The following is a 71,378-nucleotide window of genomic DNA, read 5'->3' as shown; positions in this document are numbered from 1 at the left end:
TACACAGTTTTGGGTTACACCCATCCAGGGATGAATTGGTCCCAGCCGTTCTAACCAGGACAGTTAACTTCACCTGCTGCCTCAAAATTCCAGACTGCCACTCCCTGGCTATTAGTGGTGTCTGTCAAATAGAAATCAAGGGTATCATGGAATGCTTTGGTTGGAAGAGACCTCAAAGATCATCCAGCTCTAAACTCCCCTGTTGTGGGCAGGGACACCTTCCACTAGACCAGGTTGCTCAGAGCCCCATCCAGCCTGACCTTGAACTTCCAGGGATGGGATATTCACAGATTCTCTGGGCAACCTGTGCCAGGGCCTCCCCACGTTCAGGGTGAAGAATTTCTTTCAAATATGTAATCTAAACCTGTCAGCTTGAAGCCATTCCCCCTCATCCTATCACTCCATGCCCTTGTAAAAAGTCCCTCTCCAGCTCTCTCGTAGCATCTCTCCAGTAGTTGCTGGAAGGGGCTCTAAGGTCTCCCTGGATCCTTCTCTTATCCGGGCTGAATGACTCTAGCTCTCTCAGCCTGTCTCCATAAGAGAGGCACTCCAGCCTTTGGAGCATCTCTGTGGCCTCCTCTGGACTTGTTCCAGCTGGTCCATGTCCTTCTTATGTTGGGGGCCCCAGAGCTGGAGGCAGCACTGCAGGTGGGGTCTCATGAGAGCAGAGTAGAGGGAAGGATCCCCTCCCTCACCTGCTGCCCACAGTGCTTTGGATGCAGCCCAGGACATGGTTGGTTTCTGGGCTTCCAGGGAATGTTTCTGGGTAATATTGGGCTTCTCATCACTCCCAAGTCCTCCTCCTCGAGGCTGCTCTCAATCCATTCTCTGAGAAGCCTGTATTTGTGCCTGGAACAAAGACAGCAGACCCAAATCAGTTGTCAGGATTCTGGTCTCTCATTTTTATGGTGAGGTGCTTTGGGGTTTAGTTGTGCAGTGTGAAGTTATAGCACTAATGAAGTGGTCAGCAGTCCCCATGCAGGGGGAGCAGCACTCAGTGCTACCTCAGGGAGAGCATCAGCAATGTCACCTCTTGAAAACTGCTTTTTTCTTTCATCTTCCTTAAAGCCCACCTATATCAGCTCTGCTTACATGCAGCACAGCTGATAGAGCCAACCATGGGAATGCAGCAAACGGGAAAATGCAGCTCAAAGTGGAGTATTCTCCTCTTGTAGCCCCATCTTGGTTTGTGCTCTGTTATGGCCTGGTCTAGCACATCTTGAATAGCAGGAGGTTTTACTCAAGCCTTTATTGACTGGACCATAAATCCTCCCCAACTGCTGCAGATATTTTTTGAGATAAACAAAATGGAAGTGGGTTTTGTTTAAATTAATTCTCCCAAGTGACTTAGGCTTTAATTTATTTTTTTAAAATAATCATTACAGCTTTTGAGGAATGAGAGTTTAAGAAATGAAGAGCAATTTATCTTGAATACTTAGAAATCACTTTCTTCCAGTTCTTGATAAGTAGGTGATCAGTGCAGTAAAACCACTGGGAGCCTGGACTTCATGGACTTGGTTGCTATTTTCTAGTCCTCCTCAGCTTCTCTTTGCTTTGTGCCACTCTAGATAAGAACCCCAAGAGTTGTGGTTGTCCCAAGTGCATTCTGGGTGCTGTCAGTATTCGAAATTTTCATTTCATACATTTTTAAAAATCTAAATTTAGATTTCAAATTCTAAATCGTTGTCTCTTGACCATGTTTTTTCTCAAGTCCTGATTCATAAGCTGTATAAGAAATCATATATGTATAGATGTCCTTTCTGTGCAGGTTCTGGCTGGCTGCTTTCCTCCAGTGGAGTCCACATGTTTTGTAGCAGCAGCTACAGCTTGTTGGATGATGGCTGCTTTTGATTACTGCTGGAGAACAGCAGGAACATGAGCAAACAGCAATGTTTTGGCAGCAAGAGCCTTTCAGGCCAAGCTTCTTGTCCAGCTCCTGAGGGTGAGTTGTATTGGGAGCAAAGGTTTAGCTGAGCCTGGTGGCTTGGCACTTGGGAGACCTGTTGCCCACTCCTAGAGAAGTATCTTCTTGTAATTAATTATAATTACGGGGGAACACACACTGTTGTCTGCTTTTTAAACCAGCAGGAGCTTCCAGGAGTTGTTTTGTGTACATGTACCTCCTCCTAGCTAGGAATAAACCACATGGCATTGAAACCTCAGTTCTGAACCCTCCTGGACTTGAAGAAGAGTTTTGATTTGTCTTAGTTGAAGTTACAGGAGTGGGAGGCTTTCCCTGACTTCAGGACCTCCCTTTCTCCTGCTACAGGAATATGCCCTTAGGCAAGACACCTTAGAGAGGGTGAGATGGGCTGAAGGACAGCAAACTGAAAAGATGAGTTTGAGTCAGGGGCAGCAGGACCAAGCCCATTTTGCTGTTAATGCTTTCCTATTTGGGAGTTTAATGATGAAAGAAATTAAATATTCAGGAAAACTAGGATGAACTGGTGAAACACTGAAGCGAGTTATTGCTTGTGCTGTCCCAAAATGTCAGGGTTATGGAAACTGAGTCACTTCTGGGCTCCTGAGCAAGGCTTTTCCATCCAGCTGACCACTGCAGCACCTTCCTGCAACAAGCATCTGCCTCCCTGATGCCCATCATCCCACTTTTCCTGGCCACACCACAGTGTGAATTGGGAGCTCGCTCTGTGAGACATCATGTGTCTGCTCATGAGCTACTTTAGTAACGGTATTTTTATTTTCAGATAATATGTCCTAAATATTCAGTACACACATTCCTGTCATGAAAGACAACAACAACAAAAAAAATCTCAACAGCTGTTCCTTTGTTGTTCAACCAACAAAAAAAAAAAAAAAGAAAACCCTACTACAAAGCAGCACTCCAAGGTCATGTTATTCCTTTACGAGGGGGAAATGAAGAGGCTTGAAAAGTTTTAGCGAGCTTGAGAATTTGCTGTTGTGCATTTTGAGATGTGAGCTTTCCTGCCTTGAGATGAGAGTCTGCTGAAGGTCACGTAGCTGCAACTATTGCTGTTTGAACTTCTCCACAGGAGTCCAACCCAAACTACAGAGTGCCCTACAGTTACAGAGGATCCACAGGAGACCCTAGGAAAGGAGGGAATGCACTCTGACCCCTCTCTGGATACAGCAGTAAGGCTTGGGTTAATATTACTTCTCTAAAAAATCATTCACAGACTGTCTTTCCAATTGTGCCTCTTTACCTGATCTGTGCCAAGAAGGAAATTCAGCCTCTGGGTTATGGGAGCAGTGGTATGTGCACATTGAGATATGCTGTTCCTCAGGCAGATGAGGGGTCCAGAAATGCTTCCCAGGTGTTTTAAAAACCCATCAGCCTTCCAGTGCCAATTCTGAGAGATACTGAAGGGAGAAACTGCTTCCAAGCAGTAGATTACCAAGGTGACATGTGCAGCTGTGGACTGAGTCAGCTCATCAGAAGATGTTTCCTTGCAGCAAAGTGGGGAAAATGAAATCTGCTGTTTAACAGGTGACATACAACCCTTTGATGTCAGTTTGCCTTCTGCCCAGCAGGGAGATGCCCAGGAGATGCACTGCCCTTGCACATCTGTTCGCTTGACCTGCACCTGCTTCCAGGAGGGAAGGATCCAAGTCGTCTGCTGCTTCTGGAGCAAACAAATGGTGCTCTCCCCAGCTGATAATTTCCCTGCCACAGCTGTTTATGTGTCCTGTTGCTTTGGTTTTTCATAAAATTAGGGTATCAGGCTGCTTCTGGATAATTTTTATGCTGTGTGTTTGCTGCCAACACTTCTGGCTCATCAGGAGGGATAAAGCCTCTCTGCCACTGCAGTCTTCTGTAGCCACCACAGTTGGACAAAAACGCTACTAATTTGGTTTGGAGTAATCAGGAATTCCCTTTGGGTAGCTTGATTCCTATTTCACAGAATATTCTGAGTTAGAAAGGACCCACCAGGATCATCAAGTCCACCTCTTAAGTGAACGGCCCATACAGGGATAGAACCCACAACTGACAAGTTCAGTTGTTTTATTGAGGTCAGAGGTTGCTTTTAGGGTATAGGCAGCTTTGAAGTTGCAACAAGCTGTATCTGTGAACCTCAGTGTGTAAAAGGGACATCCTGTCATGTCCTTTAGTCCTCTTGGGTTTTGGGTGCTGGCCATCCAAGAAGCACTGAGGGCAAGTGATGAGTTGTGGTTCAGTGCAGGAGAACTGTGAGACACTGGCTCTCACCTATGTGTTACTTGGATAATTTGTCTTATTTAGGGCTTCTGGGCAGAAAAAGAGGGGTCAGCCTGTTTTCTGGGTGCAGGTATTGCAGGAACAGACCACATGCAGTAAGTGGAACATGCCTGAGACTCAAGCTGTGCACAGACCAACTGTGAAATTCCTGTGCAGCGACTTTGACAGTTCTCAGAAGCAAAACAGCATTTCTTGGGGGCAATGGGTCAATCTTCACACAGATTTCTGTCAATAATGGTTTTCTTGCACATAATGTCCAGGTCCTCAGACTGGTAGATATGGATTTATAAGAATTTCTGGGTAAAGATTATCCTTATGTGAACCTGTGAGGTCGTTGTGTTTGAGCATCATTCCTTCTGTTGCCCGATTGATGATAGCTTGCATTGTGGAGATGTGGTTTGTGCAGAGTAGGGGTCTCATTTCTGAGTCCACTTGGGCAGAGAGGCTCTTGCTGGCCAAGGCCTAATTGCTAAAATGATCCCCGGGGTTTACATTTGGAGCAGTGCCTTGGGAACTGATGGGGATCGGCAGAGCTTTACAGGAAAATCTGCCCAGCGCCTGTTTGCATTTGTCTGCCTTTAGCAAAAGCTATCAAGTTAATGCTAATTTAAATTCTCACTTAGGCATCTGTAGGTATAATTGCATAAAGCACTGTGCATTAAATTACATCCACACATGGATTTGAAATCAGAGCCTTCAGAAAGACTACATATGTTAGCCTATTTCCAAAATACACTGGCCACTGAAGATCAAAAGCTATTATGCACCTTCTTTTTGCTTGGAAACATAATGATCTAAACTTACCCTGGATTACTTGTACCCTGCTACCAGTTCAATTCCCACAGCTCTCCCATCAATGTCATTGGGAAACATGGCCCTTAATATTTTATGAACCATTTTACTGATGTCTCCCAAGTCCATGGATTGCACAAGTTGGTTATGGTGGGTAAATAAAACCCACAAATCCAAGAGAAGCTTAAATCTCAGCTGTAACATGCTGCAATTAATCACTACAGCTATGTAATGCCTGGAACTAGGCAAGATTCTGAAGGCAAAGTCAGCCTGAAACCTGCATGGAAAGCAGAGCTAGAGGGAAAGTCTCACCTGCATATTCCTTGTTTTTAGGATTCCAGAGTTGGAGTCTGGGGTTTTTTTTCATTATTTTATTATGCAAAGTGCAATCTTTAAGGTTTTCCTTTAAGGAGAAATTATTCCTGTCACTTCAAGCTCCCAGAGATGACCCGGTGTGAGTGTGTTCCCTGATGGCACAGGAGGACGTGTGTCTGCTGGGCCAATTTGCAAGGGGGAAAACTGTTGTTGTCATTGGAAACTTCACAACTTTGTCCTTGAAAAATTGCTAATACCTAGTTTTTGGTCTCACATAACTTTCTGCTCAGCCTGTGCGTGCTGCTCTCAGTGCTGAGCTGTCTTAACACTGTATTAATTTCTTCTCCTCTGTGTGCATGGGTAGAATTGAAATCTCTCTTGGGGAGGAAGCTTGTTCCAAATAAGTTCCTAAACAATCAACTGAAGGAAACCCTGAAATGGTCTTCCACTTGATTTAATAATCCCTACCAAGTACATATGGATGCCAGGTTTTCAGCCTGGTATTGGAGCTGAGCCTTGAAGAAGGAACTGTCTATACAAGGTTTCTCCTTCAGTTTTGGGATCCAGTGGTGATTTCAACCAAGTCTAAAGAGCAGCAATCATATACACACCATGTCTGTGTGGCTCATAAAAGATGAGGTTTGTCCTAAGGCAGGTGCTGTGGTACCAGTCAGATCCTGCCTGCAGGGCATGGGCTTTTGGGTTCTCTGGGAATCCCCTCACCTGGGGCAGATCATATCACCAGCATCTCCTGCTGGGCTTCACTCCCAAATCCTCCATTAATGGATTTTGAGGGTTTTCTGGCTTCACTGGCCAAAGATCCTCTGCTGAGATACCTGCTCCTTCAGCTTCTTCCAGGTCCTATCAGGTTTCACAGCCTTATATAATTTTTAAATCCTCTAACACTTGAAACTCTGTTCCCCTGCAAGGCCTTCTCCTAAATCCCAGCTCTTCAGAAGGCCCCAAGGGGACAGTGTTTGCCAAGGGTGAAGCTGTTCTGGTTTTGTGGGTGATGCCTTTTAGCAAGCAGCATGTTCAGAGACATGCTCTGCTGGTTCTGCCTATTGCTTTTGCAGAGAGGAGCAAATTGGGATATGATAAATCACTGAATCTTCGCTTCCAACTGGTGCCTGGGATGTAAACATTGTGCATAAACCCTCCTAAATGGTTTTAGATTTGTCCCTTAATATTTCTTCCCACCCACCCCATCACTGTTGCTCTAGAGTATGGTGTCTCTTAGTAACTCAGTCTTGTTTTATTTGGCTATTTATGCTCACATTCCATATCTTTGGGGGTTCTTTTTAAAATTTTTATATTGAATTTTTTTCTTGGATTTCAGGAAAACAAACAAAAACAACAAAAAAAAAACCCACACACAAACAGAATAAGAAGGCAGGTGGCCACACCTGGCTCAGGCCTGAGTGGTACAGGAAGAGCGTTGGCTGGTGTGTGGTACAGGAGAAGAACCTCTGCAAGGCTGAAAGGAGCATCCCATCTCCACAGATGGGTTTTTAAATGGATTCTGGTGCCGGAAAAATCTGGAAAGAGTGCAAGTCCCTCATGCCAGGTTGGATGTCTTGCTCTTAAAAATGTGCTCTTTGAACTGTTCAAGAGCACAGTTTTAGATTCATCCTGGCATTCTCCATTCTTGGTGGTTCTGCTGGTTTTTTTTTATTAACTCCCCTTTCTCCTCCCTTTTCCCTGATCTCATTCCCTCACTGGATGAGGACTGACAGCTGCAGGGGATGTGAATCAGGTGCAACTCTGACATTACAGCTTTAAAACTGGCCCGTCTTTTCCCTTTCTCTGATAACAATGATGCAGAGCAAACACACAGGAGAGACATGTGGCAGGAAGAGGATTTTATCTGCTCACCCAGTTTGATGTTTAATACATGAGGCAGAACCCCAAGCACTTGATCAGGATATCAGGGTAAGCTGCAACAGAGCATGTTGACAGCAGCACAGTGGCTACATGACAACCAGGATCAATCTGATCTATGGAAGGGTTTAATACCTCTGGCAGTGACACTGCGACTGAGCTGAGCCCCAGCCTGGGCCTAACTTAATCCCTGAGCTGTGTAAAACCTTTCCCTGTGTGTTCCAGAGGCTGGGACAGTCAGAGAGGTTGCTCTCCATGAGCACAGGATGGCAGCTCTGTGCTAAAACTTGCTGCCTCGCAGTAAGTGATGGGGTGAGGAGGGATTTAAAAGAAAAAAACATTACAATGTCTTTGTTAGTCTTCCTGAAGTTAATCAGAAGAGGCTTGCCTAAGCTGGCTGTTGGTGATTTGTGGCTTTTTTTAAAAATGCTTTTACTTTATGAATAAATATGCTACGAAGAGGGCTTCAAAGGAAAGATGACTAGTTAATATTTGACTTTCTGTGGCTAAATTCACCAATGAAAGGTCTATATGCTGCCTTGTTTATTGTCAGTCATACTTAATACAGGCCATTACCAAGCTGTTTGGTAATAGTTTATCAGCCATCAGCACTAGGAGTGGATTTGATCAATGACACCCCCAGAAGCAGGAAGGAGAGAAAGGGGTTAAGCTGTAGGCAGGAAAGGGAAGGCAGAAATCAAGCAGCAAACAATTGGCACCTGGGCTCCATTGAAGACTAAAAGTGGAAAAAATGGCTTAATTGAAAAATCTGCCTATTGTGTGTGCCTGCAGCCTCCAAGGGAAACAAACAAACCCATTCAAAGGAAGGAAAAAAAAAAGACAAATAATTAAAAAATCCTGTGCTGTGGTGCAGACTTGGGGTGTTTAACTCTTCCCTGCCCAGGGGTAGAAATATTGTTTGTAACCAAACAATCTCCCTTGTTAAAATATTTAGTTGGATTGAGTAATTATTAATTTCTTAGCTTCTCCTCGTGGCATCTTCCATCAGCAGCTGGAGCTGCTGGGGGATCCCAGGGCAGCGTTGGATGTGCTGGAAACCCTGATCATGATGGGACGAGTGGAGAGAAGATTCCTGATTTCTTTTCCGTTTCACAGGTATCATAAAAATACAGAACTGTTTTCCCACTCACTTCAGTGTTGTTTGGGAGGTCTCCATAAGTTTCCTAGAAGTGTTTTCAATACTTTTCTACTTTAACTGTAGTAATAACTCTCTCCGGAGTTCACAGGCTGCAATAGGTTTCTACTGCACAGGTCAGTGAAGGCCTTTTTTTGCTTTTCCAGCCCAGCCTTCCTCAGCAGTGAGTTGCTGAGAACTCCTGAAAACAGCTTGGGAACCCTCATATATTACTCCTGGACCTGATCCACAGTGAGGACAGTGCTCAGCAACAAGCCTGGTGCTCTCTGGTGTGTGGCACACATCACTTTATTGGATTATCAGCTTGGAATGATGCCTTATTTACATGGGGCTCGCCAGAATTGCTGCTTGGACAAATATTGGATAAGCTGTCCCAGGCCCAGCTTCCCTGGACAAGCAGCTTTTGAGCAAAAGCTCCTAATAATGCTGGGTGGATGCAAGGTGTAATTTCACTGATTTATCATATCCAGATATTGTATTTTGCAGAGCACAGAGATGCTTCAACCCAGTTGTTTGCCATGTGAAATTCCACAGCCCTGATGGCATCAGCAAGTGTTACCTTGACCACTAAAGGCTCTGGGCTTCAGCAGGCAAAATACCATTTGCAATGGAATATGAGCCCCAAGTTCTCCAAGAGGTCAGTTCTTCCCATAACACTAAAGATGTCCCTCGTGCTGTTTATTCTGCCCCTTAAATTTTCATTTACCTGATTGCTGAATTGCTACTTGTGCATTTTTATGAAGTTATGTTTGAGTATGAGTGATTTGCAGGCTTTTTAAATCATAGAATCATAGAATGGTTTGGTTTGGAAGGGACCTTAAAGATCATACAGTTCTATCCCCTCTGCCATGGGAAGGGACACCTTCCAGGTGACCAGGTTGCTCAAAGCCCCATCCAGCCTGGCCTTCAGCACTTCCAGGGGTGTCTCTCCATGTTCAACCTTGCTGTTGAAAAGTCTCATGTGGGCCATGTCAAAGGCTCAGGATGGAGCTAATTTTAGACTCTTCATACTTGAAACCAGAAGACTTTCCCTTCCATATTTGGGCAAATGAACATAAGGATTAGGTTTGTGTGCTGTAAGATATCTCCAGCAATGACTTCATTAGGCAGTGAATTCCATTGTCCTTTATTTTCTCTAAATCTTTTGAGGGTATATTATTTCATAAAATACTTTAATATGAATTTTGGTGTCATGACTGTTTCAGAGATTTTTTTTGTTATTATTATTATTATACAAACTAGAAGAGATTCTTTTTATTTTGTCTTTTCCTCTTTAATTTGTCCTTGGCACTGCTAAAGCAGTTGCACTAGTTCTGAGGTTTTAGTGCATTAACAGCAGTGGTGGAGGGCTGCTGTTATAACAAATTTCTCTAGCAGTGTTTGAAGCTGCTGCAGCATCTTTGTGGCATTCAGGTATTTGTCTTGTGGTGTAATTTCAGAGGATCAGGAAATTTCTGTGCATACGCTGCTCAGGCTGCTGACTTTGAGGTACTAAAAAAAAAGAGTCCATCCCATGCCTGAGCCCCAAAAACATCTTCACAGTTCTGTCCAGTGTTGGTGCCAAAGCTGCTAGATCCCTTTTTTAACATGAACCCTCTGTTGGTTTGAGCACTCCACAGAAACTCAGAAGCTCTGTGTCCCAGCTTTCTTAATGAAAACACCTTCATTTTACAGAGTACTTAGAGCTATTTCTAGTGCCCCAAAGCTGAAGTATCTTGTGCATATTTTCCTTCTCTTTCTAGTCTAACAAATGCTCAATTATGCTGTGAAGAGTGGCAAAGCTCTAAGAGGAGAGTCTGCTGCTACTCCAAATGGTTTTCAGCTTGGGGTGGTGGATGGGAGTTCCTGTCAGGTTTCTGCTGGAGTCTCTCCTGCTCTGGTTGATGCCCTGATGGCTGGGCTGGGTTACTGAAGTTTTCTGTCACCTAAACAAGCTTCTAAAGGTGTCCTGCTTGTTTACCTGGAGATGTTTATACTGTTGAGATGTAGCTGTGGGAGCAGGGAATGAGCACAGAGGAGATCTGTAGGGAGAAAAAATTCTTTTCCAGGGAGAGGAGCTTGGCTAAACTAGATGACTGCCCTCTCAGAGAGCTGGTTGCTGGCAGTCCTACTCCAAGGGGACTTTTTCTCATCTGGCTTTAACAGAAAGCACATACACCAGAAGTCTGACTTACAGTACTACAGAAATAAGTCACCTGCCAGTGATTGTAGTGCCCTTTGCAGACCAGCCCCAGGCCCTGCTCTAACATTATCCCTTCCACATTGTTAACAAAAATAATAGTGCCAGCATGTCAGGAGTTCAACTGCCTGGCTAAAAGCAGAGCCGTGGTGTTTGCCTGCCTTTTTGCTTTTTGATTTTTAGCAGTGTTGAATTATGAAAGCAGAGCAAGGCTGTCATGGAGCTGGAAGCCCTGCTCATGCTTCCAGGATCATGGATTTAATGCCTTTTCATGTCACACACAGGGGGTTCAAAATCAGGTCCACTACTACATATCCTCAACACAGAGTTGATCCGTGCATGGGGAAAGCATGGAAGAAGCCCAGGCATGGGAATGTGGGAGTGGTGGGGGCAGCAGTGCCTGGGCACAGCTGGGAAGGGGAGAGGGATTTAGTTGTTGGCTGTAGCATCCACCCACCCTATGCTTCACTCTGCCTTGCACCATCAGTCCCTTATCAGCCAAGGTTTTACCTTGAACTTCCAGGAAGGCACCCTGTCGGGAGCATGATGGTATTAGAAAGGCTTTTAACTAATTATATCTGACCTTTAAGATTCCACAAGAAAAAAACTTGATAAATTCACATCTGCTTCGACAAAGCTCACCCCTGGTGTCACTTTCTGGAACAGCTCCGTTGCTGCTTGCAGGGCAGTGCCACCTCCTCGAGGAGGGGAACGGGGCAGAAATGAGCTCGGTGTGGAGGCACCAATGGCGCTGCCAGCCCAGCAGCTGATGAATATTTCAGAGGACTCAAGGGAGCAGTGACTTTGTGGCAGATTATACCAGCAGTGTCCCCTGTGCTCCTGTAAATGCTCCTCCATCTGCTTCCTTTGCTAATCCACTGTTCCTCTCAAAACCAAAATAGATGGGGAAAACATATCAATTTGCTACTGTGCTTATTTGCATTAAAAGTAAGGGATTCTGTTAGGATGTGACAGTAGTGCACAGCATGCAGCCTGAACGTGGATTATTAACACCATGTATTTGGCTACAGCACTAGAAAACAACATGAGAGAGTTAGGGTTGAGCCTATGGGTAAAGCACACCACAGGGATGCTCCAGCCCCAAGAAAACACACACTCAGGAATTTGAATTCAAACCTAACTTTAATTTACATTTTAGAGAGAAGCCTAAGGGTTTTAAGACATAGAAATACAAAAATAAGCATCCAAATCACCTTAATTCTGTCCTGAAGTAAGTTTACAAGTGGAAACGTAAATTCAGGATTATTCTTTCCCTTACTTGGTCTCCAGCTAAATTGACTTAGTCATGCTTACTTGTCTTGTGATGAAGGAAGAATTAAGGCTGTTGGCTTTAATCATAAAATTAAAACAAAAGTTGTTTCCACCCTCAAATCTCTGAAAATAAGCTCACTTTCCAGATTGTGGGGCTTGGTATCTTTTAGTCATTCCTCTCCCCAGCATTATATTACTCCTGATGCTCTCTTTCTCTTTTGCAGTACTTTCTGGCATGCTAGTATTTATTAAAGAAAAAAATGAAACATTTGTACACAGAGGATTCTGAGACATAAAATTCTTATGGATAACAGTGCACTAGTTGTATCTATTTTTTCCTGCTTTTGGCATTTTTATGGCACGTAAGGATTCAGGGAGCTGTTTTGTCTTTAGCATGTACAGTTGGTGGCCAGGAGACTTGTGTTGCTTTGCAGAGCCTTTCAATCTGCTCTGCTGTCCTCTCAGTGTGAATTGAAGTCTGTTTGCTCTGCAAGGCCACTGTCTGAAGTGTGTCACAGCAAGGTGACCAGACAGAACCCTCCCCAGGCACTCTGCCAGGTGGCCTCTGCCTCGCTCTCTGCAGCGGAATCGGAGCTGAGGGCAAAAGATATTCATTTGCTGGGGCTTAGGAAGCAGATAAGAGTCTGCTGTTGCTCGTCTCCTGCTGGTGTGAGGAGCTGGAGTGAGACAATCAAGCTTCAAAAGCCTTTTGCTTCCCATATTCATATGTATAATTCAAGCTGTTGTGTAAGTGGTAAAGCCCCTTGGTAGGCAGGAAGCAGATGTGACTGATTTTTGGACCTGTCAGTGTCAGTAACACAAGGTGAGTAGGCAAAATTTGCTTGGCACAAGAAAGCAGGAGTCTCCTCCCAACTTGCAGTTCATCCCTATCCCTGGAAGTGTTCAAGGCCAGGCTGGATGGATCTTTGAGCAACCTGGTCTAGTGGAAGGGGAGTTGGAGTTAGATGATCTTTAAGTTCCCTTCCAGCTCAAACCATTCTGTGCTTCCTGCACTGAAGCCTGTGGGCAGGAACAGAGCTCTCTTCCCTCAACCCAACCCCTAAGAGGTTCAAAACCTAAGATGTTTTGCCTGTCTATTAACCTTCATGGGATTTCCAAGCACTTGCCCAGTCCAAGTGCTGCTCCTGAATCTTAGTGAGCACCTGTATCTTGGCATCCTTGGGCAGGGAGTCTGTGGTTCTCCCCCCTGTCACGTGAAGAACCATCTCTTCTTCCTTCATTTTGAACATGCCTCTTACTAATGCCAGTCAAAGGCACCTCTTTCTTGTGCTGGAAGAGAGAGTGAGCAACTGGTGTCTTCACCTGCTCTGTGCCACTCAGAGCTGTGCTCTGTGTTGTAGTTGATGAGGGTTGGGGAAAGACTTAGACCTCAGTGCAGGAAAAGAGTCTGCCACTGCCTCTGACCTTCCATTGTTCTCCTCGAGGAGCTACAGCTGTGGAAATGAAGAACAAGTAGGGCTATAGCCTTTCAACAGCTGCTGTTGACAGGGCTAATAAATGGGATTTTTAACTGCTTCCTGGGAAAAGTCAAAATGTGTTTCATACAGGACGTGATGCACAAAGCGTGGTTTCCCTGAAAAACCCGTGACCCTAATATGGAAGTTAAACTTAGCCATGCAGTTGTGAGGTAGAAGAGTTTTACTCCTGGTTTAAGTGCAAAACTTCAATACAGAATTAAGCAAGGCACTATAATCTCCCTGCAACCAGTTACTAAGATAAAAATATCCAAGACTAAATGCTGAAATATATATATATTTTTTAAGGTATTTAATAAGTTCTGAGCAAGAGTATAGCATTTTATTCTGAAATAAGGAGTCTAATATCAGTTCATCCTCCTTAAGGTACAAGCTGCTGGAACTGTAGGTTTCATGAGATTCTCAGCTTTCCTTTTTCTTTTCTTTTTCCTTTTTTTCTTTTTCTGGTTTCTTTCTTTAAGGAATGCAAGCTTCAGGACTTGTGGGGAAAAAAAGCTGAAAATGCAACCCAAATGTATGCCTGGAACGCTGAAGCATATCAGAACAAATAAAAGGCAACTCAATTGGTTATTTCCATTTAAGTCCCAGCACTTTCAGAGGCTTGTTTTGGCACGATCAATTAGCTCCTCTGTGCTTTTTCACCTTCCACTGAAGCAGTGGGAGCTTTACAAGTGCTGTTTTATAATCCTCAAACAACCTACTAATGCTTTCGTTTCCCATCAATTTGTTGCCAGGCACAAAGGGGTTTAATAACAAAATGATTGATGACTCTATTTAAACAGAACATTAGCCTAATGACGTATGAAAGTGTAGCAGAGTTGTTAGCTCATGTACAAATGTGTTCCTTAAAAAGAGACTGAGGTTGCCTGGTCTGGTGTCCGAGTTGGTTCACTACTCTTTCTGCAGATTTCTTCTTCCTATCCATCTTCTCTCCGAAGTTTTCCTGAACATTACCATTATCTGAATTGTATTGTGATTTTTTTCTTTTTCCTCCCAGAACAAGTGAATCTTTAAACTACCTTATCCATCAGTTTTCTTCAAAACACCAGTAATTAAGAGCCAAAAGCACAGTGGAAACATTTAAGAATCTGGCCAGCAGCTCGTGCTCCTGTGGATGCCACACGTGCTGTGTGTTTCCAGATAAGTCCAGCTCCTGAGGACTGGGCTAAACTGGCTTGCTGCAGCTGGGCTCTGCTTAAGCCCTGCAGAGCATCCACTTTACACCTAGCAATCAAGTCCTAGATTATTTTTCCTCCCAAAAGCTCAAGCTGGAAAACTCATGAAAGGTGAGCAATACATGAAATGTTGAGATCTAATACCAGCACTACAGGGATCAAAATGTTTTACAGTATGATGTCCTCTGCTTTAAAAGCATGACTTAATTATTGTTGTAGTTGTGTTTTGCATACTTGGGGCTTGTGATACCATGGATATCTAGCTCCCATAACCATTTCCAGTCAGCAGTCATTGGCATATGCCTTACCCCTCCTTTTGTATTTTCTAGTGGTCCCAGACACACAGCTATTGCCTGGGAAGCAGCAGGACCTTGGTGCCACCTTTCAGCCTTCCCAGAGCAGGGTTTGGTTTGATGATCTTTGTGGGTCTCTTCCAACTCAGGATATTCCTTGATTCTATGATAACTCCAAGAGCAGCAAGTTCTTTAACAAAGGCCAACAGTACAATGCCATTGCTGCAGATATATTAAGGGCTGTCTAAGGGAAACCAGACTTTGTGCTGCATGGCCAGGTTCATTCTGAAGCAACCAGGATGGCAGAGTTTCTGCTGAGCCCTGCATCTTCTGTCTTTAATGGGAGATGTTTCATTAAAGACTCCCAGCTCTAATGGAGTTAATCTTTGTATGAATGAGAACTCACCTGACCTCCATCTGAAACCTCTGGTACTTTTCCATTATCACACACTTAGAGGAAATCAGGTATTTGAGCCAATGCATTTATAAAGATTATGCAGGCTACATCACCATTTTAGAAAGGCTTTTCACTGCACATTTGTTTTTCTTCATTGCTTCTAATGAGTGTTTGGCCAAGGAAAGCTCCAGCTCCATTTTTAATGCTGCTTGTCCCTGGGTGACCAGCTAAGAAATACTTCACCTGTCATTACACAGTTATCCTCTGTCTTCAACCTAAATGTCTCCCTGCTGGATGAAAGGGTCCCTCCTGGTACTGATCCCCATGCATCCTGACAAGTCTGTCAATCCTGCTCTGCAGAGTGTGTGTCCATCCCGGATACCTGATGACAAATGAACTATGACTGATATTCCCTTTGTACCCAGCAGCCATTAACCCCGCTGGAGTTCTTCTGTCACACTGGAGACTATGGGGAGGACGGTTTGCAAGTCTTTTATACCTAAAACACAGCTATTTATAGCCTGGATACTGTACAGGAATGGTGGGAAGTGAATCGTTGAAGGTGTTTGGATTACCTGAATAAGACTCAGTTTCAAGTTTATCCTAATGATGAAAATATTCTTCCCCAGAGATGAACATGTTGTCTCCTGTCAGTCTGGAAGCCCTACACAGTAAGGCTTTGCCCCTTTCAGATCTGGTTAATTTAGGAGAAGGACCTGATCAGAGATCTGGCTGATTTAGCTCTAAGCTAAATTTGGTATGTGGGAGAAAGCAGTTGCTCTTTCTTATTATATCATGGATTTTTCTAGCTGAATCCAGACCAAATCTTCAGACCACACTGTCCAGGAAGGAGTTCTGCCTCAACTGGCTGGAGTTGTCATCCATGCGCAGAGACAGTTATGCTGGCAAGGCTCCAGCACTTCCCCAGGCTCTGCTTTCTGCCCTGCTCCTACTGTTTTTTGTCGTCTTCCACCTGAGTTTGCCACTCACAAAACATCATCTGGAGCAGTCACAGTGCAGCCTGAAAGGAAAGCCCACAGGAAGGAGCTGGAGATGGGGAGCTCTGGGGCCGCTCATGCTGCCAAGATGCACCGTGCTGCCTCCTGACTCAGGCACTAGAGATCTGGGTGGATTTTCTGCAAGATGAGGCTTCCCAGCACCAATGCTTCATTTTAAGTGTTAATTTAGACAGGTTTGTGCTGTCTCCACCCCCCCCAGTCCTGCTTGAAACGGAAGAAGATTTTTCTCCTTGTGAGATGTTTCAGTCAGGAGCTGGTGACTGCAGGTATCGGTCCTGTATAGCAGATAATATCTGGTAGCATTCATTACTATCATTTATTACACCCTTTGCAATAAGTTAATAGGACCCCACTCTCAGAATAGATTAAAAAATAGGCTGCTTCAACATGCACTAGGGTGAATACTTGTGGGGAAATCTTGAGGAAAGCAAAAGAGATGCACAAGATTGTAAGAGGAGCTTCTCCTTCCCCCACCATCTCTAAAGAGCCTCACATTGAGAACCTAAGAAGGGGTCTTTAATAAATAGAATGGCTTATAAAATCATGAAAGACTTAAGTTTGGACATGCTGATGCCCTCATCTGGTATTTCCTGCCATTGTCCTGGATCTCAGACACCTTTAAGCCTTAAAATTTTTAAGATACTTCTGATAGAAACAAGGAATGGCAGGGAGCTCATTTTTCATGTGTTTCCAGGTGCCCCTATATCATGCACTTACAGTGGGAAACTAGTTTGAAATTCAGCCCCCATCATGCAAGGAAAACATCTGTGATGAACCATGTCCCGTGCTAGGTCCAAGATACAGATCAATGGCACTTCTACATATGATAGAAATATTTCTATTGACTGTGGGTTTGGGGTTTTTTTAGCACATTTCTGTGGAACCATGCTCTTTACCATGCAGGCTGTCACACATTGATTAGCCCAGTTTTATGCTAAGAAAAGCTGTGCTGGTGGTAATGTTCTTCTGCCTGCAGAAAGAAAGAAAAAATCCATTTTTTGTTACTTGGAGAATTGAAAATCAATGTTATTTTTTACTGTCTGGAGCTCAGCTATAGCAAAACTTGGGCCAAAATCTCTGCAGGTGTAAAGCAGTACAGATGCTCTGGCTGGAGGGTGCTTGTGCCAGCTGAGCCAGATGGGGCTTATTGCTTGTTTGATCAAATTAAAGGATATTTGTGTCTCACACCAAATCTGACAAAGAGATTTGTAAACAGGAACATTAAGGATGATAAAAGTCATGTATACAATTTATTATTAAATAATAAATCAGGCTTGCATTGCCAGCACAGCCCCCATGATGTGTCCTGCTCCCAGTCAGGTAAAATAGGGCTGATATTTGCATGGTGTGAGCAGTGATTACCCTAAAAATTGAGCGGGGCCCCATTGTTCACAATAGCAAAGAGCCCACCCCATTTCCTCCAGTGTTTCCCAGTCCTGTAAAACCCTGGGGACACAATGATCATGGGGGCCAGGTAGTGTTACTGATGGGAGCCTGTCCTGACTGAGGAGGGATGTCCCCTGTGGGTATCAGTCCAGTCAAAAAGCATGGGGATCCTTATTCCCACAGTTTCTCATGCCCCTGCAGAAAACCAGCTTCAATTTCTTCCACTAAACCCAGATGAGCAAACTGGACTTTTTATCATATCCTTGAAACACCAAATAGAAATTGCAATATATCTGCCTGCAGGTGATGAGTACAATTATATCCCTCCTGCTGTTTTGTTGGGTTTTTTCCCCCCCCCCCCCGAAGGAAAAAGCATCTTTCACTGCAGAGAAACCTGTCCTTCATTTAGTGAAGCTGGCAGCAGTAGGGAGAGAAAAGCTGCAGATTGACAGAGGAAAGACACAGCAAAAGTGCTCCCAGAACACTGCACAAAAAAGATAATCTTAAGATGTTGACCTCACGCAGAAGTGTGTATAATCAAAGAGAAAAACAGCAGTATAATGTCCTGGTTATTCCCTAAATGGGAATACTGTATACATTGCAAGCTATCCTACCTGAGAGCCTGCAGTTACATTTTTCTTGTGATTTTTTTTTTCTCCAGAACAGGAAATCTGGCATCTTTAGAGGTTGATCCCCTTATTTCTGAATCCCCTGCTCTTCTTTTTTTCCCATCTCCTTGATCATATTATGGTCTGGTTTTATCAAAGTACTTTGGGGTTGATAATATGCAAGCAAACGGTGCAGCTACATTAAATTTGTGTCCATAAGAAATCATAGGAGATATCATTTAAACCCAAATAATTTAAAATAATAATAATAATTTGTTCCATCTCCTCTCCTTGAGTTCTTGTAGTCTTTGAATTTTTCCTCCTTTAATATTCTGCCTATAATCCTGTTCTCTTCCAGACCCTGCTGTTCAGCTGTTACTGAAACATCATCTTCAAAAACACTGAGCAGGGAAATGTTGATTTGTTTTGATCTCAGGGGAAATAATGTAACTCGGCGACAAGCCCACCACCAGCAACTCTTAATACACAGCCAGACAACTCACAGAGAAATCACCTTGCTGTTGGGCTGCCTGTGCATATTTAATTGCATCTAATTCTTGAATGCTCCTACAATTTGTTTCTGCTCTGTGAATAATGGGGGTTTTGGTTCACTGGCTGAACCAAAGGAGACTAAAGGCAAAAAAAGCCCTGTAAATCGTTTGGTTTCATTTTCAGGTTCGTTAATCCTCACCTTTTAAAACTAGTTTTGTGGGTTTTATTATGAAATGGACAAAAAAGGGGGTCATCTGACACACACACACACACACACACCCCCCAAGACCCATCAGGGTGGTGGCACCATCATCCATCATGTACTGGGGGTACAGTGGCAGGACCATCACATTCAAAGCATCTGCCATCCTGTGGTTTTCCAAATCAGGTCAAAGCATCTTCTGCCATCATGGAGTAAATCATGTTGCTGGCATCATTGCTGCATTTGGGTAATTGCAGTATGTTTAGTTCCCATTTGAAGGTTCCTCTAAGACCTATTGAGCTTGAAAGGTAAGTTGCTAAGCCAGACACCTCCAATGCCAGTTAATGCCAAGGGTTGAATGGCTCCTGCTTCCACAATGCCTGTAATTGGAATGCTGGCACTTCAGCATAACCATCCTGAAATACCCAGGTTTCAGGATCCTGGTGCCAGGATCTTCCCTGTGCCTTACTATCCCCTGCTGCAGGCAACAACCCACCCTCCAGCGAGGGGCTGTCAGCGAGGAGATGTGGGAACAGAGACAAGTAGAGGGATGGAGGAGAGAAGAGAAGGATTGGGGGAATTGAGCATGGAAGATTTCAAGAGCTATGTTACAAAGACATGATCTGTCAGCAGGTTCAGGGACCTTGGAGCAGCGTGCTACGAAATGAGACTGACAAATACAAGAATGCTGTAACAAATAATACAATAATGCAAGAATAATATAACTAATGCAAAAGTACTAACAAGAAAGATATTGAGGTGCTGGAGCATGTCCAGAGAATGGCAGTGAAGCTGGTGAAGGGTCTGGAGCACAAGTGTCATGAGGAGCAGCTGAGGGAGCTGGGAGTGTTCAGCCTGGAGAAAAGGAGGCTCAGGGGAAACCTTATCATTCTCTACAACTGCCAGTCAGTCAATCTCTTGTCCCAAGTAAAAAGCAATAGGACAAGAGGAAACAGCCTCAAGTTGCACCATGGAAGGTTTAGATTGGATATTAGGAAAAATTTTGTCACTAGAAGCATTGCTAAGCATTGGAACAGGCTGCCCAGGGAAGTGGTAGACTCACCGTCCCTGGAGGTATTTAAAAGACACATAGATGTGGCTCTTGGGGACATGGTTTAGTGGTGAGTTTAGCCATACTAGGTTAGTGGTTGGACTCTATGATCATAAAGGTCTTTTCCGACCTAAATTATTCATGATTCTACAAAAAAAAAAACAACCTGGATTTTAATTAACATGTTTTTTTCAGTCATGCACAAAATTAAAAAGCCATCCATCCTCAATCACCATCATCTTTTTTCTTTTTTTTAATTAGGAATTTTTGCTATACTGATTGTTACATTTGTCCATTTCCATCAAATCAAACTAATGGCCAGCCAGATGGTCGCAGTTCTTAAGATGCCTCACTCAGGGCTAATCCATCCCTCTTGCACAGAAGCAAGGAGCAGAGGGAGCCTCTCCCCTTCCTTCAGGCACCGAAAGGACAGGATTAAAAAATACGTACTTAGCAGGTGGCAAAGCTGGTGAATGTCACTGCTACCAGCTCTCCCCACAGAGGGGAGGTTGGATTATCCACCCCATTCTTATGCTGTCATCAAAAAAACATGCAAAGGGATGGATGGAGAAGAGTAAGTGGATGAGTCTGGAGGAGAAACAAGATGCATATGATCCCTTCAAATCACTTTAAAGGATGTAAAGATCCATCCATGCCCCCCTGACATGCTGTATAGATGCTGTGTGCATCCTCTTGCACATCCTCTGCCTCCTGCTTGGTCCAAAACCCACATGCACAAAATTATCAAGGGCGAGATCTCTACTGACATCTTTTGCTCTGCGATAACAGACTTGAGAGGTTGTTTCCAGCAGCTCCTGATGATACATGTGTATTAATTATTACAGCATTATTTAAGAAGAGGTGGGTCAAACCTGTTGTGATCACTTGAATGATACTTGAAAATTATTGCAGGGTGCACCCATTGTAAGTTCAGATAATTAAGGCTGCTGCTATTAACACTCTGCCCTTCCCTATTGCCAGTTTAATTTCCTCAAATGTTTTTACATTCTACTCCTCATCCTGCCTTGGGGTTTTGCAGTAAAATTCAATAATTGTTTTCCTTTCTAGTTTTTCTATTAAAGCACCATTTTATTTTACCATCAGAGCTCAGAAGCGAGTGAAGCCTCCCTGGGCCCGCCCAGCCAGAAGCTGGGGGAACTTGTGCAGCTCTTTCATCACATCCTGCAAGCAGCTGCTTGCAAAGACCCTCCCAGTTATTAAGATATTTTTGAGGACTTAGAGGCAGGCTTAAACACCCACAGATTTTGGGAGGCTTGACTCATCAAGAACTAGAGCAGATTTTTTAATTCTCTGTGTTCCCCAGTCAGGGGGGAAAAACCACCAGTCTGTCACAGCCATGGCCACCACCTTTATCAGGAAAACCTCAGGTTCCCATCTTTTCCTTTTTTGATGAACAATCCAGTTGGGAAGAAAAAAAACATGACCACAGACTGTGGTTCCTTGATCTCAGCTACAAAAAAAAACCAACCCAAACAAAAAAATCCCCACATGTCTCATTTTGGAAGCTTGTTCATCTGACAATGCTGTCTCTCTGTAGTTTGCATGGTTGAGCCAAAATTTCAAGTTAAGGGAAGTTTTCCTCCATACTTTTCAGCCTCGGGGGATATTAAGGCTCCCTCTGAGATAATCTTTGAGCTCTTGTCTCCAAAAGGCAATGCTGAAAAGCAGCTTTTCTGGGCTTTGGATCCCTTGACTCAGATTAAACTCCTTCGTCTGGTTTGTTTGAGAAATGCAGATGCTTCTGAAGATACTACAGGGACTTCAGCTCTTTCTCTAACTATGGCTAAAGACAGCAGGGGTCGATCTTCATGCTATCTAAAAGCAAGTATTGCTAGCAAGGTTGTGGTGGGATTTTCTCTGTGTTCAGGTGAGGCTGACCGCTGGCATTGGGAAGTTAGGATTCTTTCTGTGCCTTAAACTAGTTTACATATCACAGTGGCAGACACCAAAAGAAGTGGCACTGCAATCACCAAATAGAGAGGCAGCATCTCTGCTTGCCACAGGGGAGGAAAGGTTAAAAGGCAACTGGGACTGTTGCACCTGTGGCCTACTGATGACAAACTCCAGCTATAAAAGGCTGCAGAAGAAGCACAAGCTCTTGTAATGGAGACCAGGAGCTTGGTCCTGATGTATCCTTGATACAGACAATGCATGTCTCTGGGGGTAAAAGACTTGTTAGAACTGACTGTGCTGCTGAAAGTGATTTTTTTTTTCTAGGGTGGAGGAAGAGTTGAGGTACTGGTGCACATGGAAAGAGAGGCTGGACAGTCCTTGATGAGAGAAGTTGGCTCTCAGGAGTCAAACATACCTCTGTGATGGACACTGGTACCCACTTGTCCATGTATTTTTATTTTAGAAAGGTTAACAACCATTTGGTTAAGCCTGAAGGGGTTTCTGCCCCAACTCCAAGCAGGAGGGCAGGACTGGGAGAGATGAGGAAAATCATCTGTGCCAGTACACTAGACTGGAAATCAGCATCTTCTAGCTGCAGTTTCATAGGCTGTGGGACCTGACCTTATGGGTCAAGGGGCAGACTAAACTCAACACCATCTGCTACTAGTTAGTTAATACTTAACCCGAAAATTGGAGTCGGCAGCCTCAATGAGCTACAGCTGTAGCTGGAGATAACTTTGACTTTGGGAGGCATCCAATCCCTAAATCAACCCAGGGGACATTGTAACCCCCTAGGGATATTTGGGATGGTGCTGAGCTGATTTCCACTCGGCACAAACCTCCTGTGGCCTTGGGATGTCGATGCATCTCCCTGCAGCTGGTCCCAGTAGGAGCACCCAGTTTCCAGCCTCTATAGCTGCAAAACACCTGAGTGCTTAACCGTGTGTTGCAGGGATCTCATCCTGCCTGCCAAAAGCTTCCAGCAGCTGCCCAGGCTAATTTTACAAGTTAGGTGTTTGCCTGTGACAGGCAACTTTTCATATCTTTATGACTAGACATTAGTATATTGTTCTTTCATTTGATAACTGCTCCAGTAATGGCTTCCATTTGCAGTAAATCTCCTGTGCTGTCTTTTTCCCCACTGTTAAACATGAGATGATAACCTTTGCAGGAGGCTGTGCACAGAAATTCAGCAAAGCTTTAAGAGGTTGGGGAGGAGGGGAGATGTGGAGGGGAAACGTGGTCAGCGCTAGCAAAGCGCCTGGTTGGAAGATGCTTTTGGAGAAACTAATTATACCCTGGAGCACTTGGAAGAACCTACCCGGCACGCAAGTTCAACTGGAAAATGAATATTTAAATGGCTCTTCAAGTTAGTAAGTCTTTAGAAAGCACTGCTCAATACCTGGAAAATAGGCCTGTGACACAGGAATGGATGAGTATGAATGTGACTCAACACGAATATTTGGCTTTTTTTTACTACCACCGCAGAGCAGAAGCTATCCCAGTTAAATGGCTCTGGAGACACCAACTAAAATCCTTTGATCAGCTCTCCCCAGCACACAGCTGGTTCAGCTTTATCTTCCTTGGTAGTGCAGCCTAGGCAATGCTGGAGCTTGTCCAGAAACCTGGGCTGGAAGCAGGCAAGACCCCAAAGACCTTCTCTGCTCTTGCTCCTCTTCCTCGTGAGCTGTTTTATACATGTTTTTTATACATATATGTATATATAAAAATATGTAGATTCTATATATATATAGTCAGCCTGGGAGGTGACAGCACAAGGAGAGAGGACATCAACACCCAGCAGCACCAGGAGCTTGGTACTCTTCCCCCCTGTTGGAAGATGGTTTTGTGCCCCAGTGCTGCAGCTTTGTCCAGGTCTGGCTTATCTGGTGGCTTCTTTGCTCTGGAGTAAACCTGAAATTTATCAGCAAACTGCAGTGCTTGGCAACTAAACACATCCCTGAGAAATGCAGCGAGATTTGTTTAACTCAGACAGGTAAGCACATGTCTGTGTGCTTCAAAGCAGGTCACTGGGTGTGCAACTGCAGGAGGAAGAGGAGAGACTGCAGCTCCAAACATCAGTACTTTGGTGCCAAGCAGCTGTGAGCACGTGTTTGAGCTGGAACGTGCAGATGAGGAGTAATGTAACCTGTCATCCCGTGTCTGTAAGTCCCTGTGAGCAAAGAGGGCTGAGGATGGGGTGGGACTGATTCTCAAGTGGGGTGTGCAGTGTCCTGCATCACTGGCTGGAGTGGAGCAGCTTCAGCTGGGTGGTGGTGACTGTTTTGGTTTAATTCGGTGTTAAGATCAGTATTAAATCAGAGCCTGGAGCTCTTTGGAGGATGATAGGTAGTCATGGCTGAAAAAACTGGGCTGGAAATGCAGGAGAGCTCTAAGAAGCCCCAAAAATGCAAAACAAGTGTTACTGAGTGGAGCCCCTAATTTGGGCAGCCCCTGGCTGCCTTTCAATCAGAAATGTATGTGCAGAAAAACCATAGAATCGTAGGAGGGCTTGGCTTGGAAGGAGCCTTAAAGATCACCTAGTTCCAGAACTTCATCTTTTAACTCCTGTATGTGCTGGGATTAGACCCAGAATATGTTTTCATTCAGGTTGCAAAATAACCTCCTCTAAACTGAAGGAAAAGGCTTGTCCCCATCATCTGCCCATCTAAATTACCCCCCTTGCAAAAGGGCCTTTCACCTTCCGCCTGCAAATAGGATGGAAAATTGCAGTGGTTATCTACAGTGTGTTTAAGTTCACTTCAGACAACGATTATTTTGTTGGCTTCCCAAGTCCCAATTAAATGATCATTTACACACTGTAATTTAAAGCGTGTGCTCTGCTGGCAAAATCCATAAGAGCTATGAAGCCTGTGTGTGTGTACAGTCATTATTGTTGCTGTTTAGTTTCTTATCTATTTTAATAGCTAAAATATTAAAATGGGAAAAGCAAAGTACTGATTATCCACAGATATGCCTAATTTCACATTGTGAAGGTATCTGCTAGAATAATGTGTATATAATATAGGGAAATGAGTGTTCATGGGAGACTAAAGCTGGAACACAGCAGCGATTCCAGAAATAATTGTTTCTTCAGGGGGAAAATAATAACAAAAAATAACCAAACTCGCCCTAGAGCTTCAAATAAAGCCTTTTTCTATGCTTTTAAAAATAAATGCTAGCAATGCATTTTAATTTCCCACGTGGCTACATACACTGGCTCTATGAGAAATCCCTTATTTATGAAGCTTCTGGATAAACCCGGGTGCTGGTTCTGGAAATGATTGATTCCTGTCGATTGTTTCTTCAGCAGCTCGAAAATGAAAAGTTTGGGGGTTTTGTGGTCGTTTTTTGTGTTTTGTTTGGTTTTTTAAACCTGGCTACCCTGTGAGCAGCAGGATGGGAACAGCTCACGCAAAGAAGGATGTACGGCATTAATCTCTTCTTGTGCAATTGAGTTTATTTGGGAAAAACCCTAATAAATGTGAGAGGGAAGGGTGGTTCGTCCCTCTGGCTGCCTGTTGCTGGCCCTGGGATGAAACAGGTTTATTTTATTTTTATGTCTTTTTTTTGTCCTTAGAGATTGCAACTAACAGTGGATGAACAAACGCAAAGCTTTACAACGACCAAATGCTTTTTCCCCTACAACTTTTAATCAAGAAAAGCTGCTGTCCAAAGGGAAGTGGGAACTCTCGTCCTCACAGATATTGGTGCATGCACAAAAAAAATCAATCACTTCCTTTTTTTTTTCTTTTTTAGAGTGTGAATCCTCAAACAGGCTGGTTGCTATAAGCCATGAATATGCTTCACTTTCGGGCGTTAACGGGATTTCTAATTTTTAAAAAAGGGGATTTCTAATAAAAATAAAGGAATAAGTTGGGAAGCAAACTAACACCACCTAATTTCGGAGATGAAATCCTACGGCTGCACAGCACGAATATGCTTCAAATTCAGGCACTAACGGAGTTCCTAATTTTAAAAAAGGAAGGATTTCTAATTTTTTTTTAAAAAAGGTATTGTTAGTTCGCCTCCCAACTTATTTCGGGGGTGGAACCCTCAGCCTTTGCTGCCGCCGGTCCCCTGCGGGTCGGGGCGGGGAGCGCTGTGAGGGCAGGCCCTGACCGGCCTCTCGCGGGGCGAGGCCGCCGGTGCCCCGTCGTTCGGCGGGGCCTGATTTCTGAGGGGAAAAACCCTCCGAACACACAGGAACCCGGAGGAGGGGGAGAGACAGGGCGGGCAGAGGGGGCTGAGGGAAGGGACGGCAGTGAGGGGAGGGAGGGGCCGTGCGCGTGCGCGCCTGCGGGGCGGGGCCGCGCGCGCGCCGCCGGTGCGAGGAGGGGCCGCGCGCGCGCCGCCCCGGGAGCGCCCTCAGGTCAGTGCGGGGCGGGGGTGGGTGCGAGCGGGGCCGTGAGGGGCGACCCCGCGGGGGCCGGGGAGGGACGAGTCGCGGCGGGGCGGCGGCGGCTCCGACTCCGGGGATGTGGCGGTGGCAGTCCCCGCTGCCGGGCTGTGGCGGCGGCGGTGGCGGCGGCGGGGGATGGACCCTAGCGCTCCGCGGAGGCGCCTCCGCGAGGGGACGGGACGGGGCGGGGCGGAGCGGCCGCACCTGAGCGGCGGCACGGCCGCGGAGCTGGCGGCGAGGGCAGCGGAGCCGCCCGGCTGTGCCCGCACAAAGAGCCCCCGGGCACGGCCTTTGCCTGGGCAGAGTCGCGGTTCGTGTCCGCAGCCGGGGCTTGGGGCCCCTCCGTCGCCCTTTGTGCAGCAGCGGGGCGGGTTCGGCGGGTGCCGGTGGTGGAGCGGGTTCGGGAGCAGCTCCGTTCCCGGGATCCGGCTGTGCACCGGGACGCGTTCCGTGGTGCCAAGCCAAAAGTTGGGCTTTGGGGTTTTTCTCCTGCTTAAAATAAAGCTGCTTTTATAGAAGAAGTATTGTAAGTATTAATCCAGTAGACTTCCCAGAGGCACAATCAACAGTTGCACCTGGTTTGACATAAATGCCACCTCCTCTTCCCCGAAGTTGGCTGAACTTCCTTACCTACCTGTGTTTGAAGGCTGAGTGGTTTCACTTAAGGGCCCACACCTTTACATTTTGCTATTTTCCTGGTTGTTTTGAGAAAGCCACCTGTGAACCTCGAGGTTCATAAGTTCATTTCCCTATGGTGTTCCCTAGGCAGTGATGCCTTTTAAAACAGGAGGGAGCAGTGGGTTGTTCTCACGTGAAGTGAGAAAAAGTTTGAATTGAAGTTAAGATACTTGAGTGTTCCTGAAATGTGGTTGCTAACATGCCTAATTAAAACAACAGAGTGACTGTGTCTCATCCAAGAAGTGCTGGTGCAGGTTCTCTGCATTGTTGTTAGTGCTCACTGTGCTTTGTTTGCAGCATGTGATCTGTCAAACTTTAATCTGTGTCTTGCGCTTTTTCGTTGGTGTTTTGTAGAGAGAGGTGATGTTTGGTTATAGGTATACATTACTGCATGTGGTGTTACTTTAACTTTTATGCCAGAGTTAGGCTCAAAATAGCTTTTATTTTGGTGGGAGAGAACTGGTCTCACCCTTTGCTACAGAAAGTATGTGCAGTGTGCCCCAATGCACAATATCTGGGGTTTACTATGGGATTTAACTTTGCAAATCAAATCTTTGAGGGCCTTCATTTGAAGTAAGTTCTGCAGGATTGCCAAAGTTAAATGTAGACTTCAGTACTTTCTTTTTTTTTTTTTCCTTTTAAATCTCCAACAGTAAATACACTGCAGCTGACTGCACAATAACTTCCCTTGTGTTTCCCTGCCAGTGATCCTCAGCTCTGCCCCGGAGGAAACACCTTTCAGAAGAAATATGGAATTCTTTTAGCTTGCCCTTCAAGGCTGAGGAAAAAAAAGGTGCAAGTTGCAACAGTAATTTTTATGACTCGGGCACTTGCTTGTTAGAGCTTTTGAGCATTTTTTTTTCCTTAAAGTTACCAAACCTGTTTACATCACTATGTAAACAAGCGATAAGGAAGTTTGTGTCTCAAAGAGCTGATAGATGAGGCAAAAGAAGGATATAGGAGATGGTAATCTCATAAGGAAAAGATTAAAAGCTTTTTGTGCTGGAAGTTGCCATCAGCTGTGTTTTCTGCCATTTTTTTGAGTTCCAATCCCATGCCTTGGTTACAAAACCACTTCACGTGTGTGTGTGTCAGAAGACTGAGGTGGGAAGGTTAAGGAAGATGTCACTTCATTCAAATTTGCAAACTTCTCATTTTTCAGGCCTGGCTCATCTGTTTTGTGATCCTGCTGCCATTTCTGAGTTTGATAACTTGGCAAGCTGCAGGGGGAGAAAACCAAGCGAGTCCAATGTCTGGAAAGCGTTGGCATTTTAAAGCACTGGGGAATTGGTTGGCGATCCCTGAATGTCTGCTGGCTGTGCAGGTGCAGAATCACAAAAAAACAGATTTGGAAGGTGTCTGGAGACATCACCTCATCCAGCCCTGTTGCCTGTAGCCTGAGATTACCTGATATCCCCAATAAATATTTCACCAGAGGATCATGTACCACTTCAATACAGGGCTGAATGACTTGTTGATAACATCCTTCTGTGAGAGGATATTTAGGTACCAGGTTACACTCTGTATCCACCCAGCTACAGTTTCTCCTGTTCACATACAAAGCAGTTTGAAGGAGTAATTTTCTTTGCAAAACTGCATTCTCTGGAATTAAAGCTTTGCTTGGTTTCAAGACTTTTCAGAGAGTATGGAAAGAAAGCGACTCTTCAGGCAGGTGGCATGTTTGCTTGTCTGATAGGTGTGAGGTGTTTTATGTAGGCTTACGATAGTTGGTGCAACAAAATCCCTTTAAAATCTAATCCATAAATATGCCACGTGTTCCTTAATGGGGTGTGACCTTGGCCACTTAGTGGGGGAGGAAAGTGGAGGCCACTCTTTAGCTCTGGGGAGGAGCTGAAGCTGCCTGAGTGTTATTTACAAACAGAAAAGAGTGCAGTGGCTTAGGCTCTCCCTTTGTTGCAGTGTTTTCCCTTCCTTTGCAGTCCTCAGCACACAGCTCAAGTTGCAGATGAAAGAAATCCCTGCCCTGTCAGACAGCTTGCTCAGCTTCTGTCGAGGAATGTAGCTCGAAGGAATTACTATGTGATGTTAGAGTAAGGTAATGCACTTAAAAGTGTGCCAGGGTGCACTGGATTCCTTAGGGCTCTTTGCCTTTTGCCTTGAGTGATACACTGCCCTCAGACCAAGGTGATAATACAAGAAAAAGTAAAGGTTTTCACACTATATAAAATTTTATAATACATAAAACCAATGTGTAGGATGTTTATCTTGCATAGTCCCTTAATTTTGCTGTTCTGATTCATTGCTCCTTCCTTAGTTGTTTTCTGTTTCTCTGTTGAAGTTCTGACATCTCTGAAACAGAATTACTGTGAAGAAAACCTGGCATTTAAGATATCCTAACGTTGCTAGGCAAATACATCCTAATGCTTAAAAATGTAGTCTGAAACCAGAATTTGATGAGTATATATATGTTTGTCTTGAAAATTCACGATGGCAAAGTAGCTGCCATTCACTTGTAAAGAGGAGGAGAAAGTGATGGAAATACTAAAGCATAACTGATTGGTAACAAAGGGAAGCGTGACTGAATTGTTTGCAGCAGAGGAAAGTAAATCTGATTTTCTAAAACAGTTGATAAGATAAAAATTTGGCAACATCTTTATCCCCCTGTGGATTCAATCTGAGGCTCTGTGTCTGGAAATAAAGTAACAAGATCCACAGCTTTTAATGTGTGGCAGAGGGAAAATAATTCAGTACAGTGCAGTTTAATGGATGCCTTGTTTGGTTCCATTCCTTGAACTATTTGGATGCAGCTCAGTTTAGCAGCAATCAGTCTCCCATATTTAAAAGTTTGGGTTATTAAACAATTATAAAAGCACTGTAAGACTTGTTACTCATTGGTTTTAATTGTCACTTTTGAGAAGTGAGAGCCTCTGCGTTTGAGAAGGCATTTCACATCCAGTACTTGGTTTGCCAATGGACTGACCTGTTCCTCTTTCACTAACTGGCATAACCTTCCTCTTTTGTCATTTAAAATGCAGTAGGGACAAGAAGTTGTACCAGAATTTTCCCATTTGACACACTGAATGGTTCAAGTATGGTGTTCTGCTGTACACACACGGGTTGCTGATCTGCTTTGGGTTTTTAAGCCACATGTTCCCTAAAATTCCCTACCTGTAAAACTACCAACTGACATGATGTAGCTTTCCCATGACAGACATGTACATTACAACACCTAACCAAGCTTTCCAAAAGTCCCCTCTGTTTTTCTTGCCCTTGTTGAAGGTGCTGGTAGCATGGCAGTCCCAGGAGACTGAACTAAGGCCACAGAGCAGGGGTGTGAGTTGTAGCAATGTCCTCTCCCCCTCTTTTGACCCCCTGGATACTTCAACAGTAGTTTGATATGGTGAATGTAGGTTATCTGCTCATGAAAAATGTAGTTCTTGAATTATACACCAACATAATCAACAGGGATACAGTTCCCCTGTGGATCCTCATGGGTAGTTACTCTTCTAGTGCCATCAGCTCTCACAAGTGAGAACTCCCTGAGTAAGGGTCTGCGTTGCCTTTGCATTTTGCAGTATTACTGGGGACAAAAACATTTGGGAACTGCTGATGCAAAGGAGCCAGACCAGTCACCTTACAACCTTCCCTTTATAGAGCCTGTCTTAATTTAACTATTCAGTTTGAAAATAATAGTTTCTGAGCCAAGTTAAAATTAGTATGAGGATTTGCCTTTATAGTCAAGATTGTCTGCAAGATAGGAGGATCTGTCTGCAGTCATAAGATCCAACCTCTCCCCTGAAACAGGCAGCATGTGAGTCCTGATTGTAGTGGTGGTTTTCTGAAGTGCTCTAAGATCACTGGCTTCTGTCTCACAGGGCACCGAAGGATCATTAAATGCTAATGACTTTTGATTACTGTTGACCTTGGTCAATTTAGAATTAGTGACCTAGAGAGGAAAACCACTGTATCTCATTACCAATTTCCTGAGCTATCTGATCTTTCCTTTGTAAGTCAGTTTTGGTAAGAGGCAGAGTAGAATTAAAGTTGACCTTTGTCTTAGAAAAAGAGTTGAGTGCTTTCAGGTTTGCAATATCATGTTTAGAAATAAATAAATAAATAAATGGCAGCCACTAAAAAAGAACTTATTTTTTTGACCCCACAGACTGTCAAGAGCAAAGCTCTACATGGGCAAGCTCAAGTAGTAGTGATGGGGAACAAATGCATAATTTGTCTCTTTTAAATTAGTAGAGAAACAGTTTATCTCCTGTAACCTTAGATTGAATTCTCATTTTGTGGTTGCAGGTTTTCTCATCTCAGAGTTCATTTATAATTCTGGGTTTTTACTTTGAACTATCAAGAAGCAAATTAATGCTCATAGAATGCATTGTAAATTCTGCTCTGGGATATTTTCTACCTGCAGCTCCCTAACTATGATATTGAGGAATATGTCTTAGCAGGCTTGTAAAATCATATATTTCATGTTGTAATGAAGCATTTGACATGATTTCTTTTCATATGCCCAGAAGAGAATGTCTGTGGGATAATTCACTGTAACGGTATCAAAAATGTTGTTCACGGTAGGTTGTTTAAACACAAGCCTTTCTTTTTACAGTTGTGGTTCATATGGACTGTCATTCATGCAGCAGGCATGGTATTGAAATCAAAATGAAAATGCAAGAGAATTTTAAAATATTTTTTCTTTCTCACTTCTGATACATCAGCTATATTTATTTTGGTCCATCAGGGAACAAAACCTTTAACTTTTAAAAGAAAAAAAAAACAGCGTAGGAAGGTCTTTTGTGTTACATTGTGTTGGGGCTGTAAGTATAAGGTTATTGAACCTCCCACTGGGGTTAAATTGCAGACTTTAGACAGCCAAGCAAGAAAGTTACAGGAAAAAAGTGAGTGGGAGATGTTGCACTTGGGGTAGAAATTGGTTTATGGAAAGTGGCTTGAAATCCACACGAGGAAAGTGGATGTTTATGCAAGTAAACGCAGGGCTACCTGTTGCTCTTAAAACATATTTTGTTCTGATTGCTTTGTCTCAAAAAGGATAATGCTTTAAAAAAACCCAAACAACAAAACCCAAACAAAATGAAAAAGATTGCAAGTACAAAAACAGCATATTAAAAAGATTAAGGCTGCTCTGGTAGAGGGACTAAAATCAAATGCTGTGCATAGGATGTGTGCTAACAAATACTACAGGAGTGAAAAAGGCTTCTGAATACTCATTCTTTAGGTTTCTGTTTTAGTTAAGTTTGTGTTTACCTCTTGACTGCTCTGCTCAGGACTCTCTGCTTTTGTTTCCTTTAAAGCATTAAGAGCATTCCGGGAAAAAAAATGTGAAAACTATTTTAGTGGATAATATTATGCAAAGTGTTTAAATCCTCACACACACTAAGCAGTTAAGAATATTTGGTAACAAGTATGTTGCAGGTGTAGCATGAGTTTTATAGCAAAATACAACTTAGCTATTGTGGACTTTGGTTTAAAGCTTCTAGTCTTGGTTCAAGATGCAATTCTATGATACTATTCTACTCTTTCCCAGCTCTTGGCTATTCTGGGAAGTAAATGCTATTTTTTCTTTTTTTTTTTTAGCCTGTATTCTGGTTTCTCTGAGAGTCTTTACAATTTTGCCCATCTTTCATTCTGGTTTTAGGTTTTTTTGATAGTTTGGTGTTTTCTTTTTTGCAATAGAAGACATTACTGAGTAAGACTTCATTGCCAGCTTTTCCATGCAGCAGGCAGAAGTGGATGGAATTTTGGTTACTTCCAGTGCTACCAATCAGAAATTTAGGAGAGAGGAGATTGGGAGGTTTTGTAAACTGTAACACGTTTTTTACTTGAGGAAATCAAGAGTAGAACTATCGGTCCCTTTTCCAAATGAGTGTTTTTACAAATGTAAGGGTTGGAATAGTGATTGGGAAGGATCCTCCCAAGGGACTAAATAATTCATAGATAGATAAACAGAACCAGGCTCCACAGCTGTGTGGGATGGGTCTAATGAGGTTTTTGTTTGTTTATTTGTTTTTTTAACATGTATATTCCATTTTTTAATGAGTGCTTAAAGTCAACTGAAATTGAATGAAAACTTGCAGTGGACAGACAGAAAGATTTGTTAAACTGTAACATGTATTTATTTTGGTTAATCAAAATGTATCATCTGAAATTTGTTTCCTTGTAAGGGGAAATTCAGAATTTAAACAAAGAATGTTAATAATGCATAGGCATAATAACTGCCAAGGGAGACACTTGGCAACTTTACAAAAAAGAAATTTATGCATTTTCTCATTGCTTACTTGGAATTCTTTCCTTTATTCATGATGTGGTTGTAACAGACACTTGGGAATTTTGATGAAAGCTTGTTTTTTATGGAATTGTCCAGTTCATGTTATTACATCAGGAACAAGCCTGTAAATGAGAGATACAGAAAAACACAACTTATTAGAAGAATTTAAAAAAAAAATAGAAACACTAGTGGTATCCTTGCTATTGCAGCAGGAGGGACTGATGTAGCATGAGGAAGGATACTCCCATCAGCCCTGGAAATCAAATTGATTTCTTGATTGGAAGTTACCTTTAGAAAGGCATAATTATAGTAGTACCATGCTATTAAAAGTTGTACCAAGACCTGGGCTTAAATATGACTGCTGTACCAGCCCTCACAATGGTGTCAAGGTGTATTATGTTCTTAAGGGATAAATGAAACTGGGATTGGAGGTGTATTGCACACACTTGAATTTGAACAGCAAAATTGCTGCTTCAGTTGTTCACAGTATTTCATCAGGAGCTGATTTCCAAGGGCTTGTAACCTGCTCCTGATAATTTTAAAGGGGCACGTATTTGGTGTGTAGTATCTCAGCCTTGGAATATAGTCCTTTCCTTAATTCTTCACCTCCGGTATTTTGAATTCCCATTAGGCCAGTGTTAAGATTCAAGCATGGAATTTCCTACACCCTCTAAGTTAAAATATTTCTGGTTTCACTACTTTGCTTATAAAATAAAAATTAATGTGCCTTTGAAGAGCTGTATTACCCTTTTTCTCAGTTGTATATATCAAGTTTAGATCTGTTAATATATAATTAATGAGGAAAAATGAGACTTGCTGAAGAAGATTACGAGCACATGGTAATAAGCTTTCAGAAATGGATAGATCTTTGGGTCAGAGAAGGTCAATTTTCTTGATCCTCTTGCTGGAGACAGACTGATCTAAACTGGGGATTTTGCCTAGTCTTTCAACAGGCAGTAGTTCATAGGTTGCTTTTACTGACTGCCAGCATATTGATTTCTAAATTCATTAACAGTATGTGCATAGTAGAACAAGAAAACTATGTTACAGGCAAATAAATGGAAGTTTCTGCCAAAACAGAAAGAACAGTGAGTGCAAATAGCACTGATTCTTTGGGGTTTGTTTTTCCCATTTCGCATGCATCTAATGGCTGGTTTATGAGACGTGGTTTCTGAGCTGATGAAGTGCAGTGGAAGGTGGTATGAAGCCTGTAAGAGGTTTGCAGTTTTTCATAGGAACTTCTAGAGTCTGTTGTGGAATCAGTGCTATTTTCCAGTTTTTGCTGGGTGGCTTAAGAGCAGGCAAAGGTGGCAGTTTGGTTTGCTATTTACTGGAGTGGATTTTTATCCTGTCATGCAGATACTTCTTGTCTGCTGGGGTCTGTCTGACTTCTGGGTTCAGGCAGAACGTGCTTCAGCTGCAGCTTCTCCCTCCCTTCCTTTCCCGGAAAGCACAACAAGCTGAACATGTGTGGTGTGTTACAGAACTCAAGGTGTGCTGGACTCCTGTGGATTCACATTTGTGATCCATCTTTTCCAGACAGAGTTAACTGGTCAGTCCATCTGTCATTCTCTTCCTTCCTCTTCTGTAGCCTCCCAGTGACCTTATCTGGTGTGTGTGTATAATCTTTGCATTTGTACTGGTCAATTGGTTTGAAGAAATGTGCAGAGACCTTGATTTTTATATACTTTGGGAGCCTATAAAATGGATTTGTGGAATGACAATCAAATCTCCCAACCCCTGCTAGCTTTCGCCTTCTGCCAACTGCAATGCTGAGAACCAGATTTGCTGAAGAGTCTGTGTTTTTTCTGTTTAAGACTCCTTCCTTTTGAAATGTTTGTCCTGTGCGGTGGCAAAAGGGTTATTTTTGTAACTAGAAGGGCTGGAAATTTACATAAGGAGACGAGAAAAGCTCAACAGCCTCAAATTCTGTGCTGAGAATACCTGCTGTGTCCCTGTTATAAACTCAGCTGTGAGCAGTTATAAACATCCCATATGTGGGATGAGTTTCTTCTCCTTTACCCCTTCTTTTCCCTCTCTACAGTTCAGTATGGTTTAGGTTGTTATTTTCCCTTTCAAATCAATCTGTTGCAGATAAAAAAGAAGGAGAAATAGGGAAGGAGAAAGAAAAGCTCTCTAGAAATAATTTCTTTGGGAATTACATAACCTGCCTCTCAATGTATTTAGGAACATATCTCTGCCTTTCAGCTACACCAGGCATAACCCACCATCTTCCTTTAAAGCAGCAGTCAAGGAGACTTCGCAGTAAGATGTTGGATTGTGGAATGTAGCAGCTGAGGCAGGGATGTGTCTCCTTCTGTTCCCCCCTTCCATGAGCAGTGACTTCAGACAGAGAGGACAGATGTGTGTCTGGGAATGGCACCGTCTCCAACCACTCCAGCAAAGGCTCCAGATGGCCAACAGCCAGGGTGTTCTGTTAGTCCTTCCCGTGGAGACCTGGTAATCCTTGGAATACCTGCAACAGTGTCAGACAGTTAAAGACATTCTGAGTGTGCCTTACAAAGCCGCAGCTGTGGTTCAAGCAGTTGTGGTGGTGTTTCAATAAATACCCTCGGTAACGTTTCTGTTTTAAGTCAGTGGCAGATTTCTCTTGGGGATTTCAGCAAGATTTCTCCATCAACCTTTGATCACTTTAATTTCACTGTTGTACTCTTGTCCAGCAAAACTAATTAAGGCAAAACATGGCTAAATTTGCTTTGAAAGCAAAGAGGATTTTTTTTTCTTTAAAACTTGAAAATAATTATGAAGTCGTATTTTAATTATCTCCCCCTCAATATTTTAAGGTGTGATGTGTTGACACCTCATACCTAGTATTTTTTATTTTCCTGTTTTTAAGTGGCTATGCTTACTTGCAATGTTTTTATGCACTTGACCTGCTATTAAAGAAATCTGATCCATATTTAAGTTCTGAGTAAACTAATGGCCGAAAATTAGTCTTCTTTCCTATTTAAATGTTTCACTTGGCATAACTTATATCCTGTATATTCAGAAAGGATTTTTGAGTAAAATCAGAGTATGTTTTTATCTCAAGGAGTGATTTCTGCCCAAGACTCTAAATCATTCAGACTTTTTCATTTAATGCCTTGAAATATTGATTAAATATATTCACTCTGGTTTGCTTTAATCTGATTGCACATCTACAAGTTTTCTTCTGATGTGGTGCAGCCAGTGTCGGCCGTAAGCTGGTTTAATTAGCACTGCTCAGTGATTTGGGACCCCTGTCAAAGGCTGTTACGTTATCTGGAAACACAAGGAGTTAAAGCTGAAGCTGTGACCTCATCTCTATTCATGTTACACTGGAGCAGAAGCTGCGCTGAAAGGGGCTGTTTAACTGCGTCGCTGTCTTTGCTGCTGCTGCTTGATCGCTTTAATTTGGTTCTGAGATCTGTAGCGTGCTTTGCTGAACTCTTACAGAAGGGATTAGCGGGAATACCAGAGGCAAACCGAGCCGTGCTGATGTCGAATGTCCGTAGAAATAGCTCCCACAGAAATATTTAGACTCAAATACACCTTTCTGCCCGATTCCAACTTTTTTATTGCTCCCCCTGTGACAATTCAAGCGGCACCGGGGAGGGCTCGGTCTCTCACACACACACACACGGTCCCGGCTTACGCAACCGTGCCGTGTGTGTTACTTAATTGCTTATCTGTGCGTAGGAGATGCCGATTCAACTGCTGCGGCTTTAACGTGGGAGCGGCGCACGCCACAATAGGTGTCACTGTGCGCGAATCCAATCGTTTTCCCTGGCTGCAGCCATTGGCTCCATCCGCACGGCTGCGATACCTACTCCGCTCCCATCCTTTCCACGCACAACTCCGGCTCGCCGAGCACACTGGCGGAGCGACCGTGTGCCTCCTCAAACCCCCTCCGGAGAGCCTGCTCTCCTCCCAGGTTGTAGCGCTTCCCCGCGATCCTGACCGGGAAATCTGGAGAGAAATAAAGCTGGCGGGAATGATGGGGATGTATTTAACGATTCAAGTACTGGATCAAACTTAAAGTCAGTTTCTTACCCGGTGCACTGGAAAGGTCACCTTGTCTTGCTGGAAAAGAAGCAAACTCTCAGCTCTGCTGCTTTCTGTGTAACAGCTTCCACGTGCATTCCTTAATGTTCCTGGCTAGTTAGGCTGTCGGGCTTTACAGACCGGTATACTCATGGTAGATGAGAAAGGAAAGAACATGAAATGTCTCACCTTCTTCTTGATGCTTCCAGAGACGGTCAAGAACAGGTCCAAGAAGAGCTCTAAGAAAGGAAATAGCAGCAGCAGTAGCAGCAGCAAATTGCCTCCAGTTTGCTATGAAATCATTACCTTGAAAACCAAAAAGAAGAAGAAGATGGCTGCTGATATTTTTCCCCGAAAGAAACCAGCCAACACTAATACTACTGCTGTCCAGCAGTACCATCAGCAAAATCTCAATAACAACAACACTATTCCAGCACCGAATTGGCAAGGACTTTATCCAACCATCAGAGAGAGGTAAGTTCAGGGCAGTTTATTTCTGCTGTTTGAATGGAAGAGTGAAAAGTAGCAAAATGTTCAGAATGCATTTATTTGCTGAAGAAAACGCAGTTTTATTTTGTTTGTTTGGGGTTTTTTTTCTCCCTCCGTGTGTGTGAAACAAGCATTTTGGTAATGGAAAATATTTTAATATCTCTTTTCCAGACAGTGCAGCTGTTTGTCTTGAGTAAATAAAAATGTTACTGGAAGCTGCAGCATCCCTGTAAAGATTTGCTTGTAAACCTTGGTGGGGATTGTCAGTGAAACATTCTCTTGACTTAGATTTCCACTGCTTGAAAAGTTCTCAGAAGTTTGGGGGTTTGTTTCACCGCACGCACACCCCACACACACTTTAATGTTTTAGTATTTTCTCTGGTGTAAAGTAGCTTGAAGCGTGACCTGCTTCTCTTTGCTAACTTTAAGTTAAGACATTAAATTTCTTGGGTCGGGGGCAAGCAGAGAGTTACTGGGCGCCACGAATTAACCTGCTCCCTCTGTTTGTAGAAATGCAGTGATGTTCAACAATGACTTGATGGCAGATGTTCATTTTGTGGTCGGGCCACCAGGTGGGACCCAGCGGCTGCCAGGACACAAAGTAAGCAACAGCTGCATTATCTGCTCGGGCAGGGAGAGCCGGAGGGAGCTCCCAGGGCAGGGAGAGCCAGAGGGAGCTCCTATGGTTACGCCAGGACATGGCGTGGGAGGCTCGGCTCTCCTGGGACATATCTTCTGTATTTTAGAAGGCTGCATGCAGTGAAATAGTCTGTCCTTTGTACATTTGTTGTGCTAAGGCAGTAAAGTCGGGAGTACTCCTCTGTGCAGTTGGTTAATATTGCTCTTGAGATTTTCTAGAAATAGTTAACTTCTGTGGTGGACACGAGGATTTTCCAGTAGCTAATGCATCAATGCCCAAGAGAGTAAAATGCAGGGAAAACGTGTAATTTGTTCTTAACTTGGGCTTCATTTCTTACTGAGGTGTGTCTATAGAGCCTGTCAGTGAAGCCCAGTATGCTCAGAGTGGCTCTCCCACACTGTTTTTGTTGGCAGTGCTTTCAATTTAAAGCATGAAATAAGATTTCCCTTTCTCAACAGTACGTCCTGGCTGTTGGGAGCTCTGTATTCCATGCGATGTTTTACGGAGAGCTTGCTGAGGACAAAGATGAGATCCGTATCCCAGATGTTGAGCCTGCTGCTTTCCTCGCAATGCTGAAGTAAGCACCACTCATCTGCTGGATGTTTTTTCCTTCCTGATGTATACACACACTGCTGATGTTAGAGCTGAAGTATTAGACTTGCGTGTAAACAGAAAGAAAGCAGTCTCTTAAAATATCCCTCTTTTTTTTGTTGTTTTAAACTTTCACCTCATTTTGCTCTCCCCCTCTACTTCCAGGCACACACATATCAGACTAATGTAGGCAGTTGTAAATAATGACTTTGACAGGGGATCTTTGGGCACATTGTGTACTGTAATGCCTATCGATCTGATTTGTCACTACACGTTACACAAAGGAATGGAGTTACTAAAAAGATTTGTCAGCTGTAACAAAAAACCCCTAACCAACTGTTCTACTTTGCAGGCATAGTGAAAAGTTAAAAACACGCACACAAAACCTCCCCCCCAAGCCCAGTAAATTGCTGGGTTTGTATGTTGACATTGTTCCAGCTCTTTTATAAACTTGCTGTATGCAGGTCTTGCCTTTGAAAAACCACCTCAAGTTATTGAATATAGCCTCTGAAAATTAAATTTCTCCTCATATGTCATTGTGATGCATTTGGAAAGTGATAAAAAGGCTGTTTGTGTGAATAGGGGTTTTTATCTACCAAGGAGAACCAGTCAGTTTACATGATCATTATTTTTCTTCTTGCAAACTGCATAAGAAATGCTATCTTTTCCTAAATGTGCATAATGAAGCAGATTCCCTGCTGAATTGTCCTTGAATGTATCTATAGACTCTGATTATCAAAGAGAAATGACCTATCACAGAAATGCTATGGCTTTGAGGTTTTTTCCCCCTCAGAAAAGACATCAGTATCTGATAGTGATCCTTTTAATATGCTGCAGATTTTCTTGCATGTAATGGTATAATCACTAGCTAGAAATTTATTGTATTTCACAGATTGTTTTGACTAGCTTGTGATTACAGAATGGTTGCTTTTTTTTCTTTTACATTTCAGTGGCACCGTAGATGAACATTCAAAGTTGCAGATAGAGTTTTTATAGGTTATCATGAACATCAGAAATGTTCTTTGCAAATATCAGTCTCTGCCAGGAAAAGCTACGCAGATGTTCTGTAGACCTGGAATATCAAGTTAAGATATGACATTATGCAGGGAGATGGATCCTTGCTTTGGGTCTTTCTGGCTTTGTGGCAGAGCTCAGAATTGTGCTTTACTTTCATGCTGAATTTTACAAATCACAAATACAAGATACTTGGGTTCCCCCAACCCTCTTTCTTTTTGAAAAGCAAATCTATTTCACTGTGGCTAAACATGATTTGCCATATAAAAACTGAATGCTCCCTGAATTTATCATTAAGAAATGTGTTCAGAGAGCAAACCTAGATAGGAGAGTATCAATACTGACATCTAGTTCTTGGTATGTTATTTAGCCCATGGCAATTTAGCAAACTGTCTATGAGAGCATGACCAGAACCATTGGATTCTCTGCCTTCTCAGCTTTTATTTAAAAAGCTAAAAGTCTAGAAAAAGTTCGTGGTCTGTGTGGATGTTGAGGTAACCTTGCTAGTGCTGCCTTCCCCTGATGCAGTGTGCCTGAACCTGCAGAGCTCCTGTGCCTGCGGATTCAGGGATATCTGCAGCCCTGATGGTGCAGGGAAGGCAAAGGGATGTTGCTCAGCAGTGCAGCATTCCCCTCATCCCAGGATCCAGTGCATGTGGAGCTTGTGGGAAGCCACAGTCCCCCTCACTCCTCTGGGAAATCATCCCACAGTGTTGCTTGCAACTGCTGTGAGCATTGAATGGCAGAAGGCTCACGATGCTGTTGCTGCAGAAGGAGCAGACTTTTTACCTATCCCAAAGCAGCCCTCTCCTTCATACACTTTATTTGGCATCATAGACTTTGTCAGAAAATACATTGACTTTGGTTTTGTGGATTTTTTGGTTTTGATGTCTTGTTGGTTTTGGTTTTGTACTTTTTCCCCTGGACAATGAATTCTTATAGCATAAATATTTTTTGTGTTTTACTATATAGTGTGCATTCTGACAACAAACATCAGAGGAGGTTTTGCCAGATGTACCACAGCAAATAGTGCCTCAACTTGTAGATGTTAATTATTCTCCCAGTAAAATTGCCTTGGCTCTTCTCTACAGTTTTAAAAATAGGGTTAAACTCATAGTCTAAAATACATAGTCTCACTGACACACTGAATTGGTGTCTTTAATGTATTATATCTTATCCTAATCTTGACTGTTGAAGTTAGAACCGTGATCTCATCTTATCCCAGGATGAATTTGTTACTAAACCATCAAATTCTGTGGTCCAGCAGAATCCTCAGTTTAAGAACAGGGTGAACCTGGAATATCAGCAATTGCAGACCAGAGTGGAGGTGTGTTGGCAGAGTGGGAAGTGTGGGATAGTGCTGACAGCCGATCTGTGCTGTGTCTGCTGAAAAGCAGTGATATTAGTTCTTCACTTTCATGAATATTAAACTTGCAACTTTTGTATTATTTCGATTTAAAACAGATGTCATCATTTTCTCTGTACTAGCAGGCAAAGAGAAGGAGTAGAAGGAAGGGAAGAGTTGGAGAGCATTGAGGAGAATCATAAAAACAAATTAATTGAAACACAGGAATTTTTTGGCCAGTAAAGGAGCTAAGGCTGTAACCAGTGATATATAGACGTGTTCTTTGTTGTTACCAATAAGCTGAAACCAAGTAGTAAAGATTAAAAACAGGTTTGGCTCTGTGTAAGTATTCTTTTTCATTGTAACCCCTTAGATTTTATATTGCTGGAGCAGTATCTCCTCTGTGCATGTTTCCTAAGTGTGGCTTGGAGGATACTATCTCACACCTGCAAAAATACAAATAGTTATTTATAACTATAACCAGATCAGTGTAGATACTAATTCTACCTTATAGGCACATCTGTTCTGCAAAAATTTCATTGTGTAGGGAAACCTGCTAACTAGAAAATTTTAATTAGTACAAGGTCACATACAACTTCAGCTCTTCTGGAGGAGGACACTTTTATCAGCCATAACCATCAAGACTTGCTTATCCCTGTGAAGAGTAAAATTGCATTTGGCATGGTTTTAGCACATTGTATTCACCAGCTGCAAATGGGGCCCTGAAGCATGAGATACTGAAAAGAACAAACTGTACAATGCTTCATTTCTCTGAGCAACGAATCCCGGCAGTTTAGTCACATAAATAGCATTTCACCTTCATCTCTTCCACCACACTAGCATAGCAGTAAAGCTTTTTTCCTCCTTATGCAGTGAGACCGAGAGAAAATGCTGTGCTAGTGGAGTTATGATGTTGCAAGCATTTAAAAAAACCTGAAAATTACAGTTCTGTGCCTTTTCCCTTTCCTATAGGCTTTATCGCCCTGTTTAAAAAAAAAACAAACCATAATCTAAAAACACCCAACCCACTCTTTATGGAAATGGATAGCACCTGATATACTGGAATAGGATTTATCTTCTTAGACTACCTAGTTATTGCCTGTAAACTTGTTTTCATTCCTGCATTGTATATACAGCTCAGTAAATCATGGGTCGCCATTACAGGATATCCAGTCCAAGTCCTCTTGGTAACACATGTTCCAGGCTTGTGTTAGCAAAGTAAGGTAGCACTCAAGGAGCACCAGGGGCAGATGGGCTCTCCTCAGCCAAGGCCTGTATGGAAGGGACACAGAGCTGGATGGGCTCTGGTTTGTAAATATAGCCATTGCCACATAGCACATACCCCAGATGGCAGGTTGGATTCACCCTGGATTTAAGCCTGTTCTTTTCCATGGTCTTACATGAGTGCTGAATTTGTTTTGTACTTTCGTTCTAGATTTAATCCATATTCACCAAAACCACTGCTTAGTTTTAATGCGGAGCCATCTAACTATTCCTTGTTTATAATTCTTTATAAGTTTGTTGTTGACACATTTTTGCATTAAGCATCAGTGTTACGTCCCTGTGTTTTATTTCAGGTACATTTACTGTGATGAAATCGATCTGGCTGCCGACACCGTCCTGGCCACTCTTTATGCTGCCAAGAAATACATTGTCCCTCATCTCGCCCGCGCCTGTGTCAACTTCCTAGAGACAAGTCTGAGTGCAAAGAATGCCTGTGTGCTGCTTTCCCAGAGCTGCTTATTCGAGGAACCCGACCTGACCCAACGCTGTTGGGAAGTGATTGATGCCCAAGCCGAGCTAGCTTTGAAGTCTGAGGGGTTCTGTGACATTGATTTTCAGACACTTGAAAGCATCCTCCGAAGGGAGACTCTGAATGCCAAAGAAATCGTTGTTTTCGAGGCGGCCCTGAACTGGGCTGAGGTGGAGTGTCAGCGGCAGGAGCTGACGGCGACCATAGAGAACAAGCGCAAAGTCCTGGGCAAGGCCCTGTACTTGATCCGCATCCCCACCATGGCTCTAGACGACTTCGCTAACGGCGCTGCTCAGTCTGGGATCCTGACCCTCAACGAGACCAACGACATCTTCCTGTGGTACACGGCGGCCAAGAAGCCGGAGCTGCAGTTTGTCAGCAAGCCCCGGAAGGGCCTCGTCCCTCAGCGCTGCCACCGCTTCCAGTCCTGCGCTTACCGCAGCAACCAGTGGCGCTACCGGGGCCGCTGTGACAGCATCCAGTTTGCTGTGGATAAGAGAGTGTTTATAGCCGGCTTTGGGCTCTACGGCTCCAGCTGTGGGTCGGCAGAGTACAGTGCCAAGATTGAACTCAAGCGACAAGGAGTTATCCTGGGCCAGAACTTGAGTAAATACTTCTCAGATGGCTCTAGTAACACTTTCCCCGTTTGGTTTGAATACCCGGTGCAGATTGAGCCCGACACCTTTTACACAGCGAGCGTGATTCTGGATGGTAACGAACTCAGCTACTTTGGACAGGAAGGAATGACAGAAGTGCAGTGTGGGAAGGTGACTGTTCAGTTTCAGTGCTCTTCGGACAGTACAAACGGCACGGGGGTACAGGGAGGGCAAATTCCCGAACTCATCTTTTATGCTTGAATGAGAGACAAAGCATTTTGCTATGAAGAACCTGTCAGGTTCAGGCCTCCTGACACTTAGCTTTTTATCTGCAGATATGTGATCAGTACAGGGAATATGTAAATGCTGTGGGCAAGTTCCTGGCTTGCTGTACTTGTAGCATCGTTGGTGATAAAGTTTAAGTGTAATATTTTAAACTGGAAGCTCTTGGAAACAAGTGAGTTTTAAAGGCTTTTTGTAAGAGGGGTGCCTGTTTGCTGGTGACGCTGACCCTTTCTTTGATGCACCTGTGAATCACCAGAGGACATCCCCCTCTTGTATCTCACTAAACACTGTCTTCATTGATCCCTTTCCTCTTTCTCCATATCCCACTTTCTGCTTGTAATTCTTTGGGGAGGTAGGGGTAGAAAATGAAGAGCCTTGTTTTATGGCTCTCTCTGCTGTCTGCTCTGCAGACTTTGGAGATTCCAACAAGCCAAGCTGCTTCTGACCATGGGAGCTGAAAGAAGTCCCTCAGTTGTAAGCAGAAAAAGCACAGGTTTAAACCTTCATCCTGTGTGGTTCTCCTGCAGCCAACTGTTTGGGATGGCTACAGGGGAAGATGGAGAGAAGGAAGCATCTTTCAGGAAGCTACACAGCATGCTGACCATGTCCACAGTGCATGGACGTGTTTACAGTGAGGAAGGGATGTGGGCTTGGCAAGTAACCCTCGGGGTTCATTTACTAGGAATCCCACCTTGAAGCCAAGGAAGTACTTGCATGTGTTCAAATTGTATATGCAGCTCTTGAAACTCCACTCCCATGACCTAGTTTTTGCTACTTAAATGGCTTTTCTTTGCTAAATAAATGGGAATTAATATCAATCATCTGATGCAGGATAAGTTTTTGTTTGTTTTGGGTGGGTTTTTTTTTTCTTCTTCCTAAACATGGTAGAGGCAGATTATAGAGAAACAACAGAATGTATCAATCCTGACTTGGACTTTTTTCTGTAATATGAGATTTTTTTTCTTTTTATTACCAGTTGCAATTTAGGCAAAGACAGAAGATTCCCAACTGTGGTCGTATTACACTTAGTTTATATTATCAGATAGCAGTGAGGAGGAAGAAGTCTTCTCTAATGTGTTAATGTTGGATCTCTTGCAACTGTTTATGCCTACACATCAATCAGAGGATTATGTGGTACAGAACCTTTTCCTTGTCTGAATTTTTTTCCCCCCAAACTTCTTGTTGTATGTCTGTATCATTTCTGGAAAATATTAGGGATACTCCTTGTATCAGGGAAGGAATCCAGTATAAATAAGAACTACAGGTACTATTTAAACATGAGCAAATCCTTCGCCACTGCACTGGGACAGTTGCTCCTCAGAGACACACTACCTGTTGTAAAGCATCTCATTCTTCCTTCACCTCTGAAGTGGGTTCTGTTTGTTGTGTACGTTTTAACGAAATGAGAGGGACCAAACGATTCTTCAGACAGGCTGAAGATAAATGTTAAAGTATATCAATGCATTAATGTAGCATAACCCTAAATTCACTTGTCAGTTCTGTAATAAAAATGTTTTTCTCATGTGATTTCTTACCAGTTTAATGCTATTACTCTGAGTGTTGCTGGACGGTTGGAATCCTGGCCCCCGGCCATCCTAAAGTGCCAATACATCTTTGCAGTGTCCGAAAAACCATCTGAAGTAAGGAAAACTGGAGCATAGACATCAAACACTTTATGGCCAAAGCCCAGATCTTCTCTCTAGGTAATAAAAGGAGAGCCAGGTGAAAAAACTACCCTGCAGGATTTATGCCTTTCATCCATCTTAGCGTTTAATGTTTTATATGCTTACGTACATGTGTGTGTAAGCAGAGCTCTCTCTGAAATGTAAATACCCTCAAAATACAGAGAGAAATGTTTTGTTTTTTGTAACAGATGTACATAATCCAGGCTGTTAGTGAAACCTAAACAGAATGCTCCATGGAAAACTCCCAGAGAGAGATTTAAAAAAACCTCCAGTTATTTATATTTAGATCTGCAGCTGAAAATAGACAAGAGTATAAATGGTATGGAGTGGAGGAAGAGTTGCTGAAGAGATCGCAAAAAGGAATCGAAGATTGTGATGAGGTAACGGTCACCTACTTTTAGATAACATCTGAGCAGCAGTTCCATTTGTTTAGATCCATTTGAAAGCAGTGAAAGATGCTAATCAGCTGATTAAGTTTTCTTACAGCAAGCGGCTGATGCAGATGTAATTACTCGGAGTGATGATCAGATTGACAAGTTGCTTGTGGTAGCAAACTGCATTCTGAGTTGTTTGGGGAAAAAAAACAGGTGCCTCAGCTGGTGGGACAAGTCAGAGAGTACTCCATTGGTATAACTAGACTTGGGTCCTCACTTTTAATTTATTTTTTTGGTTTTACTTACCTGTAAACAAAGGTGAGGTATCTGCTACCTTCACTGGCTAGAACAGAAGTTCAGAGATCAGAATACCCTGTAGCTGTAATATGTAGAAAAATGAGCTGTTATTTAATTATTCTTATTTGCTTCTTTTATGAAATCCTTTTGACGAAGTAGGATGAAAGCAACCTCTGGCTTAATTCCTCTGAGTCCATTCCAGGTTTTAGGAGCTGGTGCATGTGAACATTTCCAGTATGAATGATCAAACAAAAGCACCCCAAAACACCTTTCGATGCTCACAGTGCAACTTGTTTCTGAGCACTGCCTGATGCTAACAAGTACTGGCATATAAGAAGGTGGCCAGCACCAGTCACCTTGGGACATCGGGGCACTTCAATAGGTGTCTAAATGTGGATTTGGTTGGTTTAGCAGTAGCATCCAAGCTTGAATACATTGACTGACATCTTGCAAGCATCAGCCACATCAACCTGGAATGTAAATGTAATGTCGATAGAGATCACCTCGTAGATTCTGTCTTAAACTGTACCTGGCCATCTTTGCTACTTGTATCTTTGATTTTCCTGGTGAGAGGAATCTGTGATAAGAGAGTATAATGTAATATACTTTCTGCATATCTGAAATAGTATTTAAGTAAACATTTTAATTTCTACATACTTATTGCACTGAACTGTTTTGGGGTTTGTTTCTTTTTTGTTGTGATAAACTCGGCTCACTTCAGGTCCCAGCAGCCGTTTGTGCTGAAGCAGTGTTTGATCTTAGCAGGCTTACAGCATTATTTATAAAGGACAGATATATATATAAATATATGAAGTACCTCATGTTGAATGTTATTGTACTGTATCTTTAATGTCACAGTGCAGATCTTGTTGGACTCATGAATGTGTATAATCACGTTAAACATACAAATAAAAATGATTCTTAAATGATTGTTTCCTGCAGTATCTTTGAAGCATGAGCTGTAAAAGCCCTTACTTAGTTATCTCTATTGTTGTACAGTTTTGTAGGGATATTTGTTGAGCTTATGTATTCAGAGATCTTTTGATCCCCAAAGAAGCAAAAGTCTAAGGGAAAAACAAGGAAGAACAATGAAAATGTTAATCAGTTACATTGTAAAAAGGTTGACGATTAAGCTAATGAGCTGGAGTGAATGAATTCATTTATGTGCTTTATGAAAGGCCTTGTCTAGTAGCATTAATATTTTAATGTTCTATTAATATTATTAAATATGTGGAGATGAAGGGGGAGGATCTTTTGTTTATTCTAAAAAGACAGTTGGCACAGGAAAGGCCATGCTTTTCAGTCTCTGATAGATCAGAAAGGACATGGTTAGTGCCAAGAGGCTGTTCTCTGCTGAAAAGTTAATTATATCGTATTATTCAGAATTCTGACTATTTTCTTACTTAACAATTTTCTTCCAGAAGATTTGAGACTTCATTTTAAATAGTTCTGTGGTCAGTGAAGCTGAAGCCCCACTTCCATGATGTCTATCTCCAAGACCTTTCAGATATTACTAAGCTAATATAAGTAATACTCCACAGTCTGATAGACATGGAAATTTAATTGAGGAAGTCTTCCCCAGTAAAAGTCAGTACCTTCAGAGTTCATCCAAAATTCTGATTAAAGCCTGTTTACAGGCATCAAACTTTTCACTTTTGGTAAGTTGTTAGAGTTCTTACTGCAATACTTGGTACCAAACTGCTACATTCCTGATCCAAGTTCTCTTATGTGTCCTGCACTTCTCATGTGGAACTGGCTTCAAGCGGGAACTGTCCTATACTAATGACACCACCTCTCAAATGTGTGGTAGATACCAATGTGATTTGGTGCAGGAAGGACCACATTGGCAGCAGAAGTCTAAGTTGGTATGTTAGAGGAGATGGGTGCTGTTGGCAGCCTCAGATTCTTTGATAAACAGGCAAGAAGCACGTGTGTGTTTGCACCAGAAAAAAAGGAATTGGAAGTGGAAGGAAAAAGTGATAGCATGTTTCTGGGCTGGGGAGGAATTAGCCTCCAAGAGCTGAATTCAGTCTTGCAGGTAATATCCTGCTTGGTGGAGAGGGGACTCCCTGTTCCCACTCAGTTGGAAACTCCTCAGGAGCTGACAGCCTCTGCCCCTCACGAGGGCAAGGTCCTGTCTAAAACAGGCTCCTTGTGAATGCTCAGCTCTTGGGTGTAGGAACTCAGGATTTCCTGGCCTCCAATAAGCAAGACTAGTTATCCCACAGTCCAGGACAAGCTTAAGGAAGCTGAGAGAGCTTTTTTGGACCTCCCACTCCCAGCCCTCAGTGGAAGCTGAGATCCTGGCACAGGGGTGAGGTGGGGACTTAAGCCCATCAAGAGTATTTGGCCACTGTGAAAAGCAGCAGCTTTAAAAGCCTATTCCTTGCAGGGAATCAGTGGTAGCAGGAATACCTGCTGTTTTCCTGAAGGCAATGAAAGGAGCTGCTTTCTCAGATGGCAGTCTGACCATGTTCAAAATAAAATTAAGAAAAGGCTTCTTGGCATGCTGCTGCATTTCTAGAAGTCTGAATTTATTTTCTCCCCAAGACTTCCTCATAAAGTGAGGCCCTGGCCCAATTGAAATCAGTAGGAGTTGCCCTAGTGACCTCAATAAACCCAGGATTTTCAGTTGTAGTGTTCATTTTGTGTGATTATTCCCAAAACATAACATAAAACTGCCCAGGAGAGGGAAATTAATTTTGAAATCCCACTGTAATCTGATTATCTAAAATACAGGTACAAACATTCTATTAAATTTTACAGAACTCTTGCTCATCAGATTTTGTGTGCCTGCCCCCAAGCCTTTGTACTACAATGCTTTATCTTCAGCCATGAATCTACAGACAGAACAGTAAATTTGTATGAGGCTTTATGTATATTTTTACAGCCTGTGTGTGAAGTTCATAGCACATATGATGCACAGCACAGATAAAGTATTTTTTAAGATTAGAAAGTAAGTGTAAATTGCCTGTAGTCTGTTCACCATGAAGGAGAAAACAAAACCCGCTATTTTGCTTGAAGGAGCTGGTATTTTGAAAGAGCTTCTTGAAGTCTGAAAGCTTGTTGATACCATCAGAAATGTATTTATATTAAGCCTTTAATTGTAGCATTTTAAAATCAACTTTCTAATGGTTTTCTATGAACAAAAGATAACACAGTTGGCCTTCAGGGATCCTCCACCCTGGTACAATGGTGTTTACATTTGAACAGATCCTTGCCAGGGCAACTTTCTAGGTCTCATTTTTAAAGCTTCACAGTGACATTAAGTGCTGCTTGGGGAGCATCAGTGTTTCAGAAATAGCTGTGGGCTGGTTTTAGCCTAACAACGAACAGGGGCTTGCATGGGGAGGTACCTGAGTGGGGTTTCCATTTCCCTGAGGGTGAAGCACCTCGTGTTGCTGACAGCAACCTCGTGCTGAGCATTGTGTCAAACAGCTCAGCAGCTGGGAGGAATTGGAAGGCACAAAGTGCAACGGGAACCTCTGTGTGAAGGCAGTGGTGGAGACTCCCAGGTCCAGGGCTGTTGTGAGCGAGGCGATTCCATGAGCCAAAGAATTGGGATCTTGTATCACAGTACTCTGGGTGATGGAGAGTTATAGCTGGGCTGCTGAATGGCATGTGATTGTGATTTCTCACAACTGTGAATCCCATTTTGCATTTTATTGTTATTCTGGGAGAGTTTCCAGCTTTCTTCTACCCTGAGCTGCCTATTCCTACTCTGTCCCAGAGGCTCCCATGTGATCGAAGCCCAATGATTCCCTGTGTGCTGAGACCGGGGGCATTGGGAACACCTGGTGGAAAAGGACTAGTTGAGTGAGAGTGGGACATCCCAGTGCTTTGGTGTGCTGCTTGGAAGCTATCCTGAATGTGCTGAACACTGGCCTAGCATGGCAGGAGAGGCAGGATAATTCCTTTGTGTGTACAGATGTATTTCAGTATTCCCTAGCCTCACTTTCTCCAGCCAATTGCTGGTTGTGCTCAAAAGGGAAAATGAGCACTAATTCACTTTTTTTGTAGGGTGTGAGAGTTATGATTCTGCAAAGGCTAATTCATGCTTCTGTCTTTACAGAGTCAACAGTCCCTGTGGGCTCAGGGGAGGTGTTGGGAGACAGGGCTCACATCTACTTTAAAAGCACACATGGAAACATCTGCTTTCTTTAACGCCTTGTTCTTAGGAAGTTGTGGTGCAATAAAATAAATTCATAGACAGCTGGAGCTTGGCTTGTCTGGCTTGTTTCTGCAGTGGGACTTTTTATGAATAAAAGAATGATGGAACCATATTTAGCTTGGAAATCCTGTAGAACTTCCAGTGCAGAGGGGTAGCACAGTATAAAGGCACTTCCAGATGTGAGGATATTGCCCCTTGGTTGCAGTCTTAGGCTAAGGTGTGACATGTTCTTGCTTTATTCTTACCCGCTAGGGCATGCTGGAGGTGGTACCTGCATCAGACACCTTCAGTGCTTAGGGAGAAATGTGCTGAGGGAGAGAAAGCACAGAGATCTGGAATAAAGAGGAAAAGCATATAATCAGAAATAACAGCTCTCATCAGGCACAGACAATAGACAGCAAACTGGCTTCAGGAAAGCTATTCAGGCATCATGGGAGCCAAATCAACAGACACAAGGTAAGAATAAAGTCACGACAACTATTTAAATGATTTTTAAAAGTTGATTGTGCTCGTGACTTTCCTAGACCCTGCAGAGGGAGAATTTGTTTTGCTGCCTTAGAATACAGTCCATACATGTTTCTGCCTTTGTCCTCCACGCTTCATATGGTAGTTTCTTCACAGTATATGATACATAAGATGTTTTTCCTGCTCAGTGCCTGGGCATGAGCAGGTTGGCTGACCCTGCTTAGGAAAACAATTTTCAAGTACAGCCTGTAATTGTCATATCGAGCGCTCTCCTTCACCCCTCTACACGTGGTCTTTGTTGGCTTATAATAAGATGGCAAAGAGCAGGAATCCCAAGACACAGCTGGGAGAGGAAGCTCTCCTGTTTCCAAGGATGGTAGGAGCAGGGTGTTGTGTTCCCTTTTCAAATGCTCCTAATGATTTGGTGTGAATCCGGCGTGGGCTCAACATGGTGCCTCTGTGGGGAACTAGCTGGGGCACACAGGATGGCCTTTGCAAGTGCTGTGATTTCTGTGTCACCTTTCTGCCAGCTGCAGGGGGGGATGGATGATCCCAGATCTGGCAGAACGCCTGCCGAGGTTTGGAACAGATCTGAACTGACAGAGGGAGTTCATGCCGGGTCAGCGTTTCACGGCATTTCTGAGCTGGTATTAGGAGCTTGGAAAGTCACTGAAGTGCAGCATGAGAAATTTAAAAGTTGGGGTCCCTACCAGCTCATGGCAGTCAGTTTTGTTCCTATTTTACAAGCAGAGCTCCCCAGCAGAGCAGTCACAGTGATCATGGGTATCACCATCTCCAGCATACTGGGAAAAGGCAGAAGAGCCTTAAAACTGAAAACTGGAGCTCTAAAAGCAGGTTGTGGAATGGTCACTAAAATCAGCTGAAAGCTACTGTGTTGTCCTGATTCGTTCCTGGCATTTTCCAGCAGCTCAGTCTGTGCTGGCAGGTTTGTTGTCACTGGTTGAAGGTGTATTTTTGTGTAATGAAATACAACTCCTGACGTTAGCAGGACTGAGAGCAAACACCTTCCATTCCCCATCTAGGGGAGCTGGCATTCAGCACTCCATGGCTGCCTTTGAAAGAAAAAGGAGAGTTTCTTTTCAGCACTGCCAAAAAAGTGATATTAATTGAACTAAAGCTTGGAATGAAATGTGAGTGTGACTTGATCTAGGAGCAGCCTTACAGAATGAAATGTAAAAATATGCAGCACAGGAAGGAACTCATGCATTGAGTTACAGTAGGACTGATGAATTAGTAAGGATGGTCTATCCATAATTTGAATGAGCTGGGACAGACAGGTAGGAGAGAGGAAGATGCACATAGAAAAAGCAATACCAGCAAGTCAGTCAGGAACCTTCAAAGGAAAAAAATTCAGCCAAGATAAGGGAAAAGAAATCTCTCCTTGGTTTCTGCCATTTGTCATGCATCTCTAGTGATTGTGTAGATGACGTGCATTTGCTGAGCTCCTGTTAGGACACCACAGTTAGGGAAATTAATTACCCCAGAAGGCCAGAATGAGATCTTTCAAAGGTCATTATCAGAACTGGTTTCTCATCAATACACTACTTGATTGGAGGAAAAGACTCAGAATTGCAGGCCTTTGATTGCTGAGAGGGAAGCTTTTAACTGCTTCCTGCTGTTCTGTCATTTTGTGCTAACCCCAAATGGCCCCATTAAATTGATGTCCTGTTTCCCATTCACTGCCCACAAATCACTCTTCTTCTATTAATATAGGAAACATTTGCACATGATGGGAATTGGAGTGGCTAAACAGTAAATCTTAGAGCCAGTAAAAGAACTCAAAAGCGTTTACCCAATGACCAAAGTATTGATTTCCCCCCACCACTTCATAATATTAAGTTGTGAACTTTATCAAAAAATACAGAACCTCACATCTGCCTTTAGAGCATCTTTGCACAAACACTGTTCCCAACCAGTGCAGTGGGAGTCAATCTGATTTCTGTGTGACAGCGAATTTCTTGCAGCTAATCAGGAGATAAAACAAAGGCCAGGAGTGATGCAGCTGCTCAAGCAGTGGGGTGTCATCGCCGACACCGTGTGACACCATGTGTGGCTGCTGTGGGTTAGGGCAGCAATGAAAACAGCGCAGCAGCTCTGCTTTCTCAGGCCAGCAATGCTATAAGAGAGCACCTGGAGCCTGGGAGCTCTTTGGGCTGAAGAGGAGCTGAGCCCCAGAAAGGTTTTTCTTCACTTTGATGGATGTCTGAGCTTACATAGTCTTACAGATTTGCACATACACTCTCCCATCTCGTGCCTCGGGTCCTTCCATTGACAGCGTTTTACTGAAGTCCACTTTTACTGTCAGGTTAAGCTAAAAGATGCTGACAGTGCACTGGGGTGACACCAGGTCCCTTCTACACCTGCTCTGCTGCAGAGTTCCCCCAGCAGCAGGGGGAAGTGTAGGTAACTGGATAGTGAATCCTAAAACAGGACTAGGTAGTGCAGGAATATCCTAATAATGGTTTCAAGACACTTTGACATAACTGGAGAGGATGGAGTGAGTGAGCAACTTGTAATTTATGGTGCTTGTTGTGAGCAAACAAGAAAAAAACTAACCCTTTTTCTGCTGGCCTTCAGGCAATATTGTTCCCTTCTCTCCTTCATATCTCAGTTTTCCCCACTACAAAAAATGGGAGGATGAAATCGAGCACCTCTGCAGAGGGCTTTGATGTCTGCTCATCAAACCTGCTCCACAGGCAGCAGGAATCAGGACAGGTGCAACAAAGCCCAGCTCTCCTCAGGCAGCTGAGCTCACTGGTGGGGTCTGTCACCAAAATATTTCCAATATCCTTAAATGTCACTAAACTAAGGAAAGTGGCATTGTTGAAAATCATGATGAAAGGGGCCTCAGATGTAAATCCTTTCTAAAATCTTTGTAATCCTCAACTGCTTTGGTTCCAACAGATCTTCCCATAAAATGAACTGCCAGCCAAAAGGTAAATATAAATGCAAAATATTCCCAAAGCAAACATGTTACTGGCTTTTAAAACAAGTCCATTTAAATAATGTGGAAATATATTAAACAAGCAGAATCTATTCCGATTTATATTTAAAGATGAATTAATGCAAATATCACAGGTTTATCCTGCATTATTCCCTTGAGAGGAGTCACTGGGGAAGCAATTTGTTTCTTGTTAGCTAAGGCAGGGAGCTTTGAAGTTACTGAGTTGTCTGTCTCTGCGAGTAGCCCATTTAATGTTGAGGAAAAGTGTCAGATCTAAGTTGGAGTGAGTTGTGTGTCTGTGCATTGTTTAAATGTCTGGCAGGAAGAGGTCTTCAGCGTGCCACCAACCAGCAGTATAGGGACAGTGGAAGTGGCACGAAGAATGTCTGGGAGAAATCTTTTAAGGGCTGTTAACAATGGACATGGAGCCCTGAACAGTGAGTGTCAGGAGAAAGGCTTCAATTGTGCCCTTTTTTTGTCTTTTAAATTGACTCCTACTAGGTTTATAAGGGCTCTCATCAGTTGCTTTTTGGTCATATCAATTGAGGATGATTTGTCTGAGAGCTGGTTGCTGGGAAAGCCACCAAAAGAGGCTTTTTTTCCCCAGACAGTCTCATAGTTTTAGGGATGTTCACACACCCCTGCTCCCTTGACTGTGCTCATTAATCTGTTTCTGGAGCTGTGCTGTGACTGGACTAGGTAAATCACCTAGAATTAATTTCTTTTGATTTGAGCTTGGAATATTGTGATTGTTGGCACAACTGTGTGGGCAATGAGTTGTGACTGGTTAGGTGGTGGAAGCACAAACCTCTGACAGGCTGTTTCCCTGCACAGAAAAAAATTTAAAAGCTGTTGTCTGAAACTCCAGAGCTGTTGAGTTCATAGCAAACTCTACCTTCATCCCAGAACTGTTTTTCAGAAATCAGTTTTTCTACTCTTTAATTACAAATGAGACCCTCAGCTATCCAATAGCACAGCTCCACTGAGCTGGTACACATGGGCTCTACAGTGTCAGCTTTTAGCCTGAAGGTACCAGCCTGGGGTTATCAGCTGCAAAGAAAACCTCTGCAATGTTAAGAGCCTATAAAGCAATTCAGGGAGATCAGTATGCATCTGAAGATAGCTCAAAACAATAGCTAGAGGGGGAATATAAACTGTTTACTGCAATTGGATTTGCACTGAAACCTACCGATGCAAAATTCATAGCCTACATGAATTAATTTGCTCCTGATCACTTCTTACAAAAACTCTGGCTTCTCCCCCCTTCCCTTAATGACTTGTACTCCACAGCTGTGGATTTGCAAAGTGAACTGCAGTAGCAGAGTAGACATAAACATTTGGAAATGGCACTAAAATCTGTGAAATGAATTGCCTTTGAAATTTACAGTTGTCGCCAGCTTATATCGAATCAAACTTGTCATGTTTTTATGGACTACACTAAATCTTTGAGCATCTTTCATCTCCCTATCACCTGTGTGTGAGGGAACTATTAGCCCTATTTTACAGATGGAGAAATGAGGCACAGGACACCTGAGAGAGGCCTGGGAATGACTCTGCTCTGTAGCACAGTCTTGCTCACAGGAAGGCATCCCCTCACCTTTTCCTGTTGGATCAGCTGCAAGATCTCAAATTGGTTTTCCTGATGTGCCACAAAATCATAGAACCACAGAATGGTTTGGGTTGGAAAGGACCTTTAAGATCACCCAGTTCCAACCCCCTGCCATGGACAGGGACACCTTCCACTAAACCAGGTTGCTCAGAGCTCAATTCAACCTGGCCTTGAACACTCCCAAAGATGGGGCAGCCACAGCTTCTCTGGGCAAACTGTTCCAGTGCCTCAGCACCCTCACAGTAAAGAATTTCTTCCTAATATCTAATCTAAACCTTCCCTCTGTCAGTTTGAAGCCATTCCCCCTTGTCTTGTCACTACAGGCCCTTGCAAATAGTCCCTCTCCATCTTTCTTTTAGGTTCCCTTCAGGTATTGGAAGGCTGCAATTAGGTCACCTCAAAACTTTCTCTTTTCCAGACTGAACCACTCCAATTCTCTCAGTCTTTCCTCATAGGAGAGGTGCTCCATCCATCTAATTAACTTGTTCCAACAGGTCCATGTCTTTCCTGTGCTGGGAATCCCAGAGGTGGAGGCAGCACTGCAGGTGGGGTCTCACCAGAGCAGAGCAGAGGGACAGAATCGCTTCCCTCACCTGCTGCTCACAGAATTTAAATCAAGTTCCCACTGGGGACCAGGCAGTGAGTGAGGTGTGCAACATCCTGGTTTGCAACCACACCTCTGCAGGAGAGGAGAGAGTGGAGTGCTGCTGTTTCAGATGTCCCTGTTCCTCTCAAGGGTGAGCAGAGGGCTGTAGCTAAGTTAATGGTCTCTGCAAATGCTTTATAAAGTCATTTTATGTAATGACCTGGAATTTATATCTTTGCTTATGAAACAGGAGCTGGTAGCTGTTTTAATAATTAGCATGTAGTGTAAATACTATACTGAGCTGAATTCTTTCCTCAGATAGTCTGTGCCTGCTGGTGAAGTCAAGGAGAACTGGGCTGGTATCCAAGGACAGAAGCTGGTTGCTTGTCTAGTTAGGATACATTGAAAGCATTAGTAATGAGATGTGAGAAGAATAAATAAGCCTATTTACCATGTGGAAGAGAGCTGCCTTGCAGAGGTTAGCTGCAAAATGACTAGTTAAGAGCTGCAGCCCCTCCCAAAATTCCAGGCTCTCCTGCCTTCCCGTCCCCCATCAAGCCAGGAGTGAGCCCTAGGAAATGATTTAAAGGGACAACCTTGCAGCAAGGAGGTCTAGTCCAATGTATTCTGCTGGAAAGGTCCCTTTTATCTGAGGAGCTGAAGATGTGAATGATGACATTTGTGCAGGGAATTTAAGTGATTCCATGCTTGTGTACAGGATGGGAGCAAAAGAGGCCCTGGCTCTTTTTAGGCTAATTGGGATCAACCAATGCAGAAGAGGATCACCTACAAGCAGGCTTAGAGTTGAGAAGGATACAAAATATCATACAGAACCTTATGCTCCAGAAATCAGATGTGAAGGAAGTTATGGGTCTGGTTCAGGACTGAGAAAGGTTTACAGAGCCTTGGACCATGGGATCTAATACAAATTGTAACACAAGTGAAGGTTAATTCAGGTTTAGAAATCTGTGCAGCATGAATTTTGTAGCTGCAGTTTACCTTTTAATGGTTGAAGAGTTGTTATATAAATAGTATAAATCAGGCACTGTGCAGATGGAGTGGGAAGAGAGAGCTCATTTCTCTTGACTAAAAGAGATCCCTTTAAAAGAGGTCCCTTAAGAGATGGGAATACAGTAGCTGTGAAGGGGAGAAAAGAGCGTGATCCACAGCTTAGTGGAAGGCCTTGTCAGTCAAAGCAGCATCTTCTCTAAGTAAGGATTTCACAGCAGAATTAAAAATACATCAGGTCTAAGATCTCAATAAGTGGTTTCTAAAAAAGATATGTGGGAAAAAGAGCACAACAGAGCAGGCAGATCCTGCTGGCCCAAGTGGCTGCAAGCCAGGAGCAGGGGGAGTGTGGGTCTGCACTTCTGCTGGAGAATTACAAATAAAGGAACAATTGGGAAAGGCAAGGTGTAATTCATGAAACAGCCAGAATTTGTTTCATGTTTCTCAGGATTTAAAGCTAATCACAAGCTAAGTTTACCCTCCTGATTCCTCCTTCCACTCCACACCTCCAGGATCTTCTAATTTATAGCCCTCCAGATTCTTGTGCTTTTCCTGAGCGTGATGTACACGGATGGAGCAGTCTAATATCTCAGTGGCTGCAGAAGCCTGACAGTGTTTTCACATTGCTTCTCCCTCCAATAAATCAAAGCGTTCAGAACTGAAGACTGCATACCCAATAAAAGTCCTGTGGCAGGGGGAGACGGCTGTTCCTTCATTTTTCCAGCTGTGAATCTCCTGGATGGCATTCCTGCTGACTGGAGTGCCTTGCAGCAGTTATATAATTGCAAGTCAAAATTTCTCTGGTTCGCCAAATTGCTGAACCAGAAGGGTTTGCTTACTAAAGGACTGGAGGGAAGAAACTGGAAGGGAGACATAAAGGCAAGAGGCTGAATAAACTGTTGGGCTGTGATCAGCATTTTGATCGTTTTAGGAATTTGTCAAAGGGGAGGGGGGGAAAGTTGTGTGGTGAGAGATGGGTGAATAATTAATCATGTATAATTTAGTCAATGAATTTTGCTGATTGGGGATTTTCTACAAATGGATTCCTCCGTGTGTCAAATGTTATTCAACAGCTCTTTTCAGTGAATAATTTTTGAGTTGTAGCTGTATCCTGAGGAGTTCATTGAGGTATTTGATAATTAAATACTGAGGAATAAGTGAGAGTACAAGCACAGCAAAATATAATCCCATAAAATGCTGTGTGTATAGTACCATTGACTTCTTAAGGTGTAAGGCAGGAAAAGTTTGCTTGATTTGATCTTTCATCACTGTCTAGTCTTTGAAGAGGTCACTTTAAATCTTGAAAGCCATGAAATTTGAGGTACTTGGAGTGAATTACTCAGTTTTGGGGATCTGAGTGCCTTCTCCACATGACAATGTGTATGAAACACTCATCTGCAAATCTTGTACAGACAACTAAGCCTATTTCTTTCACTTATTACTAGTTATTCTTACTTTCCTCTCATCCCTTCATTAACCTGCTGTGCTCTTCCTAGATTTCATCAGAGATTACTCAAATAGGGCAGTTTTCTGTAAAGTATTTGAAACAGAGCCCAAGCATCATTCAAAAATTCAAAGATCTTAATAATGATCCATAGTAATAATTTCCAAAGCTCTGAGGAAGATGCTGATATTCCTTAACCTCCACTCCTTGTGTAACCTTGGGCAGATCAATTATTTGGAGAAGTTTTATTATCACCATCTTACAGATAAAGCCCATTTGGATGATAAAAATCACTTGCAGTCATGAAGCAAAGATCTCAGAGACCTGCATCCCCAAAACTGCAATGGTAGGTAGGGAAACATGTGCTCCAGGGGTTTGCAGAACCCAGTGTCACAGCAAAATACAGAACACAGCAAACTGCAGATGCTGTTGATGAAATAAAACTGCAGATCAAAAAAAAAAAAAAAAAGATCACACATTGTTTAGGTGAAAGACTTTACTGGATAAGACACGGATTTTTAAGCATTAATTCTTGTAGTAGCATTTCACCTATTTAATTTAAACTGGTGTCCACGAGAAAACTCTGGACAACCCAATGGAACTCAAGCCAGGGCAAAAAATTGTCCTGAATTCATTAGCAGTGAGACAGATGGTACATCCATTCAAGAAGGCAGTAGCTTAAAATAAAATAGGACACTATATTCTAATTCTATATTGCCACGTAGCTTGATCTTGCAGAGTCACTCCAAGTAGCACAACTGGCCCTTCAGAGAAACGTGTTTGCAGCTCACAAGCAGATTGCAAATGTGGTGGTTTTCTGTTTGTTCCAGTGCTTTCTCTTAGGAGGATGCTGATGACAGTTTGATTACTTGGAATCTGGGGTGAAAATGCCCAACCAAAGAGATCAGTTGACACAGAGGAAAACCAGCAGCACATTAAAATAAGAAAACCAGGAGGTTTTGTGAAGGACACAATTGCGTGTTTGCGTGTTGCTGAAACGCAGAGGTACTTTTAATAACTCTTTAAACCTCATCTTTTTCTAATAATCTGCATAATCCTCACCTAGGATTGCCAGGGAGTAATTTGTGACTGCTGTCTGTATGACAGGGGGAAAAGCAAAGCTGCTTGACAGAACATCAAAGGTTTGTGCTACTGGAGTTTTATGCAGCCACTGCTAAATCTTTCATGCTTGAAACAATGATGAAAAATGATTGTCAGCTATGAAACCAAAATTATATCAATCTGCTTCAGGGCTGTGGGGTGTTTTTTTCTTCATTTGAAAACATGACCCAGCCTAGCACAGTTCACTTACCAACCTCAAGTGTTCTGTCAGGATTGAAAAAGAATAGAACTGAGTCAGGAAGGGTGAATGTATTTCATGCTTCACAAATATATGTGGGGGGGGTGGGAAGGAGAGAATGCCAAAAATAAAATCAAGCAGGTCAGTGCCCAAATACCTCATCCTGATTGTCTTTATATAACACATGTAACAGACAGTGCAGTAGCTCTCTGAATTTCCAAGGGGAATATTCAATGCAGAGTAGCTGAAATGGAAGCTAAATGTGGCTGGAGGCTTTAGTTCCCCAGCAATGCTGCTGCAGGTAGTTTTTCTGGCTGTAAAACAAAACGATCCTTAAAGCTGAATGCTGAGAAGCAGAAGTTTGGGGCTGATTTGGCTTGTTATCTCTATCAAAATCTGGTCTTAATGAATATCTCATTAGCTACTCCCACACCTGGTTTGTCCTCTGTGGAGGCCTTCAGGATGCTAAAAAAAAAGGGACCAAGTGGGGAGCAAGAACAAATGTTTAAATTATCATCATGAACTCTGTTTGATATGCACAGGGAGAGAGGCTGCATGGAGCTGCTGCTGCAAACAGAGCCCAGGGTACATGAACTCCATCTATGCCATTGCATGCCCATGGCATGATGGGCTGCACTACTGGGATTGCTGGAGGAGTCTTGTGGAAGAGAAGTCCTCAAACCTTGAAGGGGAGAAGGCAGTTTGATGCCAGCCTGTTAGGATTGAAGCACATTGTCCTGCTGTTGCTGTGCAGAAAAGTTGAATCACTCAGAACCTTGCTGCTCTGTGAGGCTGCTCGTGCAGTTCATTTTGGGGGCTGGCAATAAAAAAAATAATCCTTTCAATCCTCATGGCAAGGGGACTTTATCTGGACAACATCCATTCTGCATTGCAGGTAATTTTTTAGGGTTATTTTTGGAGGGAAACAGGAGTGACACAGCTTGGCTACTACTCTTCTCAGAGATGAGGGAGAGGTCCCATCGGTGTAGTGCCCTCAGTGGTCCCCCTGCAAGGGTTCTTTCCCTCCTCAGGCTGAACAATCATCAGCCAGAAGCTGATGGGAGTCAGATTCTCCCCTCCAAAGCTCTGTTGTCTTCTCCATGACAAGTATTTGCTGATTTTCTCAGCTGTTTGCTTAGCAAAGTTGCGTTCTACTATCTTGATTATAATTTGAAGCTGATTATTGTACGTGCACACAGTCAGCCTCGAACATATGGGAACCTTTCCGAGATTGTGCTAGTTCTGAAGAGATGCTACTCAGTGATTAGTCACCAAGACTGTGGTATAAATTGATACTTCTCTGTGGTATAAATTGATACTTCTCTCTGCCTCTGCTCCCCTTCCCATTGCTGCTGCTTATTGTCTGTACCACCTCTGACAGAGGAGTTGGAGGTCAGACAAAGAAATAAATGAAACACAGTCTAGAAAGAAAAGGGTTATAAAGATAAATGATACCATTCAAATGTGATGCACTAGCAGGTGTGCTGCATAGTAAGAAGGGCTGCATGTTGAGCTGTGTCACCTCACTTGTTTGCAATGCTGCTGCTTCTTTTTCTTCCAATGTTTTGCTGTAGAGAAGACGTTAAGCCATTTTATCCCAAAAATCCAAATGTTTCATTTTGGCTAAAGCTTTTTCTTCTCTTTGGCGAGAGAGGACAGCCCCGTGCCAGAACCTTGCAGATTTCCTTGAGAAAAAGAATCAAAAGAAAAATTTCAAGCAGTTAGATAGGTGGATATTGTCCTCTCAGTGTTAACTTACCTGCTCACCCCCCCAAAAAACCCCAAAAAATATTGTCCACGTTGTCAGATAATCACATGCCTCAGGAGGTTCCCTCGGTAAGATCCGGGCCTATGAAGCCCCATGTCTTTACTGCTCCTTCAGGAACTCTGCACCTTGGATGTTAGGCAGGAAAAATCAGCTTGTTCTTGCAGCTGAGCATCCTGCCAAGGCAGTCCCCATGTGGCAGGGATGTCCTGTATGGCAGGGTGAGAAGTAAAGGGGTAGAGCAGCATGACAGGACCAGAAGCCAGCAGCTGGTGTTGTTGTACTTGTGCATCTGCATTATAAGAGTTTATATGATTAAATTGTTCCACAAGGTAGCTCTAATGAAGTTATAAAAAGTCTCATCAACGTTCCAGCTGGTAGGTAGCAGAATGTGAGATGCAACTGATGGTCAAATGTACACTCTAATCAGCCATGAACAATTTTATTTAATTAACTTTGGTTTACTTGAGAGAGACTTAAAAGTTTTGATCAAAATACCCTCTAATTTTGAATCTTCTTTCAGCCCAATTCTTAAAATATGAATACTCAAATGCATTTGACCTTTCAAGCCAGAACATGGCTGATCCTCATGGTTTAAACCTCTAATTATACAAATGAACTCATAAAATTGTCTCTTCTTTTATACTCCTTTATCTCAATAGCTTTCCTTAGAAAACACCAGAAATTTAACTAAGGGGGGGGGCCTAGTTAGAAGCTTCTGATTTAAGTCTCAGGGGATTTTTTCTTCTATTGATGATGTGACTGAATTTTTTTTTTTTTTCATCTTCCTTAAAAAAGGCTTTTATTTTAGGGATGTCCTACTTCTATATCACCAAAGGTTGGTGCTTTGGAACAGCATAGCCTGCTGAATTTACTCTTAGTGAGAAATAGGTGTTCTCTACCAGCACCATCCTGTGCATGTTTTATGTGTGCCTAAAATGAGGTGCTGTGTTTCAATGAATAAGAGGAGTGTGTCAGTAAAAACTCCCATTGATTTATTCTTCACCAAAATTTTTTTCCTTGATAATGCTTTCTATTTTTTAAATAAGCTACATTTAAAAATGCTCAAGTTTGCATAGAAAGTAAAAGCTTTTTTTTAGGGTGGTTTTTTTTCCTTTTTTTTTTCCAGTATTCTCATGCAAAAAGCACTACATTTTCTGTGTTAAAAATACAAAAGCAAAATAACATTATAAAGTATGTCCATGATGCAGCACCTGGTAACACTACCACTATTCACAGTCATCAGGATGGTCAGATACTTTTCCACATTTAAAAGTGTATTTTCTCTGTTCCTTTCACAGGAATAAACTTCCAGATCTCAGGTCTTCTCATACCTCTGGACAGAACAACATGCCTGAAGTGATTGTGAAGAACACTTCATACAAAGGAAAAAAATGAGGTAATTTGTCCTAATCAGGTCTTGTCCTGAATGCATTGTTAAATCCTTACATGAAACAAGTTTTCTTTCCCCTCCATTACACTTCTTTTTATCATTAACTCTTGTAATTAAATGTCATTGCTTCTATAAAATCAAGTCCTTCAAAACTAGCTTGTGTCTTTGGCCACAATTACATTGCAGCAATGAGCTCCACTTGGAGTTTCTCCCTTCAGGTTTTTCCAAAGATACCTTTCTTTTAAAAAGAAAAACTTGTCCTTTAAAAAGAAAAGTTAGTCTTTTAAAATAGGGGTTTTTTTCCTTAAGAAAATTGAATTGAAAAAATCCACTTTCTCTCCTCTCTTTTCAAATAAACTCACGTTCAGGAAAAGACTTAGTTTGGAAGAAGTCATACAGAAAGATAAAAGGTTTGAAAAGCTATTGGAGTTTTTATTAGAAACTGATTGTTATGCTTGGAGAACCAAAAAAAATAAATTATCAAAGGTAATTTTCCTTCCTTCTTCTGATGAGACCTCATCATCTAATGCAAAACTGAGGCAGGTAAACAAATTTTGCCCCATCGCAGTTGCATCAAATTCAAAGTTAATGTTCTGCAATTATTACAATAGTAAGGAAAACTATCTTAAAGCAAGGAAATTGGGCAACAAAGGACACGGAAAGACTGGAAGCTCCATATCCAACAGACCTATGCATTTTCTATTGTAGCATCTTCTCTTTTGGCAGGGCATATTCCACCCACGTCAGAAGATAGTTCAAGAAATATTACAGGGCAATTTATAGAAAATTATACCAGCACAAAGTTCCTGGTCCTTATTGTGCAAATCTTGCTTTCTGCTGTTCCACCTGTGCTGTGAAATACAAATCCATGCACACACACAAACCCCTCCAGGTGTTTTGGTTTGCAAGTACACTACAGTATTTTTCATGCTTTTTTGGAAGCCAGCTAAACAGCTGACCTGTTTTGCTACTTTGTGGCATAAAATCCTCAGGTTGAAAAGGAGCTTCTCCTTCAGTCATTTCTAAATCATTCACCTTTCATTTTCCTGAGTGCCTTCTAGTCAATGTAGTAGAGAATGACTAGAAATGCTGAAGTGACCTTCATGAAATTTTCATATTTGCTTCTATTTCCATTTTAAGAATCCTGTTCTTACTTACCAGTTTTTCACCTTAAATATTTCTGTCTTGAATACTTCAGTAACTGATTGGAACTTTACTGGGAGTTAAGAAGGGAAGAAAACAAAACTAATTTAATCAGAACAGAGGGAAGCAAGTTCGTTTTCTCAACCCAGAGAACTGCCTTCAAGCTCACCCCTGGTGGAAGGTCCGTGGGTTTCAGCACTGCAGGTGAATGACTCTGGCCCAGAATGATTTCATCTCTCTGAAAAGGTAGTTAAAGTGTTTGACAATTTTGTCTAAACTGCCAAGTTTTCCTAGAAATAGTGCTCCAGGTTTTCATAAGCCTGGAGACATTTTTGTTATTTCAGCCTCATTTGGCTTATTACATCCTGTCACCCATGTCCAGATAAACCGCCTCTGTTATAAACCCACATCTTCTCTATCAACAAACCTTTCAGTCCCATGGCCATTAGGAAAGCCCTAACATTTGATCTGCCATTGATGAGAGGCAAGTTTCAATTTGTGGTTGCCAGCCTGCAAAAATGATCTGCAAATGGCACGTTGCAGGATGTAATTTCGTATCCCGCAGGACGGTGTTCAAGTCCTCTCGCTTCCCTTCAATGTGAAGGTCATTCCTCCAGATCTGAAATTACTGTTGCTCCAAGTGACATGGGGAACTATACCATAAGCTTAATTTAGAATAAAAGCACAGTATAATGATGTTTCATGTCAATTTGTTTTCTATGATTTAACAAAAATGTTAATTTCTCACTGAGCTGGAAATAAGACTAGTCCTTAAGAGAACAAAGTATTTGGGAATATGTTTCTCTCTTGTTCAAACTAGTGGATCAGTCCTCAAATGATTCTTTATTTTTAGTAGGAAATATTCCCTCATTTCCTCCACTGCTTTTTTTAAAGCAGCCCAGTGCTTACCAACCACCTTTTTACAGCTTTTCTTCTCACCAAACTTTCCTGAGACTGTAACTGTTCAATATTACAAATCCATGTTTCCTGGTATTGATGAATCTGGCTCTTGGAAAGCCTGAGTTACAGTGATTAACTATCTGATTAAACCAAGAAAAAGAGCTGCCTTGAGGGTTTGAAAGACGTGCCCTTCAGAAGATTTAATTCCATGATCTCCCTAATCAGTGTTTGTAAGTTCAGTGTACATCCTATGCACATTTTTTAAATCACTGCAGATTGCATATTGGTTGGTGGTGTTATCACAAATTAGCAGTACAATATCAGTTTCTCTGATGCAGGGAACTCTGAACAGGAATCGTTTGCATTTCTATTTGAGCCTCCTGGAGACAAATATCATGAAATGAATAGCCTTTTAATTTAATTGGCTTCCAAGGCGAGTCTGAGAATAGAAAGCACAATGCAGTGCACAGTTACTGTAGAAACGGCTGAGGTCAAAAGCTCAGCTTGCAGACCCTACATCAGTCACCACTGCTCCTGCAGTAATTTTTTTTAATTCTCACTGCATCTCCATCAGACCCCAGGAAGCCAGATAATTCAGCGTTACTATTCCAAGTGGAAGTACTGGGTCATTTGTCACTGGTCAGATCATGCTATGGAATCTGTTTTAAAAAAAAGCTGCCGAAATGAAAAACTACATTTTATCAGTGCTCTTATATATCAGTCACAAGAATTAGATCAGGCTGAAAAAGAAAGAAAAAGGAGAGGAAAAATCTGTCTTTCTTTCTCATGAAAGAATAAAGGAGACAGAACAAGGCAAGGAAAAGTGGTACAAAATGGATAATAGTCTGCCAAGAAACCCTCTTTCAAAACCATCTTTCTGTTACAGTTAAGATTTCTGTGTTATTTAGTGGAGCCAGCCATGCTGAATGCAATGAAATCAAAAAGGGAGATAATATCATGCTAATATTCAAAACTCCTGCACTCTTTTAACTGTAGAAATAAAGAGCTACAGCTCTTGTAAAACTCAAGCTAGCCTAGGAGCTCATCAATGAACACAGAAACCCATCCACACAGTGCTAAATGTAGAAAAGGGATTTCTTGACTATTTTTGGACTGGCTACTGCAGGATCTGTGCTGCTACTTCGGCTTGAATTCATTCATCTGTCTGCAGAAAAGTTCAGAACTCCTCCTCTGTGTCTGATCCCATATGCTTGTGCCAGCTCAAAAAACTGACACAAAGCACTCCCATATGTGTCAAACTCAGCTGCACAAAGGGAATCACATTAACTTCCCATTTCAGTGTTGGACTGTTGATTTTTGAAAGCACAAAAGTTCTTTTCAGCAGGTCTTGCATGAACAGTTGTTGGCATTTTTAATATTTCCTATTATGACAGTAAATTATTACATGCAACTGTATTATTATTCTGTATTATTATTTGCTGAAGGAGAAGGAGGGGGTAATACTTTCCAGCTAAAAATATCTTAGAGGCCAATGTTCTTTCCAAGGAGGAAAAGGACTTGTGTTCAGCTCATTCACAACTTCTCCATGCAACCTGTGCCAGTGCCTCACCATCTTCACAGTAAAGAATTTCTTTTTTTCTACTCTTTTTCAGTTTCAAGCCATCCCCTCTTGTCCTGTAACAACATCCTCTTGTCCCTTGTCCATGGTGGAAACTAACTCTGCTTAATTGTGGTCAGGCTGCTGTGAACAGGTATCTGTAAGGTGGACTCATGCAGGTTGACATCTCTGCCTTGAATTTAAACCCTTAATTAGTTAGAATTGATTTCTCTCAAGTACCTTGATGGAGACAACCCCAAAATTAAAGGGATTAGCCTCCAGTTTATCTCTATTGAAAAAGCTAATTTGGGAGGAAATGAAAGGAAAACATGTAAAAGAGACTTTTAAAGGGAAAAAGAAATGCCATCTAAGGTGAGTTTGACACAGGCACTGTGCCTCCTTGGTAACATTGCATAGCATCCCTTACCTTTCAGATGGTTTTTACATCTGCTATGTTTCAGCAAGTCCAAAAGAAGAAGTATTTGGCACTTTAAAACACATTGTCACTCCTGGTAAAATTGTGTATTTCTCCCTCTTTGAAAACTGATATTCCTCAGGTAATGTTGGAACTAGAATCAAAGCTTTTCCTTTTCTAAATATTCAGTTCTAACTATTGAGAAATTCTGATTTTCTGTTGAAGAAGCCAAGCTTCTAAAAACGAATGTTTCCCTTAATCCATCCCAGTGTTTCCAGGTACTCTGCCTTGCAGAGGAAATCCTGGTGTAGTGACCTTTGAATATTTATCAAGAGGCATAAGATTTCTGAGGGTTGTACCCTACCTGTAGAGAAAGGCACTCTGTGGAAGCAGATTTGATAATTATACAGAAAAGAGGACTTGTTTCCCTGTAAAATGATCCACACCTGGCCTATCCTCACTCCACAGTATGCTAAATATTGTGTGCATTTTCTAAAGGATGTTAAAACATAGCTGTCAAAAAAACTAAAGTGAGAGAGGAGCTCCTGTAATGCATCAGGGGGAGAAAAAATCAGTATGTATAAATGGAGAAAAAGGCTGTGTCAGCCCTCATGGAAATAACACATTTTCTTCATAATCTCCTGATACTGGAACAGACAGTTCCAAAGAGCAGCTGTCCTGATACTGGCTGGAAAATGAAAGGAGGCTGGAAAACAGGGGAGCCTGCTAGCTGTAATCTGCACAATATGTGAGCACTAGGAGATTGTTTTAAAGCATAAATTCAGCAGGGTGGGGAAGGGGTCAGCAAAGAGACCAGAGGTGGCACAAAACTGAGCTGGGAAAGTGCTGGTCCTGCAAAAGGCTTAAGGGTAAAGTGGGGCATTCCTACCAGGAGCTGCTGCAGATTAATGGGAAACTGGCCCAGGTGCAAATCTCCCTTCACCACCACCTGAGTGATTGAAGGAGCCATCCCCATCACCTCCTTTAAATCATTGTGGGGTTTTGTCTTGTGATTTCAGACTCCTGAATCCAATCAAAATACTTTTGTTGGGAAAAAAAACCCACAAAACTATGAGCAGAGAAATACCTCCTTCTTAAAAAATCAGCTTTGAACTGGAAGGCAGCACAAATACTTTATTGTGGTAATTCTCAAGACAGCCGGTGGCGTGGCAAGAATTAGAGTGGAACCTCTTTCAGGTAGTGTGATGTGTACTCCCAAAATCTTTGCTTTGCATGTTCATGTTTATTTTTCTTTTTCATCTTCTTAGCATTCCCCTTGGCGAGTGCCTCATTCTGTCAGCTTATCAGAGTATTTTAGGATGCCTGTACACCTTCATGGGCCATTTCCCAGGTAGTAAGTGGGTTCTCCAGGGATATTCTTGTCTCTGCAGCAAGTTTAATATGGGCTGTGATGGCTGTATGGAGGTGGGGTTGACGCAGCAGGAGATAGGAGGAGTAGGGCTGGAGGATAAGGTGGAGAATGCTTGCACATAGGGAAATGCATTGGTGGTTTTGCCAAGGGGAGCTGTTGGTAGGAGATTGGATCAATGAATGTACTCAATAGCAGCCATGCGTCTTTTATGAGTGATTCCTTCCAACTACCAGGTAGGTTTCTAGGCTACTGTTTCACTTTTTTAGGGAACTAGGCTATCCCGTCAGGTATGTCCCTTTCTCAGGGTATTTTTCTTGCATGGAGCTGTAAAACAATACAAATCAAACCAGCACATCTGATAAGAGTTTTTGGGGTCATGCTCTGTCTCACAGTAGGAGCATGAGAGGAAGGACAACAGAAGAGAGCAGCTCAGCCTCCAAACACTGCAACACTGAGGCTGCCTCTCACAATTCCAACATAATTATTTGTTACAAAGGACAAATTCCACTTTCCTGGTTTTGGTACCATTCCTGGGAACAGCTGCTGCTCTCCATTGAATGAATGCCTATGTTCAAATCTGCTGAGTATCCCATGTCCTGTAGGGCACATGTGCATTCTCTAGATTTTATCCTGGAAGGGAGGTGAAAAATGTAACAGGTCTAGCCTGTAGTGTAATCAAAGATTTATAAGCAGCCATGCATTTTTTATGCATATAAAGTAATAAGAGCTGTAGAGTAAAAGCAGAAATGTGACATTAAATGGTTGCTCTTGCCGGTTTTCCACACGGTGTGATCAAAGCACCATTTCAGCACCAGGGTTGCAAGACTGCACCCTCTGACAGGAAGACAATGATTTGATCAGGCTCCAGTTAAGGCCAGGAGCATCCTCTGCTTAAGGGCCTGCTTAGTTTCTCTTGCATAACGTCAGAAGCAGCTCAGCTGGTCAGACCAAATGGCTAATCAAGGGATGTTTTGTAATGCATCCTTTCTTTTCATTCCCATAAACACCAACTTCAAAACTAGTGTTTAAAATAAATAAAAAAAAATAAATGTGGTTGTGATTGACACAGAAAGGAAGCACTAACAGAGGGTAGATCTGTAACCCTCCGCTTGACAGAGAAGAAATCTTCTGTTCCTTCTCTTCATATATATTTTCCAGTGTATTAATCTTTTTTTTAGTGTTTTCTTTTTCCTGAGCATCCCACTTTCTCTTTTTGTAGTTAGCTGCCAGAGAGATATATTTTCTCCTACTGACTGCATCAGAATTTCCTAAGGTTAGGGAAACTGGTGCTTCTGGGGAATTATTGAATTCAAGTTATTTGGTGATACTTCTTCCTGCTCCTGCAAGCCCTGCAGGACAGCTAAGGCATTTTTCATTTCACTTTCTGGAACATTTAGGTCACTGATTTGTCTGCTAGCCTGGTAGTGTTTTATTTTCACATTGTATATGAACAAGTGTAAAGTTCTGTGAGCATAATAAAGTCAGTGTGAAAAGAGACTAAGGTTCATCACAGGATTTCTTGCAAGTTAATTGTTGGAAGCATTGGCATGCAATCTGGCTTGCTTAGCAAATTGATTTAAATGGTTGGAGCAAGAGGCAGCATTGTATCTAAACTCGGTCAGATTTGTCTTGAAAAAAGTTTGTTTTAGAAATGTAACAAAAAAAAAAAGTAGATGCAAGCAGCTGGTGTTTTGCTGTTTTGTGACCTGCCTTAAATGTTCTGTGTGGAGAATCCTGTTGAAGGGAAAGGTCTGGCATGTGCTGCTTTGCTGAATTCTGCTTGATGCTTTCGTGGCCTAAGTGAAGTTTTGGTTCAGCAGTTACAATTTGGGGAACAAATATTGATTATTTGGTGCTCCGAACATGCCAGATATTTTCTATTTGTGCACTAAATTCTACTATTTTTGCGCTGAGTTCTACCGTTCTGTTCTTAGCCTCGATGTATTTGGTGATACGTCTTTTGGAGTAGCTGCAGTATGAAAATTGTTAATTTTCTGCCACTCAGCACGTGTGCTGCTATACCCTCCAGCTTTTCCTCTTTGAAGCCCTGGCATCCTGCTTTGCCCAAGTGTTTCCTGTGAGAGAACTAAGCCTGCTTGCGTGGCCCTGGCGTGTTTCTCTTTGGCCTGAGAAGCTAATCTTCACAATTATTGTCACCAATTCAAGCCCATCCAAGTAGCTGGCTTTGAGAATATTTGAAATACTGCTGCCACTGTTTCAGAGACCCAGATGTACTAGCTTGAAACATTTATGCTATTAAAAGAGCTGTGAGAAATTTTGGATGAGGCTCCTGTTGACTTTGCAGCCAAGATTTCACCCTTTCATTATCAGACTAGCTTTCAAAGTTTTGATCAAACCACAGGCTAACAGATTTATTTCCCTCCCTCCTTACACCCTCCCCCCCAAATCTAATTTGCAAATATAATCTTCAACCTGAGACTCAAACAGCAATTGCTGCTGATTGGAATAGTGTGAGGGAAATCAGGCTGAATGAGGCTGTATAATTCTTTATTTGATATCATTAAATGAAATGCCAGCATTAGTTAAAATACCCACCAAATGCCACAGGTTTATACCTTAAGTGCATTATTCACTCCTTGTTCTTTGGTATTTCCCTGAGGGTAGAAAGGACTTTAGTCAGAGGAGAAGAAACAATGATTTGATCAATCACAGGCCTCTTGAATTGCAAATAAGAACCAGCAGCCAGCTCACAAACCTCTGTGCTGGTCTGTTGAGCTTTCTGCAACCCACCCTTGTCATTCTCACGTGACTCCTTATATAATGTACAGGCTGAAATCATTCTCACTGTTTTATTTTTGGGGGGCTTTTCATACTGTCAGTAAGGTGCTTTTTGACTTGTAGAGCCTCTTGAAACAGAGCTGCTCTACCTTCCTGCCAGCACAGTGCCCATGGCATCAGAGCCAGGGTGACACTTCACTGACAGTAGCCCTTACATAGAATCTTTATTGCACCTGAGTACAAGCAGTTATTACCTTTTATATGATGTTAAGAAAGGAGTAATAGTCTGAGAAATGGTGC

General features: G+C 42.6%; 1 protein-coding gene and 1 long non-coding RNA gene across 6 annotated transcripts; both read left to right on the top strand.

Annotated features, from left to right (window-relative positions):
* Positions 1-23,062: 23,062 nt before the first annotated feature.
* BTBD3 (BTB domain containing 3) lies at positions 23,063-47,174 on the top strand. Of its 5 annotated transcripts, XM_027693335.1 has the most exons (6): positions 23,063-23,192; positions 23,850-23,988; positions 37,386-37,650; positions 38,176-38,266; positions 38,764-38,882; positions 42,833-47,174. In XM_027693335.1, the coding sequence occupies exons 3-6, from the start codon at positions 37,508-37,510 to the stop codon at positions 43,863-43,865; spliced, it is 1,386 nt and encodes a 461-aa protein (XP_027549136.1). In that variant the 5' UTR covers positions 23,063-23,192; positions 23,850-23,988; positions 37,386-37,507; the 3' UTR covers positions 43,866-47,174. The 5 variants fall into 5 exon arrangements, with proteins under 5 accessions (XP_027549136.1, XP_027549138.1, XP_027549140.1 ...); XM_027693337.1 differs by lacking the exons at positions 23,063-23,192; positions 23,850-23,988 and adding an exon at positions 25,519-25,533; XM_027693339.1 differs by lacking the exons at positions 23,063-23,192; positions 23,850-23,988 and adding an exon at positions 26,154-26,195.
* Positions 47,175-47,672: 498 nt separating this feature from the next.
* Positions 47,673-59,491, top strand: LOC113972326. The gene is made up of 3 exons (XR_003535847.1): positions 47,673-47,832; positions 50,669-50,872; positions 59,324-59,491. It is a non-coding gene; the product is annotated as an uncharacterized LOC113972326 (long non-coding RNA).
* The last annotated feature ends 11,887 nt before the right edge of the window (positions 59,492-71,378 follow it).

This window comes from Neopelma chrysocephalum, unplaced genomic scaffold (assembly GCF_003984885.1).
Source record: "Neopelma chrysocephalum unplaced genomic scaffold, ASM398488v2 Primary Assembly neopelma1_91, whole genome shotgun sequence".
NCBI lineage: Eukaryota > Metazoa > Chordata > Aves > Passeriformes > Pipridae > Neopelma > Neopelma chrysocephalum.
This window is presented reverse-complemented; position numbering and strand designations above follow the sequence as displayed.

What these genes read in the sequence shown, in the direction of transcription:
- BTBD3 (XM_027693334.1), top strand. Translation starts at nt 37,328, where the DNA reads ATGGTAGATGAGAAAGGAAAGAACATGAAATGTCTCACCTTCTTCTTG. An exon ending in AGCGGCTGCCAGGACACAAA is followed by an intron (nt 38,267 to 38,763) that starts GTAAGCAACAGC and finishes CTTTCTCAACAG; the next exon opens with TACGTCCTGGCTGTTGGGAG. An exon ending in GCTTTCCTCGCAATGCTGAA is followed by an intron (nt 38,883 to 42,832) that starts GTAAGCACCACT and finishes GTTTTATTTCAG; the next exon opens with GTACATTTACTGTGATGAAA.